Here is a 72,089-nt window from a genome sequence, read left to right on the forward strand (position 1 = left end):
AGTGGCTACGCCACCGATGCCAGCCAGCAGGATATATAGACAGATTTCTTGTTTACCAACATTGAGACTGCACCTGCCTGTTTCATAATTATGATCATTCAGTTCCCAACAGATCCCCAAACCTGTTGATCTGGGGAGCACCGCATTCTGTTCATTCAACCTCCTCTCTGTGTTGGCTGGTGACTGTGAGTGTGAAGAGACGCTCCACATATATACTTCACCCCCGCGAGAACAGCTAATATACAAGCTCACAGCTCATTGCGGATGCAACTGTTGTGAGCTTGGAGGTCTGCTGCCCTTTTGTGGGGCATAATGACGAGTGGTTTTGGGAACAACTGCTTTGAACATAGCTTCAAAGTGGGGGCTGGGGCGGCCGGCACCTGGACCAACCCCCCCCTCCCCCCAGCACCCCTACTTCCCGCGGGGTTGGACTGCTCCTATAGTAACACACAGGAAACAGACTGCTCTGTGCTCTTATACTGTAGTAACCATAGATATAAAAAGCTAGATGCCTCATCCGCCGCTGCAGTTAATTGGAGCAGCGGCGGCTCCAGAGAACTGTGATTGGGGGGCTATGGGGGAGCTGGCTTTTGTAGAGCGGGGGCAAATTAATTTTGACAACAAACAATAATAAAGTAGTACTTATGACAAACAAGATTCTCTCTCTTAGGGTATGGATAACTGAACAGATCAGATCATTGACTGTTTCCTGCTCCAAATTCAAGGACTGTAGGTGATTGGATAGGGTTGTTGTGAGGCTGATGAAGATGCTTTCCAGCATAAACATTACGATTTTATAGTATGGTTTACATAGAAGTCAATTGTCTTTCACATATTCATGTATATTTAATTTATGTATTCTTTAATTATTTTTCATCACAATTGGGTTTGTGGGATGGGGGGTCTTAGGGGGTGCTAAGCCTTCACCAGGGGGGCTAAAGCCCCCTCTAGCCCCCCCCTCCAACTGCATTGGAGCGACGTCTAACAACTGGAGGCCAGACATCCAGAAAGATTGTGAGGCTGTGTGAAAATAGCAAATCTACACACTTCGAGCTTGTAGATTGGCTATTTTCAAATGGCCGAAATGTACAAGGGCTGAAGTAATTAATGTATGTTTTAACACATTTTGCTGGGGACCCCCTGGAACTCCCCTCCCCCAGGACCCCTGGGGGACCCCACTTTGAGAGCCACTGAGCTAAACGTCTCCTATATGTCTGTCTGTCTGTCTGTCTGTCTGTCTGTCTGTGTCTCTCTCTCTTTCTCAGGTGCTGGCTTTGTTCGAGGAAGGCGAGGAGTCGGTCACTGCCTTCGTCGAGCCCTTCGTCATTCTCCTCATCCTCATTGCCAATGCCATAGTCGGAGTTTGGCAGGTACACAGACTACGCACACGCACGCACATAACACCACACACGCACACTCACTCTCACTGACACCATCACAAGGACCCGGTGCACATAACCACCCCCCTTGAATGCAATGTCTTTTACAGACACGTAAATAGAGCTCTCAGTAGCTATAAATCACAGCACAATGTGGTGGCACCGGGCTCAGGGTCACAGTGACGGTGTGTGAAGCATCTTTGCGACGGCAGCCGCGGCCCGAGTGCTCAAAGTTCTGCACGAGCCGCAGTAGTTTGGCGCAACGTCAGCCAGGAGGTGAGAGGTTAAGCTGCCTGCGTGCGTGCATGTGAGCACAATTGGCTATATAGCTTTAAAACAAAGTGGCCCTCGTCGCTATACCGTCCGCGACGCGCGATCCGCAGTAAAAATACAGTGGCATGATCGGGTTACGGTAAGCCTTGGATGTGTGTTTGTGTGTGTGTGTGTGTGTGTGTGTGTGTGTGTGTGTGTGTGTGTGTGTGTGTGCATGCACGTGGGGGGGTCCATATCAGCCTTGTGCCGGTCATTTGGAAACTATGCACAAGGATTGACACATGGGGGGGGGGGGGGGGGGGGTACGAGGGAGAATGGAGAGAGTGGTGAGGAGGTTGGAATGATTTGGGATTTTTTTACGCGTAGGTGCTTGGTGGTGGTGGGGAGGGGGGGGACGACACAGCCTGGGAAGTGACCATGAAGCCTGATTGATACTTAGTCATGTCATATATCGTTGTCGGGTGGAAACCTCGTATCTCCAAGTTTCAAATTTTTACGTTCTTTCGCAAAGTAAAGCCCTGCTTCGTCGTACAAGGCCGTCGCACAAAAGTAGTGAAAACAGACGATCTACAAGCACACAACGCCTGGTTTATACTTAGTCTTGTCATGTCCCGGTTTTCAAGGACCCTCGAATCAATATGCATTTGACCACAGACCCTCCGTCTGAAAAGGTTTTGTGCCAGGGACCCCCAGAAGAGAAGATTCATGTTAAAAAAATTAAAAGAAAAAAAAGGAAAACGATTTATACAACATTTTCAAACATTGCTGATACTTTTCAGAAATGTTCGAAAACAGCAGATGTATAATAAATAGGCTACAAGCTCGCACGAAGTGATGTGCTGTGAACTTGTAAATCTGGTATTTTTGAATAGCCAAATGGATAAAGTGGTTAAAATGATTATGATGCTACTTTAGCTGGGGACCCCCTGGAACCCCACCGAGGACCCCTGGGTGGTTGAGAACCACCGCCTACCATTGAGTGACATCATGAGCAGGCAGGTTTTGATTTCAAACAATAGGTGAACCTTTTATTTTATTTTGTCATTTTTGGAGTGGTGAAAGCACTCCCAATAGACAGGTATGTCTGTGGGTGGCTGGCTATGTGGCTGGCTGGCTATGTCTGTAGCCTGGCAATACCTCTAGTGGCCACACACAACACACATGTTAAAGGAGGGGTGCTGTTTAGCAGGCCAGGCACACTCAACACGCACGCACGCACGCATGCACGCACGCACACACATGGTATAGCTGCTCAGATTCACCACTCCACTTCGAATCGAGGTTTGATTTTTTTTATTAATGCAAAAGCAATGAAACAAAAAAATATATCATAAAAAAGGTTGAAATAAGCTCGTTTGATATGGCCATAGCTAGATACTGATGATGTCACTGGTAGGCAGGTTTCTGAACTGTCCAGTTCAGAAAAGTGGTCCTTTAATTAATTTAGGTGCAGTTTTTGGATGAAAACGCATTAAATTAACCGATACATGTATTATTTTGAAGCTGTCATGGTCTCTGGCGGATGGAAACCAAACCTCTATATGCTCAAAACTTTGGAGGATTCAAATTCAAAAACAGTTAAAAGTAGCAGATCGACAAGCTCAAATTCAAGCTTGTGGATCTGCTACTTTAGATGCTTAGTTAGAATATGGAGAGGTTTCAGCCCTGGCAGTGGTGATAACTATAATGGTAATTAATTGTGGATTTAAATTGTAAATGGTGCATTTATATAGCGCCTTTATCCAAGGCGATTCACAGATATTGTGCATTAGATTCACCCATTCACACACACATTCATACACAGATGGCGGAGGAAACCATGCAGTGCACCACCCTGCGCACCGGGAGCAACTAGGGGTTCAGTGTCTTGCTCAAGGACTCTTCGACACTAACTCTGGGGGAGCCTGGGATCGAACTGGGAACCCTCCGTGTTCTAATGGCGGTTTCTCTACCCCTGAGCCACTGCCGCCCCACTTGACTTTCTAAACAGACGATTTCTAAAACACATCTTATTGTTATAGTTTTTGTGCTGGGTGTGAACAGCCCTTGTAACCATTATCGTTGCTGTCGCTCAGAAACCTCTTATCTCTCTTAAGTTGAATCCCAAAACGTAACAGTTTTGAGACGATATTTAGGCTAATCATCATCATCATCAGCAAATATTGTATTTTTACTCCACTGCAATTATTTGAATTCTTAGGGCTCTATTATGATCCAGGTCTTATGCCTTATGCCTTAACTTCTTTGCCTTTTTTTTACTATTTTGAAAAACATTTTTAAATACTTCAAATGCTGATCTACATCTGCACGTTGTGAGCTTGCAGATCAGCTATTTGAAATATTTTAAAAAATATGTATATATAGTAAAAAAAGGCAAAGAAGTTAAGGCATAAGGCAATAAGACCTGGATCATAATAGAGCCCTTAGTCACTAGTTACTATGTAGATTTGGATTATTATTACAAAATACACATTAACCACTTCAGCCCAACCCACTTCAGAAAATAGCAGATCTACAAGCTCACAATGTGTCGCGATGCAACACATTGTGAGCTTGTAGAGTTCCAACTGAGATTTCAAGAGTGCCCTATCCTGAGCAACTTCATCCACTCCCTCGTGCGAAGTGCAAGACACCAGTCATGTTGCCATACCTTAGCGTTTGTGGAACTGACGCCACTGCGTGTGGTTTGTGTTTGTTGGGGGACAGGAGCGCAACGCGGAGGACGCCATCGAGGCTCTGAAGGAGTATGAGCCTGAGATGGGGAAGGTTTACCGGGCGGACAGGAAGAGCGTGCAGCCGATCAAAGCCCGGTTGATCGTACCCGGTGACTTGGTGGAGGTGTGCGGTAAGAGCTGTGTGTGTGTGTGTGTGTCAGGGGGAAGGGGGAGAGGAGAGGGGGGGTTACATCCAGTGTCCTTGAGGATGAACATGCGTCCTTTTATGGCAATCACATAGGAGGAGGAGAGGTGCAACTCACTGTGAAGAAAAAGAAGTGAGCTCGAATATAAATACATATAATATCCGTGTGAACCTGTCTCTCTCCATCTTTCCCTCTCTCTCTCTTTCCCTCTCTCTCTTTCCCTCTCTCTTTCTCTTCCTATTCTCTCCCCCTCTTTCTCTCTCTCGCTCTTCCCCCCCCCCTCTCTCTCTTTTTCTCTCTATGTACAGCTGTTCATTTCATACTTTCCCCAAGGTCTCCCTCAAAGTGGTATCGGCTTTCAGCAACAACACTGTCCATCACCCCCCCCCCCCCCCCCCCCCATACACACACCTCCACATTACAATGCCTCCATGATACCTCTGTGTCTTTGTAGTAGTAGTCATTGTTGCTCAACACATGTACTGTATGTATTTATATCTGACAGCGTTACACGGCCAAAGATCAGTACATATTGTAGCCCCCAACTTCCCTCACAACGGTGAGCTTGTGGATCTGCAATTTGTGTGGGGGGTGAAGGGGTTTGGTGTAGACAGAAAAAGAAATGCATTGTGCAGTTGAAAGTTGACGTGTGTGTGTGTGTGTGTGTGTGTGTGTGTGTGTGTGTGTGTGTGTGTGTGTGTGTGTGTGTGTGTGTGTGTGTGTGTGTGTGTGTGTGTGTGTGTGTGTGTGTGTGTGTGTGTGTGTGTGTGTGTGTGTGTGTGTGTTCGTGTTCGTGTTCTCTAGTTGGTGACAAAGTGCCAGCTGACATCAGGCTCATCTCTATCAAATCTACCACCCTCCGCATCGACCAGTCCATCCTCACTGGTGGGTCTCGCTGTGTCCTCTCTGTGTCCACTCTGTGCTGCTGACATGAATGAGCAGTGGTGGAAGAAGGGCTCGCACTTTTTACACAAGTAAAAAGTATCATTGCTGCAATGTGGGAACGCTGTTACAAGTAAAAGTCTGAATTTCAAACTTTATCGTTGGCGTCAAAATGTACTTAAAGCGCCAAAAGTAGAAAGTAGAATTTCTCGTTTCAATTTTTCAAATGTATAAAGATTATTTTGAAAATAGCTGATATACAAGCTCACAATTGCATTGTGAGCTTGTCAAGTAAAGTACAAATACCTCAAAATTGTACTGTACTTACTGTACTTAAAAGTAATTTCTACATACTGTGTTGATGATTATAATGATATACTTCACTAATCACTTGAATCCCTATTCTGGGGGAAAACATTTGGCATGACGTCGCTGTTGGGCAGAAACCTCTTATCTCTATATTCCAATTTTTTGTCAGAATATTCCACTCTTTTGTAAATGAGTGGAATGATCAATATGGTGTCACACAAAAGCATCAAGCGTAGCAGATCCACAAGCCGAGCTTGTAGATCTGCTACTTTTGCCATTTCTTTATTTGAATTTGAAATACTGAAAAGCAACTTCTTTCTTTTTTCCACCCAACAGACGATATATTCTTTGCTATGACATGCCATGGAATTTGCAGGTTTTGAGCAATTACATGACATTTAGCATGGAGAGAAGTGACGAAAACAAAACTAAAAAACAAAATGATCACACTACAGCGTCGCACAAAAGCACCAATAGTAGCAGATTAGCTCGAAAAGGCTCAGAGTTCCCAGAAGTTATTTTTTTTTGCCACTAGTATCTGCTGCCTTTGGTGCTTTTGAATTTGTACCAGTTTTTGGACATACGAGGTGTCCCCCCAGACAGAGATGATAATCATGTGTCCCATCATGGTGTCTCCTCTAGGTGAGTCTGTCAGTGTGATCAAACACACAGACCCTGTCCCGGACCCCCGAGCCGTCAACCAGGACAAGAAGAACATGTTGTTCTCTGTGAGTCCCCCAGTCCGTCCACCACACACACATCCCCTCTCATCCTCCATAGCCTCCATTAGTAGGGCAGATGAGAGGCTCCTCCAGCACCCGAGCGACAGGTTTTCAGGGTTTTTTAAGACCCTTATGGTGTCTAGTTATGTTTTCTTGTACCTATTGGGGTTCTTGACTTTTGAGTTTGAGAACCCCTGTTGTAAAACACTTGTGATCACGCTCATTCATTTCAGTGAATGAATGGAGTAAACAACTGTTACATCTCCACATGGTTGTGCCTGACGGTACCGCCTCCTCCTCCTCCTTTCAGGGAACCAACGTCTCTGCCGGCAGGGCGACTGGCATCGCCGTGGCAACCGGCGTCTCCACGGAGATTGGTAAGATCCGTGACCAGATGGCCGCCACGGAGCAGGAGAAGACCCCTCTGCAGGCGAAACTGGACGAGTTCGGAGAGCAGCTCTCCAAGGTGGGTCTGAGGGCAGGGGCGGAAAGTAACTAAAGTAGGCTACATTTACTTAATGGGATATTTCACTTTCAAAAATACTTTTGGTCATTTTATCGTCTAATCAGGCTTTTGGGAACACACAGGAAAGTTTTTGAATTGCTTAATTCAGTATTTAGATACTTGATATTAATTTTCCCCTATTTGCCCCCTTCCTATACAAACCCATTGTAACATCATACTCCATTTTAACCATAATAGATTGAATTAAAACACCCGTGATTTTTTCTGGTGACTCCTGACACCATCCGAATACGTGAGCATGCCATGTTTTTTCGATTTCGAACTATTACAAATAAATGAAAATAGTTATCGAAAAAATCTATCATGGTTAAAATGAGTTGAATGAATATCAAATATCTAAATATTGAATCAAGTAATTCAAAAACTGTCCTGGGTTTTCCCAAAAGCCTGATTAGATGATTAAATTACCAAAAGATGTTTTGAAAGTGAAATATCCCTTTAAGTACCTGCACTAAGTAAAATGTTGAAGTAGGCCTATTTGTCCCACGGGGTCTCCTCCCAGTGGGATGTGCATAGAGGACCTTCCTAGAAAGACGCTCGGGATGCATCCGTTGCCCAAACCACCTAAAGTGACTAGTCTCTGCCAGGTGACTGAACTTCACTCCTTATGTCTAAGGGAGATGCCAGCCACCTGTCTGAGAGGTCATTTCGGCCGAGACCTTATTGCAACCGTAAGTCAAAGTTTACTATGAAAACCATCACATCCTCTCCGTCAGTCCGTCCTTCCGTAACGCCTCAATATCTATAACTGTCCTGACATCACATTGGTGACTGCTGACAATCATCACCTGGATATCCATGCCCATATATGGAGATCCCTGATGTCATCAATTACCTTCCTAGTTGGAACAACACATAGATCTCCATACTGTATATGGAGCTGACTGGTTCATCACATGGAACTCCATATATGGAGCTGACCAACACTGATATCATCAACTCTACATCATCCGGATCTCCATATATGGCTATGGCGGACTCATTATGACATCACCAGGATGACTCGACCAGCTCAGAGGAAGGGCATAAAGAGACCACACTCTCACTCCCTAACTCCATGAAGACTGACCCTTTCAGAATCAACCTTAGCACATAGCACTTACTGTATCAATTTACCTACCAACATACCTCTGATAATGGGTGGCATTGCGGTGGTGGCAAGTCATGATGTCCGGGAAACGGTCCCTTGCGTGCCGCAAGGGACCGTTTCCCGGACATCATGACTTGCCACCACCGCTCGTGTGCCGACTGCCTGCGCCAGTACTTGCACATTGAGATCTCAGAGTCTCGCATCGACATCAGCTGCCCTGAGTGCTCGGAGCGCTTCAACCCCCACGATATCCGGAGGATCCTGGGTGACCGGGCCCTCATGGAGAAATACGAGGAGTTCATGTTGAGGAGGTGGCTGGCGGCTGATCCTGACTGCCGCTGGTGCCCCGCACCAGACTGTGGGTACGCAGTCATTGCCTTCGGCTGTGCCAGCCGTCCAAAGATCACATGCGGACGCAAGGGCTGTGGCACAGAGTTCTGCTACCACTGCAGGCAGCTGTGGCATCCCAACCAGACGTGTGATGCAGCACAGCAGCAGGGGGCCCAGAGCCTCCGTCTCTGCAGCGACAGCCAGGAGAGTGGAGCCGCAGCTGATGACATCAAGACGTGTCCTCGCTGTGCTGCCTACATCATCAAGATGAACGATGGGAGCTGTAATCACATGACCTGCGCCGTCTGCGGCTGTGAGTTCTGCTGGCTCTGCATGAAGGAGATCTCTGACCTGCACTACATGAGTCTATCAGGCTGTACCCTATGGGGCAAGAAGCCATGGAGCAGGAAAAAAAAGATTCTGTGGAAGCTGGGCACGTTGGTGGGAGCCCCCGCGGGCATCGCACTTATTGCTGGCATCGCCATCCCTGCCATGATCATCGGCTTCCCAGTCTACGTGGGCAGAAGGATCCATACTCTCTCTGAGGGGAAGGACATCTCCAAACACAAGAGGAACCTGTTGATAGCCCGTTGGGTGACCTTGTCTGTGATCGTTTCACCTGTTGTTGCCGCAGTCACTGTCGGTATTGGTGTGCCCATCATGCTGGCATACGTATACTGTGGTGGTTTTGACGATGAAAATGACATGAATGTGGGCAGCGGAGCAGCCGCAATGGACACAACTTAAGTGGCTGAGACTCGTCTCAACAACCCGTGCCTGGGAGATGGGGCCAGTGTGGGGGGGCTCACAGGTCTGAGCTTAAGCGCCAGCGGTAGCCACATGGAACACTGTGGCATGGGCTCCACCCAGCGGGACAACCTCAGTGATGATGCCAGCACCACAGCCCTAACTGTAAACCAAGATTCTGCACACAGAAGTAAATAGAGACTTTTATGCAAACATTGTAGATTGATGCAACAATAAGATAATATAAAACCAGTAAGACACCTCAGGGTGACTTCCGACCTAAAGGGCGAGGTCGCGCCAATTCTGGGAATGACCATACATATGGACTTTTTATTTTATTGTATCCTTTATTAATAATAACTAGCCTACAGCCCCCTGCGGGGGCCTGGCCCCTTTGTGTGTGTGCCTGTTAGTCCCCCTTGGTGTGAAGCAGACAGACTGTGATGTTGCTCTCTCTGGAAGTGCCCCCGGACTGGGAGTGCGCTGCTTGTCGACGCCCATTTGTGATGTAAATCGCATCACAGGACAAAGCCGCCTACAGGCCAAAATTTGGGGAAATATTTTAAACATTTGGGGATTATGAGAAGTAGAGACACATTTGAAGGTGATAAAGTTGATGTTGGGCAAGGTACATGCGTTATTGATTTTTGTATTATGTTTTTTAGACAATTGAACAACTGCTGAACGTGGAGTTACAGATGGAAACACACACACACACACACACACACACGGGGCGATTCTAATTAAGGTTGTGGGATATTTATCCATATACAGTACCTACAATATATGTTATGCCCATACATGGAGATGGGCATAAAAAAAACGTACGTTAATTAGTAATGCCAAGCAGGGCCTTGGTGAGTTAGGGCCTTGGTTTGATGCCTGTGGATCTCCATATATGGGCCATAATAATGTTCTTAATATTGACAATATAGGAATCTCCATATATGGGCATAAGGGGGTACCCTAACATTCTCATTTTCGGCCTCCATTTTTTGTACAATGTCACTTGATATCCCTTTTATGCCCATATATGAGTCATTCTGTACCACATCACTGTGATCAACTTTCACTTTGCCATGCAATCAACTTCAGAGCAGTGATGTGGCACAGAGTGACAGTGAGTCACAGTGATACAGATACAGTGGTACAGAATGACTCATATATGGGCATAAAAGTGATGTCACGTGACATCACTTCCTGTACGGACGGACAGAAGGTCAGACAAGCGACAAGGTTTTTCAGGGTACAATGCGACCTTTGGTCGCAATAAATTCACTTCAAATTATGGCAAAGACAAACAACTGTCTGTACTGTTTATTGACATTTGTAAATGTTTACTACTGAATATGAGACTAAGGACTGTATATGTGGTACAAGCAAACAGTAGCTGTGTAACATATCTTTACGCCAAATGTTTCTCATAATTGTGTGAAGTGTTTTGTGATATTACACTCTTTTATATTGATATTATCATAATGTTTTATGCTTTGCTGTATGTTGTTTTTGGAAAATGCTATACAAATAAGAATAAATAATAATAAGAATTCTTTAAGTTCCTATGTTCTGTATTGGTATAACAATTACCTTTTCCAGGTTCCATTACCTTTTTTTTAGATACTTTAATAAATAACACCTAGTGTGAACTTAGCGGTGCTTTTTATGAGTTAATTTCATTAACACATGGGAAGCCAAGGTTTCTAACATTTCTAGCTGTTGCTGCTGCCGTCGTTCACTTACGCTTTAATTTTGAAGAGCCTCGGAAGCTTTGTGCGTGTGCACATGAGTGTCCACTGACGATTGAGGAGGATAATCCATTTGTTTACAAACGCTCGCGAAACTAAGGCAGATCTCTGCTTCCCTGGCGTTCTTTGCACCTTATTCATAGATAAAGCCCTTTTTATGTTTCAGCATAGAATAGAAATCAATGCAGCCTAGACCATCCATCTTGTCTCTTTGCGAGCCACGTTATGACGTATGGACCAGGGTCTTTCACAGACTACACAACATGCGCGCAGCAGCACGCTGCACAGTTAACCCTTTGTCTCGTTCCTGAATGAGACAACTCCTTTTGGCACAGCGACCTCCAGTGGCCTTATCTCGTTACTGAACGAGTTTGGCCCCTTGGGTGTTAAGCGAAATGCCCATGCCTATATACCGGTACACACAAAGCCAGATGTAGGAGCGGTTAGCACCGCTCAAAAATATATATTAAAGTCATATTAGCATTCAACTCTGTCACTGTGTTTTGCCAATTATTTGGGGGCTCACTTGCAATATCCTTACGGCCCACCAGTGGGCCCCCGAAGGAAGGAAGTAGTTGACAGGAACAGTGGTGGAAAGTAACTAAGTACATTTACGTAAGTACTGTACTTAAGTACAATGTTGCAGTATTTGTACTTTACTTGAGTATTTCCAATTTCCAATACTTTTACTTCTACTCCTCTACATTTATTTGAAAACTTTAGTTACTAGTTACTTTGCAGGTGTAAATTCTAATATCATAAAACACACATTAACCCACTTTAGCCCCATTTTATACCTTGGCTAGCCAATCTATAAGCTCACAGCGCGTCGCATCGCGACACGTTGTGAGCTTGTAGATCTGCTATTTTGAAACTTTTAGTACTTTTACTTTTAGTACTTTAAGTACATTTTGATGCAAATACTTTCATACTTTTACTCAAGTACATTTTGAATTCTGGACATTTACTTGTAAGGGTGCCCTCACACCAAAATACCTAGAGTGGAATCCGCCAATGCATTTCAATGAGAATGGAGTGTTTTTTGCCAGTAGAGGATTTCTGCAAAAAACGCTCCATTCTCATTGAAATGCATTGGCGGATTCCACTCTAGGTATTTTGATGTGTGGGCACCCTAACAGAGTACATCTACAGGGCAGTATTGATACTTTTACTTGAGTACAAAATGTGAGTACTTTTTCCACCACTGGACAGGAAGTAGCTGACAGCGTTGCCTATGTTTGTGCGTCTGCAGGTCATCTCCCTCATCTGCGTGGCCGTTTGGATGATCAACATCGGTCACTTCAACGACCCCGTGCACGGCGGCTCCTGGTTCCGTGGTGCCATCTACTACTTCAAGATCGCTGTGGCCTTGGCTGTGGCCGCCATCCCCGAGGGTAGGGGTTATAGGCAACCATTAACAATCCAACTAATCATAAGACCTGAGGCCGACTACATACCGATGTGCCATTTCAAAACTTCACATGTCCTGACAGTAGATTTTTGGGGGATTTGCAGAACATTGAGCTTGTAGATCAGCTATTTTTGCTATTTTTATGACCTTCTCCGACTTTGAAGATTACATCTACATTTGAAGGTGGATTCTGCTTTTCAATTGGAATGGAGTGGTTTCTTGCCATTTGTGAGTTTCTGCAAAAAGTCCTCTCTGATTGCATTAAACAAAGTTAAACTCACTTTGCCACCTACTTTGCCACTCGATTTGCCATTCACTTCATGCATGCGCATACCCTCTATTGCAGCTGTTGAGGCCATACTCATACATACACATGGACAGACATATAGAGAAACAGGGATACATGTGTGGTGGAGTGGCTGGCACCGCTCAAAAGATCTAAAATAGCAGGTGTACAAGCTCGTGCCGCGCTGTGAGCTTGTACATCTGCTATTTTTAATAGCCAACGCTAAAATCTAAAATGACATGGATGCTTTCCCGGTTTTGTCCGCCAACATTGTTTTTCGTCGTTCCCTGCCACACTTTCAGAGATCTTCACTAACCTTTGAAAAGTCATAAAATATTCCACGTCGCTCCGTTTTGGGAGGGCTCATAGGTTAGCCCTGACTGTGAGCTCCCTACTTGTGTCAGGTCTGCCTGCCGTCATCACCACCTGCCTGGCCCTGGGAACCCGCCGCATGGCCAAGAAGAACGCCATCGTGAGGAGTCTGCCCTCCGTGGAGACGCTGGGCTGCACCTCGGTCATCTGCTCTGACAAGACTGGAACGCTCACCACCAACCAGATGTGTGTCACCAAGGTAAGACTGGCACACTCACCACCAACCAGATGTGTGTCACCAAGGTAAGACTGGCACACTCACCACCAACCAGATGTGTGTCACCAAGGTAAGACTGGCACACTCACCACCAACCAGATGTGTGTCACCAAGGTAAGACTGGCACGCTCACCAGATGTGTGTCACCAAGGTAAGACTGGCACACTCACCAGATGTGTGTCACCATGGTAAGACTGGCACGCTTGCCACCAGTGGTGGAAAAAGTTCTCAAATGTACTTAAAGTACCAAAATAGCAGCTCCACAAGCTCACAATGCATTGCATCATGAGCAAGCGTTGAGAGCTTGTACATCGTCTTTTTTTAAATGGCCGAAGGGCCAGGCCAAGATATCACTCTGGCTGATATTAGCCATCGTTCGAATTTTTGGACGACATTGGTATCGGCTAATATGCAGCCGATGTGTGCTGATTGATTGATTGATAGCTTGATTGAATACTTTTATCAAGTTAGTTAACCGTACATTTTGTTAGTACTGTCAAAAGTGATGCTAAAGGGATAAGAGAAAAAAGGGCTGTATTAATGTCAAACTGGGCCCTAGGCACAGGCCAATTTTCAGTACTTTACTTGAGTATTTCCGATTTCCGATACGATACTTTACTCCACTACAATTATTTGAAAACTTTAGTTACCAGTTAGTCTACTTTGTAGATTCTAATAGTTATTACAAAACATGCAACAACCAGGCTTATAAATCTCTCTAATAAACTTGACCTTTTACTCTGTACATAGTCATCTCTTTTTCCCCTCTTTTTCTCCTTTTTCCCCAAACCTTTTTGCCAAAAATAGCCGATCTACAAGCTCACAACTACTGTTCTCAGAATATGGACACTAGGCTTCAGGTTGTTAATATAAAAAGGATTTGAAGATTCGGAGGACCCCCTGTAGTAACTCTGTGGACCCCCTTGGGGTTCCGGACCCCCTTTGAAGACCCCTGCAGTATGTCATTTTAACCGTGTTGTGTGTAGTTCTTTATGCTAGTGCTGGAAATAAATATAAACTAAATTAATTGAACCAAAAAAGTGTCCTCCATGTTTTAGTGTGTCTGCTGGTGTGGCCATCACAAATAGATTATAATCTTTCAAATGTTTTGAACAACGGAGTGGTTAAATGGGTTAAACAACATTTATTTTATGTGTTTCTCTTCGTATGATCACTACAGATGTTCATCATTGACAAAGTGGATGGCGACAGTGTCAGTCTGGGACAGTTCGACATCTCTGGCTCCAAGTACACCCCCGAGGGAGAAGTGTAGGTTCTGGGACCACTTGACTGTCACGCACACACACACACACACACGCACGCACAGCCATGGGAAGTCGTTTACAGCAGAGAGGGCAGTGCTCGGACCCTCATGCACGCTCACATGTTTTTATCTGATTTCCACAGTTACATTCAGCTAAAAAATTGCTAATGTAACACAATAAAGAATCACACTTTCCCTTTCCGGCTGCTACCCTGTGGACAGGCGCATCTACAGGCTCACAACGCCTCGCATCGCGAGGCGTTGTGAGCATGTAGATCTGCTATTTTCACAATAGAACCGTGTTATACCAAATGTAACCCAGTTAAAATATGATATGTCGTGGCCTGAAAAGGTTGAGAACCACTGTAATATTGGATCATTCTGTCCTTGACAATAAGCAATCCTAATTTTTTTTTTTTTTTCAACTTCGACTTTGTCTGGTGGGAGTCGACTTGTGTAATGAAGTCGACTGAGTCGACTTGTCCGTTAATGCCCTAGTGCCTGGCCATGCCAATGACGCCTGCCAGCAGGATATATAGACAGATTCATATGATCATTCAGTTCCCAACAGATCCCCAAACTTGTTGTTTTGGGAGGGCTGTTTCTGTTCATTCATCCTCCTCCCTGTGTTGGCTGGTGAGTGGTGACTGTGAAGAGACTAAGGGCTCAAACACACTGTACGATATTGCGTGGTCGGCGACTCATCAGAGCATTAGAGTATTTCACACACGAGTGCACGAGTGACTTTCTTGAAATCGGCTCGTTGTGGTTTTCACCGACAAGATTGATCACCGACGACAGATCACCGACAAGGGGTCACACACTGCCAGATATTTCCCCAGGATGCATCCCCGATACATAGCCAATATTACATTTGTTTTTATTCTAATTGTGCACGAGAGCAGGGGCTAATGAGCTGTTCGTGAGCTGTCCACACTGACCACATCATCATCATCCACACTGACCACTTTGACCATACTGATGACTCTCACCACACTCTGACCACACTGACCACTCTGACCTGTCACTATCGTCCTCTCAGCACCAGGAACGGTGGCTCTGTGAAGTGTGGCCAGTACGATGGCCTGGTGGAGCTGGCCACCATCTGTGCTCTGTGCAACGACTCCTCTCTGGACTACAACGAGGTCAGCACGCACTAGGACTGCTACAGAAATATTCCAATTTTGAATATTCCTTGAATATGGGGGGGGGGGGTTCGAATAATATTCAAATTATTATTATTATTATTATTTTTATATGTTTATTTGACAGGGACTGTACAAATATCCTGTTTTCAAGTCATATTGACTTGAACACAGGATACCAGCACTGCTCGGATCCAATAAAAATATATATTTTGTATGTTTTTATAACTTGATAAATTGTTTGTATTTTCCCTGTCAAATAAACATATAAAGAAAAAACGCTTTTTGAAGCATCCAGTGGGTGTAGTAGTAGACAGCTGGACATAGCCGGTAAAAATGTCCAAAGCACGGAAATATGCCATGAAGTTGCAGAATTTTTATAATTTTTACACCTGCTGCAACTGTTAGTTAAAAATTTTATCAGAATTCACATCATCACTGCGGTCAGCTTTCTGTGGCGCAGATTCAGAATATGATGCACGCTCAACTCTGCCCCTCCCCCACAACAAGGGATAACCTGACAATATCGGTACAAGTAATGTATTTGATTGGCTAATATGATTGATGATGTAACGTTGGGAATATGCTCAACTTAACATCATCAATCATATTAGCTAATCAGCCTGATTTACCCTTTTTTTTGTGCATGTCACGCCTCGTTCAAGTTCTGTCCATCTCCTCCCTCTGTCCATCTCCTCCCTCCCTCCCGGCGCAGGCTAAGGGCATCTATGAGAAGGTGGGCGAGGCCACAGAGACCGCTCTGAGCTGCCTGGTGGAGAAGATGAACGTGTTCAACTCAGAAGTGAGGGGCTTGTCCAAGGTGGAGAGAGCCAGCGCCTGCTGCACGGTGAGTCCACCATGCAAGAGAATGCCGGGGGCAAACTTAAAGAGTGTTTCTACACCAGTGGTTCTCAAACTTTTACATTTCAGGATCTTTCCTTAACTCTGACAGTATACTAATGTCACGTTAAATCAAATCTCCACCATACGATTATCGTGAGTGTTTTTTAGCACGATAAACAATAATATCGCTTATCGTCCCATCCCTATGTATGTGTACATGTCCATTCCCTCTCTCCTCAACAGGTGGTCAAGCAGCTGATGAAGAAGGAGTTCACGCTGGAGTTCTCCAGAGACAGGAAGTCCATGTCGGTGTACTGCAGCCCCGCCAAGGCGGCCAAGGCCCCTGTGGGGAACAAGATGTTCATCAAGGTCAGACTGAGGCCTCCAGCTAGTATTATCATACATTATGTTGTCTGGAGCAGTGGTTCTGAAACTCTTTTTCCCCAAGTCAAGAAAGAACCGTCCCAAATCGATATTGTATTTGCCCGCAGACCTCCCCATCTGAAAAGGTTTTGTGCGCCGGGGACCCCCAGAGAAGATTTATTATGTTAAAAAAGGAAAGAAAAGAAAAGAAATAAAAAATAAAAATACAAATTATTATATAAAGTTTTCAATATTTTTCTAATATAAGATATATTTTTATATTTCGAATATATTAAGATTTCGAATATATTTTTCGATATACAAGCTCGCAGCACGGTATGAAGTGACGTTCTGTGAGCTTGTAGATCTTTGAATAGCCAACATATAAATGGATTTTTGTGTGTGTCCCCCTCCCCCAAGGATCCCTGAGCACTCCTCACTTTGAGAACAAAATGGTCAGGTGAACAGATACAAAGTGAAAGTTGCTCGGCTGGGTCTCTCCCCCCTCTCCCCTCTCGGAGGGGAAAAAGAACCAGGATTTGGGGGGCACCCGAGCCATCTCGTGTATGGGGAAGAGAGTGGCTCTCGGTGGGGCAGGCCGGCGGCGGCGCCGCCCCCCCGACGGAGCCTGGAGGTGGTCGAGGAGCCAGGGGCTTCCCCTGGCTTTGCTCACAAATAAAACGATTTAGAAATCACAGTTTTTTAGACTCAACAAAAGACAAAACAAAATGTTGAGCAGATGGATGGATGGATGGATCACTGTGTGTGTGTGTTCCCCCACAGGGAGCTCCAGAGGGTGTGATTGACCGCTGTGCCTACGTGCGCGTGGGCACCACCCGCGTGCCCCTGAGCGGCCCCGTCAAAGACAGCATCATGGCGGTGATCAAGGAGTGGGGCACGGGCCGCGACACGCTGCGCTGCCTCGCCCTGGCCACCCGCGACTCCCCTCTGAAGAAAGAGGAGATGAACCTGGAGGACGCTACCAAGTTCATCGACTACGAGGTGAGCCAGCGAGTGGCAGAAAGTAACTATAAGTACGTGTACTTAAGCACTGTACTTGCAAGAACACTTTTGAGGTGTTTTTTTGCTTTAATTGAGTATTTTACAATTTTACGCCAATACGGTGCTTTTACTTCTACTTCACAACACCTTGGATCCAAATATTGTGCTTTTTTCTCCACTACATTTATTAGAAAGTTTAGTTACTAGTAGCCCTTTCATACGACAACCTGATGTTGAGTAGTTTAGCCAAATTGTGGCAGCAGGCTAAACAAACGTTCAGATTTCAAAAAATAAGTGCTTACTGAAAGATCATGGGTGTCTGAATATGGGACACTCAAGCAGAATTACCCATATCTTCCGTATTGTTTTAACAAACATAATTTCAATCCCATCGTTTTCCGTATCTATCTTATCTTATCTATCTTATCTATCTATCCATTCTGCAGTACATCATGTTGCCGTGTTTGAATCAGAGATTGACGTTTGATCAAACCAGTCTTGCAAGATGTTACATTATAGGCGACTTGTTGCATTGCGATGCTGCCGTGCGCTTGTAGATCTGTTAATTTCTCTAATTTTGTGTGACAATGTTTAAAATAATGCATGGTACAGTTAATTTGGCAAGCAGATTTTGTGGTGGAGATATATTTTTAAATGCAGGAAAAGAAAATGGGAAGTCATGACCCATAAAGAGCTACAGTAGGTCCATGAGTGACCCACTTTTTGGGAACCACCGCGTTTATCCATTCATGAGTTGTTCTGACAGACGGACTGTAATCTCTATTGCTTGTGTCCTCCAGACGGACCTGACCTTTGTGGGCTGCGTGGGCATGCTGGACCCCCCTCGCAAGGAGGTGATGGGCTCCATCGAGCTGTGCAGGGCTGCTGGCATCCGGGTCATCATGATCACTGGTCAGTACATGACAGGGACGTGCAGAGAATGTTAGAGAGGCAGGGGCTGAAATTTCTAAAAGGGCCTTTTGGAGGAAATATTGAAAATAGCAGACCCCCAAGCTCACAACGCAAGCACACCACATTGTGAGCTTGGAGGTCGGTTATTTTCGGTGTGTGATACCACACAGAACTAAGCACAATCAAGTCAATTAGTTAGGGAAAGTTTGCAGAGTCTTTGACCAATCTGGGAACTAAATGCTTACCAATAGCTTTCTTCAATGTCCATAAAGGTGTCTACTATCACCTCTGACGTTTTTCCAAGCCAACTCCCTTGGGAAACTTTGTGGGAGCCAATCAACTTTGTGGGAGCCACCTCAAATTATTGGCTTAGGAATGAAACAAAAACTAAAAAATATATATCCATATCCATATCTCCATGAATTCAAGTCTTCGTGGGGTGAGTAATCGATAGAAAAAAAAATATATATTTTTGGGTGAACTATCCCTTAAACATTAGCTATTCGAATAGCAGCTCATAGTACATCAATTTATAGAAGAATCACGAAAATCTTTGAATATACTGTATATATTTTAAACCGATCATTTTTAACTAAAATCTTTGGTTCTGGGGGTCTGATGGATTCGAATTTTCAGAAAACGGTTAGGATTTAAAAGACATTTGTAGAATCAAGTCAACCTCAGGTCTTAATGGGTTAAGTGAGACCTTTGCAGGGGTCATCGATATGTGTCCCTGTCAAAGACTTGGTCTTGCCCGTGGCAAATCACAAGATCACAAGACCCAATTAGGCCTACTGAACAGTAATGCTTTACTCTCTGAGTTACAGACCTGTTATGGTCATTCAGGGCTAGCTCTGTGTTTCTGATGATATTATTGTCCAATAATTTTTTATGTAATTTTGGCCAAAATGTCCACCACAAGCCGGCATGGCGATGACCCCGGTCCTCTGGACCTCTGTTGTGTCCAACCATGCATGCAGGCGACAACAAGGGCACGGCCGTGGCCATCTGCCGTCGCATCGGCATCTTCGGCGAGGACGAGGACGTCACGGGCAGGGCCTACACCGGTCGCGAGTTCGACGACCTGACGCTGCACGAGCAGAAGAAGGCCGTCATGAGGGCGGCATGCTACGCCCGCGTGGAGCCCTCCCACAAGTCCAAGATCGTGGAGTTGCTGCAAGGCTTTGACGAGATCACCGCCATGGTGAGAAGCAGTGGTGTAAAGCAGGGGACTTCAACAGGGGGTCCTCAGAGTTACTACAGGGGGTCCTCCAAATCTTTGTGTGATTTGTGAATTTGTGTTTTTTTTTATATTAACCACTTGAATCCTAGCGTCCATATTCATATATTTTCAAATCCACGATACGATTATTGCAAGTGTTTTTTTCCCCTCAAGATAAACGACAATAACAATTATCGTCACATCCCCTACACATACTCAAGTCGTAGTTACTTTGTAGATTTTGATCATTATTACAAAACATCCATTAACCACTCAATCCCATTTCGCCCATTTGAAAATAGCGACGCATGGTAAGCTTGTAGATCGGCTATTTTCAAAAGATTGTTATACATTTGAAAACTTGGAATGGGATAATGAGTATTTTGACTTTTTAAGCACATTCTGATGCCAATACTTTTGTACTTTTACTCAAGTACATTTTGAATTCCGGACTTTTACTTTTAAGGAATAATATTCTACCTATGAGAGTGGATTCTGCAGCAAACCGCTCCATTCCCATTGAAATGCATTGGCAGAATCCTCCCTCATAGGTAGAATATTAGTTTGGTGTGACCATGCCCTAACAGAGTATTTCCACGTTGCAGTATTGATTCTATTACTTTTTTTTACATTTGAGTACTTTTTACACCACGTGTACAGGATAACGTCTGTCTCAGCGGTCATTATCGGTCAAAACCCAGACAGGCTGATATGGCTCCGACGCGACAGCGGAGGTGCCATATCAGCCTGAAGGGATTTTATCACTAATTATCGCTTATTACACGGCTACTTGATAAATACATTAATAATTTGAAGTATTTCCTGGCTTACAGTAGTGAAGGTATTCCACATGTGTTGCGCTGCAACACAGCGTTGATCAAATAGAATCCATTTTCTGAAACTGTATCATACAGTATTTCTCACTTCAAATATATTTTTTAAACATTCTTGAGAGCAACGTTTAGTTGTAGATGACACTGTGTGTTTGTTTGCATGTATTTCATGTTGGATATGGCACAGAATTCACACAGTGCAGCAGGTGTTCTGAGCCGTTGATTAGGCATCGGTCTGTTATAGAGCGGAGCGGCCTGTTATCAAGAGATAACACACCGTTGATTTCAGCTATTGACCAATCAGAATCAAGCATTCAACCAAGCCGTGTAATAAAATGTGTTATCATCACTCTTCTAATGGCGGTTACCCCCCCCCCCCCTCCAGACCGGAGACGGAGTGAACGATGCCCCAGCTTTGAAGAAGGCTGAGATTGGCATCGCCATGGGCTCTGGCACTGCCGTTGCCAAGTCTGCCTCTGAGATGGTCCTGGCCGACGATAACTTTGCTTCCATCGTGTCCGCCGTGGAGGAGGGCAGAGCCATCTACAACAACATGAAGCAGTTCATCCGCTACCTCATCTCCTCCAACGTGGGCGAGGTGGTCTGGTGAGTGGCGCCAGTGGCCTCAGTTCAGCAAAAGCTAAGTGTCTTGCAAGTGTCTTGCAAAAGCTAAGACACCAGTCATGTTGCCATACCTTAGCAACAGGCATGATGATTTTTTTTTAAGAAGTAGATTTTTTTTTCTTTTTTCTCCTGTAGCCAAAGTATGGCAGGTGCCGTGCCATACCTTGCCATACCCAATTGACGCCTCTGGGTGAGTGTCTCCATGTAGCTAGGGATGGGACCATAGTCGTTATCGTTTATCCTGATTAAAGATCACGATAATCACATCGTGGAGATTTAAATGTATCGTAAAATTATGCTCCGTCATGCACAGGGATAAATTCACCTTTTTATTTGCCGAGCCGCATATCCGGTACCATTTAGACCCTCTATAATTGGTAAAACAGACCTGGAAATAACCTTTTTCACTCTCTATCAAATCTCTTTGCCGAGAAATAGCTGATCTACAAGCTCACAACTCATCGCTTGTAGATCAGCAAGCATCTAATTTGTCTTTGGGTCTTGAGCTAAAAGGATTGGGAACCACGGAATATAGCGACCTCATCTCCTCCAACGTGGGCATGGTGGTCTGGTGAGTGTCGTCATGTGGCCGCCCATATGATGGTCGGTAGGGAAAACCTCATGCGTCCGAAAATTGTTACATTTCATAATGTACAGCGGGCATTCAGTTTTAGTCTTTGGTGTTATGGGGAACAAGAGCAGACTAAGTACAAAGTGAAAGGTCAAGTTTATTAAGTATTGACGGTTCAAGTAGTTAAATACCTGAAAACACAAATCGAAATGAATCCACAATACACTGATGATTGTGCTGTCAAACGATGAAACAATATGGAATCTATGAACAGGTTGTGCTTCATCTCTCTCTCAACTAAGGGGTCCTTGGCCTGAAAACGTTGAAGACCCCTGCTCTAAGGTGGTTGTGTTCCATTTGAAATCCTTCTCTAATCTTTCTATTTGTCCGTCTCTCTCTCTCTCTCTCTCTCTCTCTCTCTCTCTCTCTCTCTCTCTCTCTCTCAGCATCTTCCTTACAGCTGCCCTGGGTCTCCCTGAAGCTCTGATCCCCGTGCAGCTGCTGTGGGTGAACCTGGTGACGGACGGTCTGCCCGCTACCGCCCTGGGCTTCAACCCCCCCGACCTGGACATCATGGGCAAGCCCCCCCGCTCCCCCAAGGAGCCCCTCATCTCTGGCTGGCTCTTCTTCAGATACATGGCCATCGGAGGTACAGGGGGTGCTCAATCCAACTGATCCATCTAATCCAGTGGTTCTCAACCTTTACAGGCCGCGACTGGGAATGCATTATTACACATTATTTTGTGCTTTAACTATTGAAAAATAGCAGATATAGATCTGCTATTTTTTTTAAATGGACCCCCCCCCCCCCCCACACTCAAAATATTTAGTTCCAGGGACCCCCCAGACGCAAAGTTTGAGTTACAAATGTTCAAAGACTTGCACGACATTTTCACGACTTTTCAAAAATAGCAGATCTACAAGCTTGCAGTGCTGTGAGCTTGTATATCTGCTCTTTTTCAATAGCTAAAGTATAACATAATTAAGGCCCCTCCACCTTGGGCCCTAGTAACTCAGTCCCACTTACCCCCCCCCCCCCCCCCCCCCCCCCACCCCCCCCCCCCCCCCCACCACCACCACCACCACCACCACCACCACCACTTGTGTCTTTGTGATTGCTTCAGGTTATGTGGGCGCTGCGACTGTGGCAGCTGCTGCCTGGTGGTTCATCTACTGTGACGAAGGCCCCATGGTGTCCTTCTACCAGCTGGTCAGTGCTCACCTCACTCTCTCCACTCCATTCACACAACTAAGTACATTTACTTAAGTACTGTACTTGCAAGTTTGAGATATTTGTATCTTACTTGAGTATTTCCAATACTTTTACGTATATTTCAGACATCTGAAAATTTGAAATGGGACATTCTGCACAATGAGTTAGTTTAAGCACATCTTGATGCTAATACTTTTGTACTTTTACTCAAGTACATTGAGTTGACTTTATTATTCTATACCAGAAATGTTTATATACAAGTATCACTTTTCGAGTCTTCTAGGTGACCCTTAAAGAGCAGTTTAGGGGGGGGTGGCGTATTTTGCTTAAGAACACTTCAGTTCAGTGGGACCTTCTAATTTCATTGTGTAGAAGAATAGAATAATATGTTAAAATGAATTAATACCAGTAAAGGCCCATTCCCACTGGGCCAGATAACAGATAAAACAATCTCTTTATCCATATAAAAAAATCTCTTTCTCCATTCAAGTGGATGGTAAGATACAGATGAAAAATAATATGCGACAGATTTTATTTAATGTTTTTATCTGTATCTTACCATCAACTTGAATGGAGAAAGAGATTTTTTTCATCTGGAGAAAGAGATTTTTTAATCTGTTATCTGGCCCAGTGGGAATGGGCCTTTAGACTCCCTAATCAGGAGATAAGCGACATCGTGTCGCATACACAAACTTTAGAAGGCAATCGTAGCCAATCAGGAGGGAATATGGGAAATGGGACAGATCCATGTTGATGACATGACTGTAGAGATACTGTGTACCGCTTTGTGTGATTTTAGGCCAAAATCTGTAGCAGTGTCAAAAAATGTGTTTAGCAAAAATTGGCCTGATGGTGGCACCAGAAGAGGATTCTCAAAGAGAACACCAGCACTCACGGAACAGTCCTTTTAAGGCACTTTTTTTATTTCATAAGGTCGGCATAGTAAGCTGCAGAGTAGCAACAAACGGACGCGTTTCGGCGTTAAGCCTTCATCAGCGTTGCATGCTGGGGGCATGGGAAGTGCCATATATTTATAGTGTCCGTCGAGGAGACAACTTCCTCTGTCCATAATATAGCTAACAACTCCCAATCAACTATTACAATCAAGTGCAAAGATAATATCATTCATAGTTGAATCCTTCAAAATTAATTATACACATGAGTCAATAAGTACATCTAAATACAGAGAGTCTGAGTCCGTTCCAATCTAGGGGTCTACATACATACTTAAATTCACTAATCCATTCACGCATTAATGACAAATAGGTTGGGATCTCGACAGAGAGGCAATAAGGATCCATACATTACAAACTGAGTCGGGCAGAATAACAAATACTTTGATGGCACTAGAAGAGGGCCATGTGAGAAATCAGGGCTGGAGGTTGTGATTTGCCATCCAAGAGGTGTGTGTGCAAAGTTTGGCATCGATAGGGCCAACGGTGGCAGAGATAAGAGTAGGGGCAGAAGTGTGATGTGACGTGACGGACAGACAGCCGGTGGAGCTTTTCAAAGTAACTTGCGACCTGATGATCGCAATGAATGTTCTGAGAATGTATCGTGTGGACCTGTCTGTAAGTTGTAGTTTATACACCAGGGTTATTGACATGTCTCCATCTCCATCCTCCCTATCAGTCTCATACTGTAGAATAGATTATAGGACACAGGTCAGGTGGAGAGATTTTTTTAAGTTCATTATTTTTCGTGATTTAATTAAAGATTTTAAACTTTCGTATATTCTACATACATTGTGCATGCAGTAAAGTATTCAAAATCTTGTTTGGTTTTAATTTGTATTTTTATGGCATACAGATAAACAAAATCCATATCAACATTTTACAATATTACACAAGACCACTCAAAACAAGGATTTCTAATACAGAAATGTCAACCTGCTGAAGTCAGAGTTGCTTGAAGTCCAGTGTGAAGTTTCTGCATTCAGTGATGATTTGGGGTGCTATGGCATCTGCTGCTTTAATTTTTACACACTATTCTTTTTTTTTCAAACTCGAATGCTTAAGCATGTAATCATGCATTTTTTCTTTTATTTAAGACCATTTTTCAAATATTTTATTTGTTAACATTTCGGACGAAACAGCCAATTTTACATCGAGGTGCCCACATGTCCCTAGTGCCCACCTGATCTGTTGGCGGTTTAAACACAAGTGAAATTGACATGTGTCTCCATGCTCCCTGTCAGTCTCACTTCATGAAGTGTACCGAGGACAACGAGGACTTTGTGGGGGTGGAGTGTTCGGTGTTTGAAGCCTGCCCGCCCATGACCATGGCTCTGTCTGTGCTGGTCACCATCGAGATGGCCAACGCTCTCAACAGGTCTGTCTATTGTCTACTGGCCACGCTGTTACACAGTGGTGCTAAAAGTACATTTACTCAAGTGTTATACTTAAGTTCAAATTTGAGGTATCTCTTTTAAGTAAAGGTTGAGAACCATATTACGTGGTTAACGGACCAACCTGGCTGGAACCAGGATCCATTGTATATGGCAGTGGTTCTCAAATCTTTCAGTTCGAGACCCAAAAGAGAGATTAGACATTTCCCCGGACACAAACTAGTAAAAATAGCAGATCTACAAGCACGCAACGCTTTTTGTACGGCGTTGCGAGCTTGTAGATCTTAATTATTATTTATAACTTTTTTATTCATGGAAGTTTGTTTGTTTTAACTCATTCTCTGCATGATTCTGAGTGTTTTTCCTTTGAAAAATCGCGGAATATTCTGCGTCACTCAGATCCGCTCTAAAGACGCCCACAGGATTTTTTTAATCAAGTCGTGACCCATAGAAATTGGCCCCTGACTCACTGTTTGGGAAACCGTGGTATAAAGGATGTAAATGTATCATATGGAATGGTGACACCTCAGTGGTTCAGTGACATCAGTTGATCAAAAGCCCATGATTCATTAGTCACTTCGCCCATGTCATCTTCAGCTGTCACATGCTGTCTCTGTACCCCTTTGGTATGTGTTCAATTCTAACCACTTAGGTAAACTAGTACTTCTTTGACCACGGTCGGCTCTGTAACATTATCGCTGTACACCAGATATTTTTGCCGACACTGTATAGAATAGGGCTTAAGTCGTTAATTGGGCTATAATTTTAGCCGATTATTTAAAAAGTAATCAAATAAAATAATCGATATTTGCTGTATCGTCACTGTCGGGCGGAAATCTCATATGTATGTACCCCCTCTCCCATCAACACTACCCCCAGCTTGTCAGAGAACCAGTCCCTTGTGCGCATGCCCCCATGGTGCAACATGTGGCTGTTGGGTGCCATGACGCTCTCCATGTCCCTCCACTTCATGATCATCTACGTCGACCCCTTGCCCGTGAGTCTGTTGTCCTGAACTGCACTGCAGCCACTGTCCTCCACACATCATTCACCTCCCATCTCTACATCACACTATCCCTCTATTTACTTTTATTCATTGATTAGTTCTCAAATGTTTTCATGCCAAGGACCTCCAAATAGATTATGCATTTGGCTACGACATTTGTGCCTGGGATTTGTGTTGTTCAAAATCATTCTGAAATGTTCACAATTTTCCAATTTCTTTCTGAAAATATAAGATCTACCGTACAACAAACAGTAGTACTGTATGTAGTACGTACTACGTACACAAGGTTTTTGTGTGACAGTCTTGTCTAGAAGAAAAACCCTCGGCTCATTGCGGCTGGCAGCTCATTGGCTAATGTACTCATGACATGACCAATAACAGCAGTGTTGCTATAGATACGTGAGAGAACCCATAGCCTAAAGTGCTGCCTCCCACACACACCCTCCATTCAAGCTGTGCACTGAGACACCATCTACAGTACTAGGTTTTCTTTCTGTCGTGAACCTTTATTTTTGCTTTAATCTCCTGTAGATACCTTAATGCTTGATGTATTCTCCCCTGCAGATGATCTTTAAGCTCGAACATTTAAATGTGGAACAGTGGATGATGGTCCTCAAGCTGTCCTTCCCCGTCATCCTCATTGATGAGCTGCTCAAGTTTTGGGCGCGCACATATGGCGAGGGTGAGCTTCATAGCAGTGTTCATTTCCTCCGCTAAAACTAAAAATCTGTGGTGGAAAGTATATTTACTGACTACGTACTTAAGTCAAGTTTTTGCTATTTGCTTTGAGTATTTCCAATTCCCAGTACTTTTACTTCTACTCCACTACATCTAGCGAACATCAAGGCCTGCGAAAATACATTCTAGTTGACTAGATCAAATGTAGATTTAGTCGACTAACATCTTGTGATATTTACTCAATTAATACTTGAAAAGATTTCAGATGACTATTATGACAAAAACTAAATGGAATTGTATTGAACACTATGACTTGAATAAATTAAGCTGATGATCCGAGGCTGTCGCGCCAACTGAGCCACGCGGGTGACAATGCTCTGTCCGCCTCTCCCGCGCAGGCGCATGCACACATAGGCATCAAAGGGGGCGTGAGCCACTGCCCTTTCATCTGTCTGTAAAAAGTGCCCTCTCCAGACCATGAATGCAGTTTTCACTATGGTGAAAGAAATGCAAATGCCCTCTCTCCATGCCATACCTGACAGCAGCATTCAAGAGCATTGCCTTGTCCAAACTCTCCTGAACTTGAATGCAGCATCTTATGTTCAAATAATTACCCTCTCTGTGTAGAAATCCATGCCGTTACGCCACATCTCCAGTATTGACTTGATTATGTTTAGTTCAGTGTGGTATCAAGCACCGAAAATAGCCGACCTCCAAGCGTGACCTTGAAGGTCTGCTATTTTCGATATTTTCACCAAAACGCCCTTTTAGAAATGTCAGCCCCTGCCTCTCTAACATTCTCTGCACGTCCCTGCTCCTGCCTCTGGCTGCTCATGTACAGTACTGTCAAATCCTGATTGTTCAGGATTGTGATTTTGACAAATCAGTATTTGTCAAAATCATCACTGGTTAATAATGAATTATTATTGAAGAACTATAATAACTTCTCCAGGAATTGCATGGGGTGCATAAGAATGGCATTTTCAAGGACAATTTTAAAGAATGTTTTTTTGTTGGTACCATATTATTCCATAACTTTCTACTAACCCACAGAATGAAGCCTGTTTCATTCAAACATTGCTTAAACGTTATTTACAGCAACGCTTAAAGATCATGTCATTTTGTCTTGTTTCTGCAGTAACTTCTTTGTCAAACCAAACTTGTCTTGAAAGTCTTAAATGCTATTACACTAACTTACAGTGTCTGAGACCACTTTGCTTCAGTGGGAATCACACAAAATACTAAACAAAACATTTGGAGATTTTTCCCTGATAAAGTGTTTAATTTCCCCTTCAGAAATATTGCTAAGGGAGTGTTTCTCAAACTTTTTTGGACAAATATCCTGGTGTCATATGGCCCCCCCAGACTACTTAAAATGTCCATACTGTCTCCGACTACCGAACTTTTCTTCTGAGAGTTCCGACTTTCCAACGTGCAGCTTTCCGAACTCTAATCCGGGGTAATGCTTCCCAGAAGATGCGAGTGACGTCTTTTTGTTGTTGAACCGGACCTTTCAGACGAAAGGTTCGGTGGTCGGAGACGGCATGAACAGGCCTTTAAGTGAAGGCATACAGTAAGAGCTGGTACTTACTTATACAGAAATGCTGCCGTCTTGACTTATAATGAGGATTGGTGAGGATCAGTTATGAAGATATGTCCAAAATGGGTGAAGTGTTCTTTAACCACTTACACCCCTGCATTGGTATTGAGGGGAAAATACACTAGTATACAGTCCTGAGGGACTCGGCTCAGCCATATGGGGTTCAAGTGGTCAAGCATAATGCTAACCTCACTGTCATTACCGTACAACTGACCAGGGTTTATCTTACTCTTTCAGGGAAGGTCTAGAGGCAAAGACACTGAAATGAAGACAGAAAACACATTGTTGAAAGCGTGAATGAGTGAGACCACAGGCACTCAAAAGTGAATGTAAAAACACATTTTAAGTGAGTACAAAAGAGTAAAATTAATAAGCTATCAGAAAAAAAAGAATAAACAAAAAAAAGGGGCAATGTATTTTTTCTTTCTGTGTATGTACTGAAGTTAATATATATATAGGCGAGCGTTTTGAACCGTATTCTGTGATGATTCTATTCTTAAAGAATAAAATATATGTATTAAAGAGAGAATTAATTGTCAACCTTCTTAGTGTTTGCCCCACGGTTTTCTTGAACACAACATAATAACTTGGCATTGCTACTTCATCACATTGCTTTATGACAAAAGTGGGATGGTAATATTTCATTGTTCATTACACATTACAATTTGTGTATAATTTCACCATTTTGATAGGCATATCGTCGCCGTCGGGTGGAAACCTCATATGTTCATATTCAAATAAAAAAACATAGTATCATGTCAGTATCATCGACAGTATCAGTATCAAGGTCAGCATCATGTAAGTTTGTTGGCCCACACTCCTGTCTCCTAATAAATATACACTTTTCTACTGGGGATTTTCCATAAATGGATATTGTCATGTACTAGGGCAAACATGACAAAAAGAGGGAGCCCACACACAAGTACAAACGTTTAAATTATATTTATTACTCTAAATTAAATCAATAAAAGCAATAATCAAACATAAATGGATATGAGGTGTGAACAAGTCAGTAATCAGTCATGTCTGCAGTGTATGGATGTGTGGAGTGTGCTGTGTGCGTGTTGTATAGAGGTGCAAGGGCACAAGCAGAGAACCTGCTGAAGCAGGGAGTAGAGAGCTAAATACTCTCCGACCACATGCAACTCAGGTGTACAGAATCAGCCTGACGGCCTGCTCCACTCTGCTCTAAGCTGCCGGCTAGCCTGCAGAGAGAGAGGGGCAGGGCCGTCACAATATCAATAACACTACAATTACCTCAACACTTTCTAATTCTCCATCTATTTTATAAAAGAATGTTTTTTTTCCCACCGTTATGGGTCTGTAACTCTGAGTGTACAAATGGAACCAAATGGACCGTGTCTGTAAGAACAACAATGTAATTAAATGTACAACAACAATGTAAGAACAATGCTCACATTAGAAGTCCTGGAAACAAAGACTTTAGAAAACACTATCTCAACTCTACCTTTGAAATGAGCTCAGTGCGGTGCTTCTCAAACTGGGGTCCAGACGGTCCAGGTTTCCTCCAGACTCCAGTGGGTTCTAAATGGCCTCTGACAGCCTGTCGTTTGGTTCTGGAGATAAATGGACCTGTCAGTGACAGCCTGACAGGTCCATGTTTTTCCATTTATCTCCAGAACCAAAAGTCACTGTCTCAGTTCAGTAAGTGTGTTGGTGTTTGCATGACTTTCTTCATTGACTTAATGTCTCCTCCAGGCCGAAAAGGCGTGGGGAGACTATGTTTTGCAACCTGTCCGTTCGTCTATGTGTCCGCTGGGGGCGTTGTGGGCGAGTTCTCTCCTCCACGTCATCAGTGCCCTACCTTGGGTGGGGTTTGCAAAAAGGCCTTTCTGTGTGGAGTTTGCATGTTCTCCCCGTGTTCTCTTGGGTAGGAAGGAACCCTCACAAAAAACATGCAGTATATATATGTAGCCTCCCCCTGGCCAGACTGATGGAGGGGAAAGCAACTATAGTTGGAATAACGTGTCCCTTCCACATGCTACATCCAGCTGGGGAAACTCCGTCAGGTGAAAAGAAGCTGCTTGCACACTTCTTATGCATAGAAGGAAGCATGAGGTCAGTCCGTTGCTCTCCCCAGGTGGCAGATGGAGTGTAGCGCCCAGGTTTACATAGACAAATGACACCAGGTGTCACAACAACAATGTAAGAACAATGATCACACTAGAAGTCCTGGAAACAAAGACTTTTAAAAAACACTTAACTACCTTTGAAATGACTTGATGGCCTGTCCATACTGTCTCCGACCACCAAACTTTTCATCAGAGAGTTCTGACTTTCCAACGTGCAGATTTCCGAACTGTAATTCGGGGTAATGCTTTTCAGAAGATGTGAGTGATGTTATTTTGTAGTTGAACCAGACCTTTCTGACGAAACGTTTGGTGGTCAGAGACAGTATGGACAGGCCTTAAAGTTAAGGCAAAAGAGCTGGTACTTAAGACAATCAAAATAGAGCCTAATGGTATCAAATTGTATTCCTTGTTATTTTGTTGTATGTGTAGGCATTTTTACAGTATTAATAGATAATGAAGTAACTCTGGAAAATAAAAAGCAAAACAAGTATAATAAGACGTATTATATTTTTCTGGTTGCTTTTGGGTGTTGCTATAGACAATCTGTGAAAATTGGGTAAATCCAATCAGTAAGGAGATTTCTGCACTGTTTGGTAAATCACATGACTTTTGCAGTAAAAGTAGAACTACTCACCATCCATTTCATGATGAGGACAAGTCAAAGTTTGAAAAAACACTGTCAGGTTTTGTACTACCCCTTATAGAACTTGTTACGCTGGTGACATCAATCAGGGTTTTCTCCAGTGTGGACACCAGGGGTGTAGTTGTTCCAATTTAAAATGAATCAAACACGGAACTGAAAGTTCTTATGATTGGCCGCTAGTTGCTCTGTTCTGGCACCAGAGGCAACATGTTCTCCATAGGATTCCATTCATTTTCCTTGAACATTTACATTAGATTTTCTTACCTATACAATAAACATTATCATGAATACTTTATGGTTCCTGTCGCTAGTTCAAACCTTGTTTCAATCACCATGATATGCGTTTTGTGAAAATATGGCCCAATTGATGTTATATTTGATGTTATAGCAGGGTATGCTTCTTCAAACAATGATGGAAGCACCCTTACAACGGCCAAAAAGCTTCATTTGCGCAGCATAGAAACCAATGGCTTTCCACCGTCCATATCTTTTTACAGTCTATGGTGGGCACGCTGATGTTTCTTCAGGTTACCTGACTGAATGAAACGCTTGTCACAATGTTCACAGTGGAAAGGTTTTTCTCCAGTATGGACACGCTGGTGTGACTTCAGGGTAGATGACTCCCTGAAACTCTTGTCACAATATTCACAGTGGAAAGGTTTTTCTCCAGTGTGGGTACGCTGGTGTGACTTCAGGTGAGATGACTCCCTGAAACTCTTGTCACAATGTTTACACTGAAAAGGGTTTTCTCTACTGTGGACGCGCTGGTGTTTCCTCAGGCTAGATGGTTCACTGAAACTCTTGTCACAATGTTTACAGTGAAGAGGTTTTCCTCCAGTGTGGGTACGGCGCTCGTGTCTCTTCAGGCTAGATGAACACTTGAAACTCTTGTCACAATATTCACAGTGGAAAGGTTTTTCTCCAGTGTGGATACGCTGGTGTGTTGTCAGGGACCCTGACGCTGTGAAACTCTTGTCACAATGTTTACAGTGAAAAGGTTTTTCTCCAGTATGCGTACGCTGGTGTTTCTTCAGGCTAGATGACTCACTGAAACTCTTGTCACAAAGTTTACAGTGAAAAGGTTTTTCTCCAGTGTGGGTACGGCGCTGGTGTGACTTCAGGTGAGATGACTCACTGAAACTATTGTCACAATGTTTACAGTGAAAAGGTTTTTCTCCTGTGTGGAAACGATGGTGTTTCTTCAGGTCAGATGAAACTCTTGTCACAACATTTACAGTGAAAAGGTTTTTCTCCAGTGTGGATACGCTGGTGTGACTTCAGATTACTTGATGTTCTGAAACTCTTGTCACAATGTTTACAGTGGAAAGGTTTTTCTCCAGTGTGGACACGCTGGTGGCTCTTCAGGGTGGATGACTGATTGAAACTCTTGTCACAATGTTTACAGTGAAAAGGTTTTTCTCCAGTATGTGTACGCTGGTGTTTCTTCAGGCTAGATGACTCACTGAAACTCTTGTCACAAAGTTTACAGTGAAAAGGTTTTTCTCCAGTATGTGTACGCTGGTGTTTCTTCAGGCTAGATGACTCACTGAAACTCTTGTCACAAAGTTTACAGTGAAAAGGTTTTTCTCCAGTATGTGTACGCTGGTGGCTCTTCAGGTTAGATGACTTATTGAAACTCTTGTCACAATGTTTACAGTGAAAGGTTTTTTCTCCAGTGTCTCCTGAGATAGAGAGAAAGAGGGGTGGGGTGGAGTAGGGACAGAGGGGAGAGGCAGGTTAAAACTGGTGAGTATAAAATGAGGAGCAACTAGAACTGCACTCTGTCAAGGTGCTAACTTGCTCATTGTGCACTACTTGTGCGGCAGCAGAGCGCGGCATGAGGTGCGCTCGCTACTGGCATTACCACTTGCCTCACCAGGAATGCTGGTCCCTCATTGGCTGTTAATGATGACGTTGCCAGAAATGCTGGTCCCTGATTGGGCTACGGTCTTAAATAAAGAAGGACAACGACATACATACCCAGCCAATCGCAATACTTGTGCACTCTGCTGGCACAAGTAATTACGTCTTCCCCGTTAATATTTCTGATTTAATTTATTTTTTCATACAACTCCCAGTTTCTTTCCTCCACACATGTAAGTTCTGTGCCTATGATTAACACTGACTGACCTCCACTGGTCTCCTCCCAATTGTCACTGTCTTCAGTGACTTCAGAGTCAGATTCAAGCTCGACTTTAACTTCAGAACAGTGCGAAGATGGTAATGTCGACATTGATCCATCAGGCTCCTCTGGTCTTTGAAGTGGCTCCTCCTGTTCCTCCATGTGTGGAGGCTCTGGTTCCTCCTGGAGCAGAATGGAGCTCCCCTCCTGTTCAGGAGAAATCTCCTCTTTACACAGGATGTCTAGGAGCAGAAAAACAACATGATATACTGGATTCCTTAGGTGTAAATAAACATGTACATGTCTCCATGAATCATCTGCTTAATGCACAAAGGGAGACATGAGGGACAGTGAGTAGTAGACAGTACAGAAGCGGTATAGCGCTTAGTTGGCACCGCGTGAAACATCTCACCAAGTTTTAGGATGATTCTTTATCAAAAAACAATGTTGTTACAGCTTATATTTAAAGATGGGGCGCAGTGATTTTTTACCCCCTACGTGAAAATGAGGTATTATGATTATACTTGGGAGGAAGATTTTTATTTTTCAACAGTGTGCAGAAAGTGTTAAAATAGTTTTTTCTGTGGCCACACCCACCTTATGAATATAATGTAGGGGTTCATTGGATGACATCTTTATTCATAGGGGTGCCCTGAGCCAAAAAGGTTTGGGAACCCCTGTAATGTTAACTCCATAGACAAATCAGAAAAGTACAAAACTATGGGCACCAGCTCTTTAACCCATTTAGACCTGTTGCCACCTATACCGTACGCTGTTATACCTGGTGCCACCTCTGTGTCTCATTAGTATTTGCTATACATATAGCAACATAATTAATTTGACATATATTTAAAGGTTTTCTGAAACCTTAGGTTAGGTTTTAGAAGCCGCTTTTAGAATCAGCCTCAGGTCTAAATGGGTTCATTTCAATCATGAAATGAAGTAACAATATTAAATCATAATACTTGACAAGTTTTGAGCTTGTAGATCGACTACTTTCAGCAAATGTTCCCCCTGCATAGCAATGCTAAGGTTCAAGTGGTTAAACTTACTGAAGTGTGGGTGGTCTTCAGGTTCCTCCTGTTTAATAGAAATGGCCCTGGTTGAGTCTGGAGAGTTCATCTTCACCTGCAGTCTGGACTCCACACACTGGTCTGAAATGAAGCAATTCAACAAGGACTTTTTTACTTTTTTCACAGAGTACTTCCTGAAATGCAATTATAATTCATAAACTTTAAGGTCCTTTTTCACTACATTGTCTTTAACATTATGTGGAAAATATAAAATCGAAATGTTATTCTCTCTCTGATAGAAAATGTTCCCTCAAAGGTAAGTAGAATTGTTGTATTATTACTGTATATAGTAGGCAAGGGCCTATTTTATTTTGAGAAAATATAACTCAATTATTTAATTGTGCAAATTAAATACTAATGCTATTATTTATTTATGCCAAGTCGACACTGTTCAGGTTCACTATAAAGGACAAAACAAAAGTGTACTGTGTGTGTTTCAATTTGTTTTTCTCTTCAAAATAAAACTCAGAAAAGGCCAAATTCCCATGTTTTACTTTTAAACCTAAAATGAAAAACAGAAAACAGGACCATAGACCGTTTTTCTAAATGTCTGTAAACATTGGAAATTGGATGGAACAAAGTTGAAAAACGCTCTGTTTTCCTTTAAAGCCATTTGTGTTTTCTTAATTTCCCTTCAAAAACAGAAAACAGAAAACAGAACACTGACCCCCGTGTTCCGTTGTTATATTATCCATCTGCACTCAAAGTCAAGTGCAACAGACGGCTTGTTCCATAGTTCGCTTTGATTCACCGTCATTGTCAATGAAACCAACCAAAAGGACGTGGCGGAGGACCTTCAAAATAAAAGTCAAGGGGGCGCCAGCTGAGCTACCAGTCCAAGCGCCAACGACCTTTGCTGCGTTTCTCTCCCCATTTTCTGTCAGTCAACTGTCCTCAGTCAAGCAATAAATAAAGCCATAAAAGCCCCAAAATAAAAAATAAGAATTAATAAGGGTCACGTGTTTGAGGATTTTACTGTCAGAATACTTTGCCAATTAATTGGTTGCCTGCAGCTTCAGATAAAGCAAAAGTTAGGCCTATAGTTTGTGTGATATATAGTGATATTATTTTAAGAGCCATATTAATTAATAATTAGGTGGGGAATGGCCAGTGGTTCTCAACCTGTCCGGGACCCAGGGGAGTCCCCAAATTATTTTGGGGGGTCCCCAGCCTGAAAAAGTTGAGAACCACTGCATTATGCAATATAGGCCTACCTTTCCCCTTTTAATTGCTCTCCTTTTTGGGTAGGTAGGTCATATGCAATTTACTTATGACATTATATATAGGCTATATTGACACCCTAAGGGCGAAAAGCGCCCTCGCCCTAAAGGGTGAGGTCGCACAGGATGGAATTCGCAAAGGACGGTATTAATTTGCAAGTGTGATTCGAGTTGCGGGTGGTTGTTTAAGTTGGACAAAATGTGGCCAAAATATTTTCCCAAATATGGATATGACTGACATAGACTACATACATCAGGGATCTCCATATATGGGCAGGTCAGCTATAGACATTGAGGCATTTGTAAATGAATTCTGTCTTGGCCATATATGGGCATTGCCAAATATGGGTCAACAATGTGATGTCACAACAGGTCAGCTATAATAGACATTGAGGCGTTAAGCTGCCGCGCGCGCGCGCGCGCGCGCGCGCACGCACGCACGCACGCACGCACGCACGCACGCACGCACGCACGCACGCACGCACGCACGCACGCACGCACGCACGCACGCACGCACGCACGCACGCACGCACGCACGCACGCACGCACGCACGCACGCACGCACGCACGCACGCACGCACGCACGCACGCACGCACACACACACACACACACACACACACACACACACACACACACACACACACACACACACACACACACACACACACACACACACCGCTCACTTCAAACTTCCACCGCTCACTTCAAACTTTTTATTTATTTAAATAGAGATAGAGATGGATGGATGGGTGGGGGGACAGACAGACAGACAGACAGACAGACACCACACACTTGGAGAGGTGGGAACCTGGACATCTAGGAACTAGGGACAATGGGACATGTGGGCACTTGGAAAGGTGGACACCTGGACACTAGGGACATGTGGGCAGTTGAGGTGGACAACTGGACAACTGGGTACTATAGGGACATGTGGGAAGTTGGAGAGGTGGACAACTGGACAACTGGGTACTAGGGACATGTGGGCTCTAGGGACATGTGGGAAGTTGGAGAGGTGGGCACCTGGACAACTGGGTACTAGGGACATTCAAACGTTTCAAATATTCTGTAGAAGTTAATCATGTTCATTGTGTCACATGATAAATGTTTTGCACTATACATAGCACTTTTCCAAACATCATGAAAGCAGAAAAACATTGTGAAGCATTGATCAATGACTTCACATTTAACAGTAGAGGTATAGATTTTAAATGTAATTTAAAGATAGGCCTATAAAGGGCCATTCACACTGATCAGTAGCACTATAACTATATAACTATAAAAAATATAGTTTTTAAATCGTTCTAAGCCAAGTGGATATTATGAGTGTTATCACCAACTATATGAATATATATATATATATATATACAATGGTGAAATATAGTTATCTTTATAGTTATGTGCCATGGGGGAATGGCGCTTTAGCGTGATTATAATTCCGACCGTACGGAGCAATTACTATCAAACCTGTCAGAACCTTGACCTTCAGTGAGTAAATAGTAGGTAGGTAACGCCTCAATGTCTATATCCGACCTGTTGTGACATCACATTGTTGACTCAATGACCAAGGCAGCTTAACGCCTCAATGTCTATAGCTGACCTGTTGTGACATCACATTTTTGACCCATATTTGGCAATGTCCATATATGGACGCTCCATATATGGCCAAAACAGAATTGGCCATATATGGCCACCCTCTATGTCTGGAGACCCTGATGTCATCAATATATAAGCCCATAGCTTGGCCCATATGGACATGTCAGTCATATCCATATTCGGGAAAATATTGTCCACATTTTGTCCAACTTGAACAACCAACCACAACTCGAATAACACTTGCAAATGAATTCTGTCCTGTGCAAATTCCGTCCTGTACGAGCTCACCCTTTAGGGCCAGGGCGCTTTTCACCCTTAGGGCGTCTTACTGTATATAGCATATACGGTATATAAACATGCCAAAGATGACCTTTAAGGTGGGTTATGGGGGCCTTTGCTGCTGACTTTTAATAGATGTCTTTGGGTAGGTACTGTAGGTCATAAGTAAATTGAAATTGCATAATGGCCTACCTACCCAAAAAGGAGAGCAATTAAAATGGGAGTGGTAAGCCTATATAATGCAGGGGTTCTCTCGCATCAGCCAATCGCAGTACTTGTGCGCTCTGCTGGCGCAAGTAATTACGTCTTCCCTGTTAATATTTCTGATTTAATTTAATTTTTCATACAACTCCCAGTTTCTTTCCCCCGCACATGTAAGTTCTGTGCCTATGATTAACACTGACTGACCTCCACTGGTCTCCTCCCAATTGTCACTGTCTTCAGTGACTTCATAGTCCGATCCAGACTCGACTTCAGCTTCAGAACAGTGCGAAGATGGTAATGTTGACATTGATCCATCAGGCTCCTCTGGTCTTTGAAGTGGCTCCTCCTGTTCCTCCATGTGTGGAGGCTCTGGTTCCTCCTGGAGCAGACTGGAGCTCCCCTCCTGTTCAGGAGAAACCTCCTCTTTACACAGGATGTCTAGGAGCAGAAAAACAACACAATGATATACTGGATTCCTTAGGTGTTAATAAACATTTACATGTCTCCATGAATCATCCGCTTAATGCACAAAGGGAGACATGAGGGACAGTGAGTAGTAGACAGTAGTACAGAAGCGGTATAGCGCTTAGTTGGCACCGCGTGAAACATCTCACCACGTTTTAGGATGATTCTATCAAAAAACAATGTTGTTACAGCTTATATTTAAAGATGGGGTGCAGTGATTTTTTACCCCCTACATGAAAATGAGGTATTATGATTATACTTGGAAGGAAGATTTTTATTTTTCAACAAAGTGTGCAGAAAGTGTTAAAATAGTTTTTTCTGTGGCCACACCCACCTTATGAATATAATGTAGGGGTTCATTGGATGAAATCTTTATTCATAGGGGTGCCCTGAGCCAAAAAGGTTTGGGAACCCCTGTAATGTTAACTCCATAGACAAATCAGAAAAGTACAAAACTATGGGCACCAGCTCTTTAACCCATTTAGACCTGTTGCCACCTATACAGTACGTTGTTATACCTATGAACCCTGGTGCCACCTCTGTGTCTCATTAGTATTTGCTATACATATGGAGAATAAGCGTATGACCTTTTTATGCCAATTTGGAGTTAACTCCGCCCACTTTTGTACTGACTAAAGTATTCAATCAATCAAATAACAGATGGCCACGGCAGGTATCTAATACAAAACAATGAATTCAATTAACTTAAGACAAAACGGAGCAACAGGGCGACTGGAGAAAAAGAATGACTACAGAAGACCAGAATTGGAGATTTCCACAAGAGCTGAGTGTGTGTGGCTTAGATAACTCTTCTCCTATCTCTAACTTGGGTGTCTGTCACTCTAATTTTGTAATAGGTGGACAGTGTTGCATTGTTGGTGTTTTAACAAGTGCACTGAAGCATTATCTCATTTCCAACTTGAGGCAACAGTAGGCCTACTGAGAGATCAGATGTTGAAACATTTTCCAGTGACTAAATATAAAATAGCCTACAATTTAAAAAAGTGTTATGCAAGTAAACAACATTCGATTGTGGTTTAATAAATAGGCTTAGGCCTAAAGAGTTTAGGTCTATATTTTAATCGGCAATGCAACACCATTGACAACAGGTCCCGTCTTACTCACAATACAAAGTGAAGCTCACTCGACCATTTCTCTCTCTCTCTCTTTCTGATATGGTTTTCGAATAGAATGGCTGTGTAACTGAGATGATTATGCTGGTCTAGGGTCAGATTAACGTTGGATAGTTAGAGAAAGCACCTCTCTCTCTCAAAGCAAAGTGTTGCTATCTTGACCATTTCTCTCTCTCTTTCTGTTGTGACGCTAGACCATTTCTCTCTCTCTCTCCTGTTGGATAATTAGAGCAAGCGCACCTCTCTCTCTCAATGATAAGTGATGCTAGCTTGACCACAATGTTCTCTCTCAGATGATCTGCGTCAAGTGGCAGAGTTGACTAAAGTGAAGCTCACTCGACCATTTCTCTCCCTCTTTCTGATAGAATAGAATGGCTGTCTAACTGTGATGATTATGCTGGTCTAGGATCAGATTAACGGGGGGGGGGGGGGGGGGGGGGGGGGGGGGGGGGAAGACCTTCTGTGCGTAACGCACGAGTGATGCGTCCAGCTGATGAGAAAGCACCAGCGTGAGCCGGTGAGCGTACAACTATGACAAACAAACCGAAAATGACTTACCTCTGTAGATAGAAAATAGCCTAAAAGCATTCCTTTATCCCTGGCTTTTGTTTCAATGTTAATATTATAGATTCCTAGGCAACCAACCAGCAGCATTGGACAATAATAAGTCTACATTACATGATAAAGTTTACACCTCCGATCTGACTTCTGACAGTGCCTGTCAATCAGTTTACAGTGCACGGCTGCAGAAAGTGAGTGTTAGATTGAGTAGACCTCGCACATGAAAGGCAGAGGCACGCACAAGGGGCTTTTAATAGCCTAATCATAAGCTAAATGGTCTGGTCTCTCGGAACCTCGGAAATAAACAGATTTCGGGACAATGTCACGGATCTCAAAAAAAAAAAGGAAAAAAATATCAGAACGGGACGGAAATCAGACAAGACTGTTACGGGGCCACTCGTAACAGTATATTTCTATTGAATATACAGGGGTCGACATTATAAATGGCCCGCTGGCCCGGATGTACTTTTTAGAGTGACAGGGCCACCAGAACTCACCAGGGACTTGCCCGTTTGGGCCAGTGAATTTAATGCCTTGAAAATAAAACAAGTAAAAACGTTTATATCTAATTTTACATGTATTCCCATTTCCCTGTGGTACTGTTTTGTAATAATTTAGGTGAAATCGTCTCGTAATTACCGCTAAAATATAGCGTTGCGTGATCCCGATATGACCTTGTAGATCAAACAATCTGCTGGTTGTGAGTGCGCTACGCGCCAACGGTAAATCAGGGCTGAGAATTATTTAGAATTGTGACTCACCGCCACATTGATGCTTTCTGGGACGGCCAGGTTTGCGCTTCTGAGGTTGGTTCACCACACACTGCAGCGCAGGGGAGGCCAGACAGACAGGGTTCTTCCTGGGACGGCCACGGCCACGCTTCTGAGGTTGAACCGTCATACTGGAGGCATCTGAGAGAGAGAGAGAGAGAGAGAGAGAGAGAGAGAGAGAGAGGGAGAGAGAGAGAGGGAGAGGGAGAGGGAGAGAGAGAGAGAGGGAGAGAGAGAGAGAGAGGGAGAGGGAGAGAGAGAGGGAGGGAGAGGGAGAGTTAGTTTTGTTTTAGCCAGCATCCTCCTTGTAAGCAGTGTTGATTTTGGCAGCACATTTTTGATTTAGTTTTAGTTGTAGTCTTTTGAATAAAATGCGATTTAGTTTTATAGTCATATTTTAGTCATCTGAAACGTTTTTAGTTGTTTGTTGACAAAACATTTTTGGCGGGCCTTGATGGTGTCTTTTTGGCTGATTCTACACATTTTGTTGCATCTGAAAATAGGCGATCTACAAGCTCACAACGCGTCGTGCCGCGATGCATTGTGAGCTTGTAGATCGGCTATTTTCCGAGTGCAAGACCTGAGTGCAACCAAACATAAAATGACTTGTCTTTTAGTTCTTTAGTTCTCGTTTTTATTTCTTGACAAAATTGTCAATATATTTAGTCATAGTTTTAGTCATCATTGCTTAGTTTTAATTTCGTGTCTCTTTAGTTTTCGTCAGTGAAAAAAAGTAGTCGACGAACATTTTTTGTCATAGTTTTAGTCGACGAAATCAACACTGTAAGAGCAATACATTCTCCTCCCGAGATAACTACTGTAATATATCTATTTATTGTTAAAAGAAATTGTGGAATGATTGAACATTCCACAATTAAGGTCTAATAATATTTCTATAATTGCTGTCCTATGTATTTTATTTACATTGTTATATCATCTATAAAATACAGCTTTGATAGCCTTGATCCTAGGCTAATTAACCCCAAATTAGGAGGTCCTGGGAAGGCAGACAGACAGCTGTCAATCTGAGCTGGGGCCCTCACCAGTTAAACAGGCTACAGCTGGTGTTAGGAGTAGGCCTACATGTTATTGAATCAAATTAGTTATTTTTATGGGGAATGATATTTTGAATGGCAAAAGGGACAGGACAGTACAGTTACAATGATACAACTTTTACAGAAAGGATTTAAACCACAGAAAGCTCAATGGCTTGTTTGGCATTGGGGTCCTATCTCCTATGTACTCAATTCATTAAAAAAAGAAAAAAAGACGCTGGTATCAACGATGAACGAGGACGCAAGTTTTGCGCACACACGCGTGTCAGGGCCAGTGATCATCAAAATCCACTGGCCCTGAGGGCCAGTAGTAAATTTCCCTTAATGTCTACCCCTGAATATATTATAGGCTATTATAGCCTACAATGAGATTGAGCAAACAGTTTTGTTTTACAAAAGAGAAAAGATATCTGGCGTGGCTGAACAAGGACGCTGTCTGTCATAGACCCATGATGTTTACCAGGATAAGAAATAACACAGAAAGGTTGTTATTTTGAGAGAAAAATGTCCCGCAGATTGATTACATTTTGATATGGTTAATTTAGATGATAAGTAGCCTACAATCTATCTCAATATTACATACAGTAATAGTATCATCACGAGTAGGTTATGTAAACGTTGTAGTGCACTTGTTGTTATTATTATTATTAAGTGACGTCCCTCGAAGATGGCGCCGGGAAATACGTCATCTGGAGCGAAACTCCTCCCTAACTCCGCCTTACGCTTATTCTCCATAGCAACATAATTAATTTGACACATATTTAAAGGTTTTCTGAAACCTTAGGTTAGGTTTTAGAAGCCGATTTTAGAATCGGCCTCCGGTCTAAATGGGTTCATTTCAATCATGAAATGATTTAACAATACTAAAACATAATACTTGACAAGTTTTGAGCTTGTAGATCGACTACTTTCAGCAAATGTTCCCAATACAATACATAGCTAAGCTAGGGTTCAAGTGGTGAAACTTACTGAAGTGTGGGTGATCTTCAGGTTCCTCCTGTTTAATAGAAATGGCCCTGGTTGAGTCTGGAGAGTTCATCTTCACCTGCAGTCTGGACTCCACACACACTGGTCTGAAATGAAGCAATTCAACAAGGACTTTAATAACCTCAGACCTAGCTGTGTCTTCTAAAGTGAGTGGAGTGTTAGGCCAAAAGATGTTGCCAGAGGAAATACCATTTAATCTAGGATTAATCTCTGCAGCATTAAAGTATTTTTATGTTGTATTAATATCTCTCTATTCTGATAGTAATTGCCTTCACGTCTTCCTCCATAAACATTGCTACAGAAAGATGGGTTTAACTGTAAATATGCAAGTATAATTCATAACCTTTAAGGTCAGTAATTGCAACTATAGGGCTAGAGTTGCAATACAGACGATTGGCAGCCAATGCGTCCAAACAGTTTTTTTAATATATATTTGATTGATTAAATTTATAATTTGCACAACTGATCTCCAAATATTGGACAATATGTACGTATGTAATGTTTTGTTATGTATCTAATGTATTGTATGTATTACTAAATGAAAACTAACAGGTTCACTACCATAATAGTGTAGCCTTACTTACATTAAGACTGTGTTCTATTCGTCTGTCATTCAATGTTACTAGCCCTTACCCGTTCAAAGATATGAGCTCCGAAATGATGTGCAGTGTGTGGGTTATGGGATGTGCACTGTGCACACAGTATATGAGGGATGGAAAGTAACTTTAACTGGTGCTTGCATGCTAATATGTAGGAGCATCAATGTAAGAAATACCCGTTCCATTTAACGGCTACAGAGATACTGTGTACCGATCTGCATGATTTTTGGACAACATCTGTAACAGGGCCAGAACCCCCCCCCCCCGCCCGCCCGCCTGCACACCCCCCCCCCCTGCACCCCCCCCCCGTGTGTGTGTGTGTGTGTGTGTGTGTGTGTGTGTGTGTGTGTGTGTGTGTGTGTGTGTGTGTGTGTGTGTGTGTGATTGTGCATGGCCTGAACAACAGCGCCCCTCCCTTAACATGTGTGGTCACAAAAGGTACTGTAGGCTAAATAGATATAGATACACCATAAAAATGCTATTATACAGCATACGATTTGTGAAAGTGACAAACGGGCTTCACAGTTATGTCAGGTGTGTTCATATGCTGATGGTGATGCGATTTCAGATCAATTGCTCCAGCCACCGAGGAGAAACGCTGAGACAGACACTCAGACATTCGCTAAATTATATGTTAGACTAGTCCTTACCCGTTCAAAGATATGAGCTCCGAAATGATGTGCAGTGTGTGGGTTATGGGATGTGCACTGTGCACACGGTATATGAGGGATGGAAAGTAACTTTAACTGGTACTTGCATGATAATATGTAGGAGCATCAATGTAAGAAATACCCGTTTCGTTTAATGGCTATGTGTGTGTGTGTGTGTGTGTGTGTGTGTGTGTGTGTGTGTGTGTGTGTGTGTGTGTGTGTGTGTGTGTGTGTGCAGCGGTTTGGACCGTGAGACCATCCGCAGAGTAGTCTGTGTTTCTTTTTGAGAGGGTCGGTCCGCCTGAAAAACGCGTTTTGGAACGAAACGGTTACGTTTTGCGCGTTTGTGACGCCCTCTACGGGTGGAATTGGAAATGCTTCTGGGGATTCGTTGAGTAAGCCACCCGCAAGCTGTGGCAGAAATTCAGTGTTGACTCGACGTTTTGTTTGTGATTTATGGCTATTGTTTGCAAAACGGGCCCCTCCCGCTAACTTTGGAAGCCCGTTACGAACGAACGGTATGGACTATCAAAATATCCCTTGACTATGTTCATTGCATGGGTTCACAGATCATGTGTACCCATTTTCGTGACATTTGAAGAAAATATGTAGGAAAAGGAGCAAAAAGTGTGTTTTGGAGAAAATTCAAAATGGCGGAAAATCTATCCTGACGCAAATGGGCGGGGCCTATATGGGGAGATGCGTATTGACCCAAGGAATCCAGGGAAAAAAGAATTTTAATTTTTCGACCTACGGTTCAAGAGTTACAAGGCAAGTAGGCCGTTATAGCGCCACCATGAGGCAGAGTGGAAATGCTTTTGGGGATTCGTTGAGTATGCCACCCGCGACCCTTGGTTAAAATTCAGTGTTGACTCGACAATTTGTTTGTGCTTTACGGCTATTGTTTGCGGTCCCATCCTGCTAATAACTTTGGAAGCCCGTTACGAACGAACGGTACAGACTATCGACATATCCCTTGAGTATATTCATTGCATGGGTTCATAGATCATGTATACCGCTTTTTGCGACATTTGAAGAAAATATGTAGGAAAAGGAGCAAAAAGTGTGTTTTGGAGAAAATTCAAGATGGCGGAAAATCTAGCCTGGCGCAAATGGGCGTGGCCTATATCGGGAGATGCGTCTCGACCCACGGAATCCAGGGGAAAATAAAATTTTATTTTCCGACCTACGGTTCAAGAGTTACAGGCCGAAACGTAAAGTGGACTGTTATAGCGCCACCATGAGGGCAACTGACAAAGTTATTTTTTATTTAATCCTTGATATCATTATAAATCTCCTCTCAGAGTTTTGTAACTGTAGCCCCTATGGTTTGCGAGAAAAAAAATATTGAATGTGAGTTTTTGCGATTCCCATTATAAGTCAATGGGAAAAATTAATTCACTAATAAATTAATATCAATTAAACGATTTGTGAAAGTGAAAAAAGGGCTTCACAGTTGTGTCAGGTGTGTTCATATGCTAATGGTGATGCGATTTCAGATCAATTGCTCCAGCCACTGAGGAGAAACGCTGTGACAGACAGACAGACAGACACTCAGACACTCAGACAGACATTCGCTAAATTATATGTTAGATATGAGATACTTAAATGGTTTCCTGTGGAAATAAGCTTAGTCTTTTCATGGATCTCCTTTTAGTAGACCTTGTACCAGTGAACTGTACCGTCATGAAACTGTACCTTTTCCTATGCAAACTTCTAATAAAGTCTTCAATCAATCAATCAATCAAAAAAGACGGCCCTGCAGTGGCTTCAGCATTGTGCCGTGGGGACACGCGGTCGCCCCAACGTCGCAATATGCGAAAGTCTCGGCAGAACGCGTCTTAATGTAAGGCTAATAAATATTAGTGAATGCAGAATGCCCCAAAAGAAGAAGAATAAGAAATGCCGTATTACCTTCTCCAAGAATGTCTCCTGGTAGAAAAAACACGTTAACGCCTCTAAAGTAAGGATTCCAGTCACCACCGCGTTAAAGCTTCTTTGACGTTCGTGTGGAATATAGCCTACTAAAATATATTATAATAAATAAATTCCTCACGTTTTCACAAGAAGCCAGCCTGTAACGCCACTCTTTACACACTGTTGTGCAACGACACTGTCCGACACAAAAGTCACACAAAGGTTTATTGTGAGTGAAAACCTCGATTAGTGTATCTCAGCTGTGCTCTCTGCTTTGTTTACGGTTTGTTTGAACCCGGACGAGAGAGAGGGACGGAAACGGTCCTCGTCCTTCCCTATATCTATACCGGTTGAAACCATAGAGTATATATAAAATAGAGAGCGGACGAGCCCCGCCCCCACTATCATTTCAATGCAAGTGCTCAGTGGCGTTTTGAAGCAACGGCTACGTGCTAGCATGTAGCTAATCCAGGTGCATTCTGGGGGAAATTGGCCACTATTCGAGACCACAAATGACGTCACGCTGCTCTCCGCTCACAGGAAGGAGTGGAGGGGGCGGGACCAAAATGCGCGTTTAGGCTGCAGTTCCAACTTTGGCCACCATCGGGGTTGCTTCAAATCTAGCCCTGGGTTCTGGGGGCTTGGTTGAAACGCGTCTGGCCGTTAAGCAAGCCCGTCCCGCGTGATATTGAAACGTAACGGCATTGCCGCAAGTCCCGGAAAAGACGCGCTGTGATTGGCTGAACCGGACGTAGGGAGCGCTCGGTTGTAGTCACTTGGACCGCGCGAGGTGCACCAAACGTTGCGTTTATCGTGCGCTTGTTATAAATATAACGATTGCATTCACCACGGCTTCGTAACTCGCGCGGCGCTCCGCCGGCCGCGCGGCCCTGGCCCGCTCTTCGCGGCCACTCGCGCCTGCGGCGCTCGGGGGCGAAGAGCAGGACCAAGGTCCGCTGGCCTTCGCGCCGCTTGTAATGGCGTGGACAATAACTTAATGTCGTGGACAATGACTGTGACATCTAACCATAAAACGAGCGCTCCCTTCGGTAATGCCGTTACCTTTAGATATCACGCGCCTGTCCCTGTTCCGGTCTGGTTCCGGTCTCCCCCAAGCCCCCTGTGATTGGCTGAACCGGACGTAGGGAGCGCTCGGTTGTAGTCACTTGGACCGCGCGAGGTGCACCAAACGTTGCGTTTATCGTGCGCTTGCCCAGGCCTTACGGCCTGGGCATAAATATAACGATTGCATTCACCACGGCTTCGTAACTCGCGCGGCGCTCCGCCGGCCGCGCGGCCCTGGTCCGCTGGCCTTCGCGCCGCTTGCAATGTCGTGGACAGTAACTGGCTGGCGTATCTAACCATAAAACGAGCGCTCCCTTCATAGACTAGATTGCGAATAGCTTCCTCGCGGTTGAAACACAGTAAACTACTCCCGAGTTCCTCGAAGTAACCAAAGTGCTGGTTTAAGTCATAACAAATTGTTTTTACTTTATTTTCAACGACACAAAAACAAACTTCCAATTAATTATATGTAGTAGGCCTTCCATGCATATCACAGTGTATGTAAACAAATAGCCTTGGCTTGGATCAAGAAAGGCTATCATAAATTATGATAGCCTATCTACATTGTGTTGTATTGTATTATCTACATTGTATTGTAAGTTAAACCTGGCCTAAACCTGTACACCAAATGTGTTATTATTCAAAACTACAATATTTCATAGGCCTATCTATGAACTGAGGCTGCAGTGACTTAAACTACAATATTTCATAAATCTAAGTATGAGCAACGACCAAGGTTGACCACTTGGTGGCGCCATTTGACCAGGTGTTTTAATCCCACCGATGAATCTATGGTGAAAAAAGCTTATTGTTTAGTTAAAATTATTTTTCCCTATAGTTAGGCTTTCATGAAGACAGGACTAAATAGATTTACGGGTTTAAAAGTAAACTTCCACTAGGCTATATTAAACTGTACTTTCTCAATATTTGATAAAATAATAAAGTCTGTAAAGTTGTCATTTCCAGACGGTCCAGGTTTCCTCCAGACTCCAGTGGGTTCTAAATGGCCTCTGACAGCCTGTCGTTTGGTTCTGGAGATAAATGGAAAAACATGGACCTGTCAGTGACAGCCTGACAGGTCCATGTTTTTCCATTTATCTCTGGAACCAAACGTCACTGTCTCAGTTCAGTAAGTGTGTTGGTGTTTGCATGACTTTCTTCATTGACTTAATGTCTCCGCCAGGCCGAAAAGGCGTGACTATGTTTTGCATACACCGTCCGTCTATGTGTCCGTGTGTCCGCTGGGGACGTTGTGGGCGAGTTCTCTCCTCCACGTCATCAGTGCCCTACCTTGGGTGGGGTTTGCAAAAGGGCCTTTCTGTGTGGAGTTTGCATGTTCTCCCTGTGTGCCCTTGGGTGGGAAGGAACGCTCACAAAAAACATGCAGTATGTATATGTAGCCTCCCCCTGGCCAGACTGATGGAGGGGAAAGAAAGCAACTATAGTTGGAATAACGTGTCCCTTCCACATGCTACATCCAGCTGGGGAAACTCCCCCGTCAGGTGAAAAGAAGCTGCTTGCTTGCACACTTCTTATGCATAGAAGGAAGCATGAGGTCAGTCCGTTGCTCTCCCCAGGTGGCAGATGGAGTGTAGCGCCCAGGTTTACATAGACAAATGAAACCAGGTGTCACAACAACAATGTAAGAACAATGATCACACTAGAAGTCCTGGAAACAAAGACGTTTACAAAACACTTAACTCAACTCTACCTTTGAAATGACTTGATGGCCTGTCCATACTGTCTCCGACCACCAAACTTTTCATCAGAGAGTTCTGACTTTCCGACGTCCAGATTTCTACTGTAATTCGGGGTAATGCTTTTCAGAAAATGCGAGTGTTGTCATTTTGTAGTTGAACCAGACCTTTCTGACGAAACGTTTGGTGGTCAGAGACAGTATGGACAGGCCTTAAAATTAAGGCAAAAGAGCTGGTACTTAAGACAATCAAAATAGAGCCCATGGTATCAAATTGTATTCCTTGTTACAGTCATTTTGTTGTATTTGTAGGCATTATTACAGTATTAATAGATAAGGATTAGAAGTAACTCTGGAAAATGAAAAGTATATTAAGACGTATTATATTTTTCTGGATGCTTTTGGGTGTTGCTATAGACAATCTGTGAAAATTGGGTAAATCCAACCAGTAAGGAGATTTCTGCACTGTTTGGTAATTATTTTTCTGGATGCTTTTGGGTGTTGCTATAGACAATCTGTGAAAATTGGGTAAATCCAACCAGTAAGGAGATTTCTGCACTGTTTGGTAAATCACATGACTTTTGCAGTAAAGGTAGAACTACTCAACATCCATTTCATGATGAGGACAAGTCAAAGTTTGAAAAAACACTGTCAGGTTTTGTACTACCCCTTATAGAACTTGTTACGCTGGTGACATCAATCAGGGTTTTCTCCAGTGTGGACACCAGGGGTGTAGTTGTTCCAATTTAAAATGAATCAAACACGGAACTGAAAGTTCTTATGATTGGCCGCTAGTTGCTCTGTTCTGGGCAACATGTTCTCCATAGGATTCCATTCATTTCCCTTGAACATTTACATTAGATCTTACCTTAATAAACGTTGTGAATACTTTATGGTTCCTGACGCTAGTTCAAACCTCGTTTCAATCACCATGATATGCGTTTTGTGAAAATATGGCCCAATTGATGTTATATTTGATGTTATAGCAGGGTATGCTTCTTCAAACAATGATGGAAGCACCCTTACAACGGCCAAAAAAGCTTCATTTGCGCAGCATAGAAACCAATGGCTTTCCAGTTCCACCATCCATATTCTTTTTACAGTCTATGGTGGGCACACTGGTGTTTCTTCAGGTTACATGACTGAATGAAACTCTTGTCACAATGTTCACAGTGGAAAGGTTTTTCTCCAGTATGGACACGCCGGTGTCTCTTCAGGGTAGATGACACCCTGAAACTCTTGTCACAATATTCACAGTGGAAAGGTTTTTCTCCAGTGTGGGTACGCTGGTGTGACTTCAGGTGAGATGACTCCCTGAAACTCTTGTCACAATGTTTACACTGAAAAGGGTTTTCTCTACTGTGGACACGCTGGTGTTTCCTCAGGCTAGATGGTTCACTGAAACTCTTGTCACAATGTTTACAGTGAAGAGGTTTTCCTCCAGTGTGGGTACGGCGCTGGTGTCTCTTCAGGCTAGATGAACGATTGAAACTCTTGTCACAATATTCACAGTGGAAAGGTTTTTCTCCAGTGTGGAAACGCTGGTGTATTTTCAGGGACCCTGACGCTGTGAAACTCTTGCCACAATTTTCACATTGGAAAGGTTTTTCTCCAGTGTGACCACGCAGGTGTGCCTTCAGGTGAGATGACTCCATGAAACTCTTGTCACAATGTTTACAGTGAAAAGGTTTTTCTCCAGTATGCGTACGCTGGTGTTTCTTCAGGCTAGATGACTCACTGAAACTCTTGTCACAAAGTTTACAGTGAAAAGGTTTTTCTCCAGTGTGTGTACGGCGCTGGTGTTTCTTCAGGCCAGATGAATCACTGAAACTCTTGTCACAATGTTTACAGTGAAAAGGTTTTTCTCCTGTGTGTGAACGATGATGTTTCTTCAGGCTAGATGACCCACTGAAACTCTTGTCACAATATTTGCAGTGAAAAGGTTTTTCTCCAGTGTGGATACGCTGGTGTGACTTCAGATTACTTGATGTTCTGAAACTCTTGTCACAATGTTTACAGTGGAAAGGTTTTTCTCCAGTGTGCACACGCTGGTGGCTCTTCAGGGTGGATGACTGATTGAAACTCTTGTCACAATGTTTACAACGAAAAGGTTTTTCTCCAGTGTGAGTATGCTGGTGTCGCTTCAATCTCGATGGCTTACTGAAACTCTTGTCACAGTGTTCACATTGTAAAGGTTTTTCTCCAGTGTGAACACGCTGGTGGCTCTTCAGGTTAGATGACTTATTGAAACTCTTGTCACAATGTTTACAATCAAAGGTTTTTTCTCCAGTGTCTCCTGAGATAGAGAAAGAGGGGTGGGGTGGGGTGGGGTGGAGTAGGGACAGAGGGGAAAGGCAGGTTAAAACTGGGGAGTATAAAATGAGGAGCAAGTAGAACTGCACTCTGTCAAGGTGCTAACTTGCTCATTGTGCACTACTTGTGCGGCAGCAGAGCGCGGCATGAGGTGCGCTCGCTACTGGCATCACCACTGGCATCAGCCAATCGCAGTACTTGTGCGCTCCGCTGGCACAAGTAATTACGTCTTCCCTGTTAATATTTCTGATTTAATTTAATTTTTCATACAACTCCCAGTTTCTTTCCCCCGCACATGTAAGTCCTGTGCTTATGATTAACACTGACTGACCTCCACTGGTCTCCTCCCAATTGTCACCGTCTTCAGTGACTTCTGAGTCAGATCCAGACTCGACTTCAGCTTCAGAACAGTGCGAAGATGGTAATGTCGACATTGACCCATCAGGCTCCTCTGGTCTTTGAAGTGGCTCCTCCTGTTCCTCCAAGTGTGGAGGCTCTGGTTCCTCCTGGAGCAGACTGGAGCTCCCCTCCTGTTCAGGAGAAACAACCTCTTTACACAGGATGTCTAGGAGCAAAAAAACATCATGATAATACTGGATTCCTTAGGTGTAAATAAACATTACATGTTTCCATGAATCAACTGCTTAATGCATGAAGGGTGACATGAGGGACAGTGAGTAGTAGACAGTAGTACAGAAGCGTCATAACGCTTAGTCTGCACCGCATGAATCAACATCTCAACATGTTTTAGGGTGATTTTTTAACAAAAAACAATGGGCCTGATGCACCAATAAGTTCTTAACTTTTCCTCTTAAATTTCTTCCCAAGTGAATTCCTAAGAGAAGTCGAGTCAGATTTATGAAACGTTCTTAGGAAGGCAACATTGGGCCCGATTTACCAAACTACTTACGAACGTTCTTACAAAGAAATTTGTTCTTAGACCCTTTTAAGAAGTTTTTAAGAAGATTTGGCATACACCAATGTTTTCTTAGCTGTGATTTGTTCTTATGTTAAGAACATTTTTACGCACACTGTAGAGCCTTTTAGTTCTTAAGTGTGACGTGTTGTGCAAAAATTATTTATTCTTTAAGTTTCTTCAATTCTACAGTTGTATAATAATATGATTTAAATCATCAAAATATTTGTATCATATCTTTAGAGCAGTGGTTCTCAAAGTGTGGTTTGGGGACCCCCAGGGGTCCTTTAGGAAGTCCCAGGGGGTCCAAAGTAAAACGAGGAAGAGTTTTACCATTTTAACCCAGTTTCTTTTGAAGTTTGTTTGAAAATAGCAGATCTAAAAGCTCACAACGCATTAACATTACAGCCCATTTTGAGCTTGTAGATCGTATATCTTTTAAACACTTTGATAAATCTTCCCAGCCAGAAAATATGTAGCCGGCTAGAAGCGAGGTAGGCTATAATATTTTGGGACAGACAAGTGAGTTGGGGACGTTTGGCAGTGGTGTAGTATGCTTTATAGTAAGTAGTCTAATGGTTATAACTTACCAGTAAGACTCCCTAATCGGGAGATAAGCGACCGTTGGTCGCTTATCTCCTGTCACACTGCTGACATCAGTATGACATCACACCGTACACAAATGACTCTTATATAAGACCGGCATTATCTACCGACAGATTAGTAACAAGATGTCAAAATCATTGAAGGTTTACCCTACTAACCAACTGTTTACCATAGCAACCATGTTTTTTACCTTAGCAACCAACTGTTTACCCTAGCAACCAACTTTTTACCACAGCAACCATGTTTTTTTTACCCTAGCAACCAACTGTTTACCCTAGCAACCAATTGTTTACCATAGCAACCATGTTTTCTTACTCTAGCAACCAACTGTTTACCCTAGCAACCAACTGTTTACCATAGCAACCATGTTTTTTACAGGGCCTGGGATTGATGACATCAGAAATCTCCATATATGGGCATGAAAGGGATTTTGTTTCTGGAAATATGTCTGTGGGGTGCCACATTTGGAATAAAACACTTACATCACACATCTGGATATCCATACAGCCCATCTAGTTTGCCTGTGTCCATTTATGCCCATATATCTGATGACATTGGGACAATGATCTCCATATATGGGCATAAAACTTATGTTAATTAGTAAAGCCTGGGGATCTCCATATATGGGCATGAGGGGTACCCTAAAAGGGCATCATCTGGGAATAGCAAATATAGTTATCCTAGAAAGTGAAAATCTTACATCAAAGGCCATAACTACCTACCTACCACCATACTGCATTCCTCATTAAACTACCTACCAGTAAGATGCCTAAGGGAGAAAAGCAAAGGGCGAGGTTGCACCATTTCTTGGTCTTCTGGCCAGTGATGTATATCGGACCATTTAACCATATATGGAGACATCTGGTACCCAAAGATATTCACAGATATGGGCTTAATATTGATGACATAAGGGATCTCCATATATGGGCGTAAAAGGGATTTGGTTCCCCTTGCATCACAGGGATCTCCATATATGGGCATAAAATGGATTTGGTTACCCTGGCAACACGGGGATCTCCATATCTCCATATATGGGCATAAAAGGGATTTGGTTCCCCTGGCATCACAGGGATCTCCATATATGGGCATAAAAGGGATTTGGTTCCCCTGACATTACAGTGATGTCAGTGGCTGGTTCTACAGAGGGGATCTCCATTTATGGGCATAAAAGGGAATGTATGTATGATGATGTCAGATATCATAGACGTCATAGGACTTTCACATAACGAATAACTGAGTAAGCATGTAAACCCGTAAAATCTATATTTGGGCATGGCTGATTTATGACCTCATCATGATGACACGAGCAAACACAGCTGAATTGTATAAATGATCAGTGCAGAAACCAACAGAAGTATTTGACCAAGACTCTTCGATTTAAACATCAACAAAGGTGTGACGTTGATGGTCACGTGTGACGTGTGACGGACGGACGGACGGACGGACGGCCGGTGGAGGTTTTCATAGTAAACTGCTCCCTGACGGTCGCAATTAATGCTGCTGTCCCTGAGCAGATATGAATTCAGTCGTATGTGGCCTGATTGTTTGATTATAATTGTGTAAATCACAGTCCGCGGTTTAGGGGTGAGCCGTCCAAGCTGGTTGGCGACATGACTTTGGAGGATTTGGCTAGGTGTCCTAACCCATTTGGCGACATGTGAAGTTCACATGTCGTGAACGCTAGTTGGCGAGGTGTCCTAGAAAGTTGATTTGGCGACTTGGAATTTTGGCGACGTGACCTGTATTCGTCATTTAAAACACATACATTCAAGTAGGCCTACTATACTATTCCACCTGTAAACAAAAACAACACATATTGGCACCAGAACCCTATATTAGAAAAAGGATCATTAAAAATATACATGTATGTATATGTGTGACTATATGGTCACACGTTTGATTGTCAAGTAACCATTTTTTTTAGGTTATACTTGAAGGATGGAAATGACAATCTCTTATTGTTAGAGGTAGGTCATTCCAGATTGAACAGCCCTGGACTGAAAGGGTGTTTTTTCCAAAGCTGACACTGATCATCCTCTGTATCACTACTTCGACCCTGAAGTTTGTTTGAACAGACTGTGAAGACAAATTTCTCTTTGGGGACAATAAAGATGATTTCGCCATGAATCATAACTCTTTTGGGACGTTTTGAGAGTAAACGTCCCAAAATAAAAGCACTCTACAAGAGTTATGATTTATGGCTAAAGATTATTATTATTATTATTATGAATTGTGAAAAAGAAGAAGAAAAAACATACCTTCTCCTTATCCTGGTAGAAAACACACTTTAACGCCTCTAAATTAATGATTCTAGTCTCCACTGCTTTAAAGCTTCTTTGAACTTCGTGTGAAAAATAAATTATAATAAAATAAATTCCTCACGTTTTCACAAGGAGCCAGCCTGTGACGTCACTAGTACACAGACTGTTGTGCAGCGAGTCAGCAACACTCTCCGACACAAAGTTAGGAATACACAAAGGTTTGTGTTTGTGTGAGAAACCCAAAGAGTAAAAGGAGAAACCCTCTATTTAGTGTATCTCTCTGCTGTGCTCTCTGCTTTGTTTATGGTGTTTCAACCCGGACGAGAGAGAGGGACGGAAACGGATCTCGTCCTTCCCTATATCTCGTCCGGGTTTAAACCAAACACAGTAAACTACTCCCGAGTTCCTCGTAGAAGTAACAAAAATGCTGGTTTAAGTCATAAACAAACATTATTTTCAACGACACAAAAACAAAATCCCAGTGAATTATAATCTAGTAGGCCTGCCATGAACATCACAGTGTCTATGTAAACAAATAGCCTTGGCTTGGATCAAGAAAGGCTATCATAAAGACTATCATAAATGATGACAGCCTTTCTATCGTATTATGTATGCATTCTATTGTAAGTTAAGCCTGGCCTAAACCTGTTACACCAAATATGTGTCATTATTCAAAACTACAATATTTCATAGGCCTATCTATGAACTAAGGCTACAGTGATTTGAACAACAATATTTCATATCTATATTACTATAAGATTACAGTGATTTAAACTACATTTCATATCCATGAACTAAGGCTGCAGTGATAAACAACAATATTTCATATCTGTAAACTATAAGATTACAGTGATTTACACTGCATTTCATATCCATGAACTAGGCTGCACTAGGCTGTTGTTCATCTATTTGAATGATTACATCAAACGTGAAATTCACGATGGCAAATATTGCGGCATGGTCATGCTGGACCTCCAGAAGGCATTTGACACCGTCGATCATTCTATTCTGATCGAAAAACTCAAAGCTATTGGTCTTGATAGCACAGCAGTGAGATGGATGCACTCTTACTTGGTGGGGAGGGAACAGATGGTGGAAGTCAACGGAACCCTGCCCCCCCCCCCCCTCCCAGTAAACTGTGGAGTACCTCAAGGGAGTATACTAGGACCACTGTTGTTCTTAATATACGTAAACGACATGTCATCTGCTTGTGACTGCAATCTGTTTCTGTTCGCGGATGACTCGGCTCTCCTAGTCTCCGGCAGAGACTTATTGCAGGTTGAAAAGGCCCTTAACTGTGAACTTAACATGATCTGCACCTGGCTCAATGACAACAGACTCTCAATTCACCTAGGCAAAACTGAATGTATCCTCTTTGGATCTAGTCAGAAACTTAGCCTAGTTGAGAACTTCACAATTAAAGTAGGTGACACTGTGATAGAAAGAAAAAACTACATCTGCTACCTGGGTTGCATCCTGGAGGCTAACCTATCCAGTGAAAAAATGACCACCAAGGTTATCAATAAAGTCAACCAACGAATTCGCTTCTTGCAAAGGGTTGCCCCGCTGATCAATACTAAATCCCGAAAGACACTAGGAGGAGCTCTTATTGGGCCCCTCATTGATTACAGAGTCCTTGTCTGGTATCGCGACGCCCCAGCCGCCTTAAAGTTAAAGCTTCAAACAGCCCAAAACAAACTAATTAGGGTTGTGCTTGGTCTCCCTCCTCTGACCCACCTTACCGATCATCACCACGAAAGCGTGGGATGGCTCAAAGTAGCTGACAGAGTACAGCATCTTGCAATGGGCCTGGTGTACAAGATACACTACACCTCCAAGATTCCCATGTACCTGACAAACTACTTCTTAAAGGTCAAGGATGTTCACGACCACAACACCAGAGGCAGCTCCACTAATCATCATCAACGTAGATTTAACACTAAACAAGGCTCTAACTCGTTCTCCTGCTACACCATCAACATGTGGAACGCCCTTCCTCAAGCCCTAAAGGAGAGCAAATCCCTAGCCTCCTTCAAAATTGGTATGAAAAGTCACCTTCAGACAGCTGCTACCCGTGACTTGTAAATAGACTAAGCCTAAGCCCCCATGCCCCCCCCCCCCTTTTTTTATTATTCTTTTTTCTGCCTTTGTATTTGATGTTATGCTTTTGAAACTGATATTATCCTAGATAAAGTACTATGTTCTATCCGTCTGTCTTTCAATGTTATATGAGATACTTAAAGTGTGGTTCCTGTGGAAATAAGCCTCGGCTTTCTAGGATCTCCTTTTAGTTGACCTTGTACCAGTGATTTGTACTGTCATGAAACTGTACTTTTTTCTATTGCAAACTTCTAATAAATTCTTCAATCAATCAATTTAAGTAGGCATATTGAGCAACGACCAAGGTTGACCACTTGATGGCGCCATTTGACCAGGTGTTTTAATCCCACTGATGAATCTATGGTGAAAAAAGCTTATTGTTTAGTAACTTAAAACTAGTTTTCCCTTTAGAGTTAGGCTTTCATGAAGACAAGACTAAATAGATTTACGAGTTTAAAAGTAAACTTACACTAGGCTACATTAAACTGTACTTTCTCTCAATATTGATAAAATAACAATAAAGTCTGTAAAGTTGTCATTCCAGCAGTAAAAATTCATGCACCTCAATTTGCATAATTGTCAGGTTTACACTGTGTGTGTGTGTGTGTGTGTGTGTGTGTGTGTGTGTGTGTGTGTGTGTGTGTGTGTGTGTGTGTGTGTGTGTGTGTGTGTGTGTGTATGAGGCAGATGTGACTTATAAGGATTGGAATGTGACCTGAGGGCAGCATTCTTCCAGAGTCCCCAGACAAATGATAGTGAGGAACCAAATTGTTATGGGTCTCTAACTCTGGGTGTACAAATGGAACCAAATGGACCCTGTCTGTAAGAACAACAATGTAATGTACAACAACAATGTAAGAACAATGATCACATTAGAAGTCCTGGAAACAAAATACTTACTTAGCTCAACACTACCTTTGAAATGAGCTCAGTGCGGTGCTTCTCAAAATGGGGTCCAGGTTTCCTCCAGACTCCAGTGGGTTCTAATGGACTCTGACAGGTCCATGTTTTTCCAGTTATCTCCAGAACCAAACGTCACGGTCGCAGTTCAGTGTGTTGGTGTTTGCATGACTTTCATCATTGACTTAGGCCATGGCTACACAGAGCTGGATATTTCTGCTCCAAATCTGAGGACTGTCGGTGATTGGATAGGGTTTTTGTGAGGCTGAAGATGATTTCCAGCATACAGTAAACATTATGATTTTATAGTATGGTTTACATAGAAGTCAGTCAATTGTCTTCCACATATTCATGTATAGCCTTCACCAGGGGGGCTAAAGCCCCCTCTAGTCCTCCCCCCTGGAGTCGCCTCTGGCGACGTCCGATTGACGTGAAAGGCCGACATGGCATGGCACCTATAGCGTCTCCAGGAGGCCACAATAACCTGACCAGGCTGTCCTGTGCTCAGAAGAACACTGCTTCTAGTTATCATTGTGGTCACTGAAGTGCAGTGACCCAAAGTGACCACAGGGCGGAATCTCAGTGCAGCATCATGTGGCAAAAAAAAGTTATTGTAGAAAAAGTCACTGTCGGAATGGAGATATGTCTGAATGGAGACATGTTCCCATATTATTAGGCCTATCTATGTATATGTATATGTACTATATATCTTGTGGTCTACCTGCACAGCCTTTGTGATCATGATCTACCTTTTGGGCACATGTCAGCAGGAACGTCCATGTAAACCCCTTACCTACTTAAAATGCAGTAGGGTTAAGCACACACATTAGAATACACTACATTTTGTGTGCCATTCTTATTGGCAAATCAATCAGCAGCTTCATGGGGCGAGCAGAGTGCAGTGCACCATTGCAGAAAGCTGCCTCACTTTAACATCTACATCTTCCATTAAAAGCATACAGCACATCATATAAATTACCCCCATGCCAACAACCCCTTTCTGGTCACACTGTCCCACTCCGCTCACTCCATGATCTTCCAGTCTGCTGTTGTGCCTAAACACACTTATTTTAAAGGCACCTGGACCACACCCACAATCACCTGAAAGCAATCACAACACAAGTGGTCAGTTGGTTGTTCATGACAGACACACCCACACATGGGCAGTGAGAATAAAATGCAAGAAAAAACTATAAAGTCCACCTGGTTACATCTTACTGTCCTTTTTGAACAGGACAGGCTGCAGTGATGTTTCGTCCTTTAGCATCCAACCCTTCCCAAATGGATTCCACCACAGAAGTGGTTCATATCAAGAATACAACAGCACTTAAAAGATAGTCTACCAGAGACTTTAGCATGTGCAAGACAACATGCCGTCACTCTCTATGGCCTAAAAAAAGAGGGCAAAGGGCCAGCCGTGGTCCAGTCTTGATGAGCTCTGCTGAGCTATTCTTGCATCAACGACAGAAATGCCAGTCTCACATCTGTCTCCCACTGAGGATACTTTTGAACAGCATGTTCAACAGGCTATGTAACAAACTGGTATATGGTGCCACAGTCATGTCCCCAAACCACTTATGTGGTGGAATCCATTTGGGAATGGTTGGATGCTAAAGGATGACACATCACTGCAGCCTGTCCTGTTCAAAAAGAAGCCTGCACCAAAAGCAGCATCTCTACTGCAATGATAAGGATTGTTGCAGTCAAAGTAGAACGTGCCAATGTCTGTGGGATTGCGTTGCACAGAATATTGCTCTCACACTGCTCAAAATAGTTGTTGATTTGAAAATATTGAAAAATATATTAACTAAATAAATGGAAATGAGGAAAAAGCTACTGATATTATTTGGCATTAAGAATGGAACACACAAAATGTAGTGTATTCTACTGCATATGCTTAACCCATACTGCACTTTAGTCTGACTACCATCAATAGCTTATAGAACAATATTTTGCTGCTTTTGAGGTGAAGAGAATTAGGCCTACCTGTGAACCATCCGTAGATACTATATGAATATGAAGTGTGTAAACACATGGTATCAAATTGTATTCCTTGTTATTAAGCAGTCATTTTGTTGTATTTGTAGGAATTTTTAATGTATTAATAGATATATTAATAGGAAAATACAAGCATATTATGACGTATATTTTTCTGGTTGCTTTTGGGTGTTGCTATAGACAGTCTGTGGAAATTGTGTAGGGACACTACTTGTAGACCATATGTGCAAGTAACAACAACCAGGAGATAGAAAATGATAAAGGATTGACTTGGAACTCTTTTATTTTCGTGCCTTCATGGAACAATTTCATGACTTTTGCAGTAAAAGTAAAACTCTGGACAATCCATTTTATGAAGGGGACATCCTAAAGATATGAAAAAATGTATGACGCGTTTTGTTCTACCCCAGGGAGGGGTATCTCAAAAACGAAGGCTATTTTTTAGTGTTTGTTCCTCCACTAATTAGTTCATATTCTTTAATAAATACGTGTTTTAATCGTGTCTGTGGACAAATCTGTTGGAATTTGCCAATAGGCAGTAGTGAGGGCGCATCCGGTGTAACAGGAATGTAAACATGATGATGAAGTATGCGAGGGGGAGGGGAATGGCGTTCGGCCTTTATTGAAAATTAAGTACTGATACATCGCACAAAGACTCCTAGACAGTTTTAAGTTAGTCCATGATGAGCCTTAAATTAAACATCAACACTATGAAAAATACTTTATTGCTCAATGATAGCCAGTGGTGAAAAAAGTACTAGTATGTTTTATTTAAGTAAAAGTATCAATACTGCAATAAAGTTCTGGAATTCACAATGTTAAAAAAGCACACAATTATAGAGGGTATGCGTGTGACATCATCATCAAACCCGGAAGTTATGCGGGATCGTCTACGGGGTGACAAAACTCTATTTCTGGCCTTGACAGCCCATACATCTGGCCTTGACAGCCCATACATCCAAAAAGAAAAGTCCTATCTGATTGCATTAAACAATGTTAAACAACGTTCAGCTCAATTTGCCACTCACTTTGCCACTCGCCATTCACTTTATGCATGCGCATACCCTCTATTGGCATCAACATGTGCTTAAAGTAGTACCAAAAGTAAAAGTACTCATTATGTCCCATTCCAAAATCTTTGGAAAATAGCAGATCTACAAGCTCAAGATGCATGGCATTGCAACGCATTACGAGCTTGTAAATCAGCTATTTTCCAATGGCAAATATGTATATATAAGGTTGAAGCAGTTAATGTATGTTTTGCAATAATCAATCTACAAAGCAACAAAAGTTTTCATATAATTGTAGGGGAGTAAAAGTACAATATTTTGATCCGATTCCGAGATGTAGTGGGGTACAAAATTGTACATAAGTACAGTACTTAAAATACATGTACTCACTTAGTTATTTTACACCACTGATCATAACTTACCATTGGAACACTGTGTGTACTTCGTCAACAGCGAATCCGATCAATCTTTCACAAAACAAAGGTGCTTGCAGGCAGGACTAGCCTCCAAAAGTCCTCCTCAACAAAGGTTTCGCGTCATCATTCCCAGCTGATGCCCTGTTAGGGGAACCACACTAACAGAATCCATATGGCCAAAACAGATAGTGCAACCTCTTCCGTTGACAGGAGCAGTATGGCTATCCATAATAGTTCTGCTTTTCTCCAGTGAGCTGGTGTCTTTTTAAATTACTGCAACAACTGAAATTTGTGTCACAATGTGTACACTGGAAAGTTTTTTCTCCACAATGTGGATGGATACACTGGTGTGCCTTCAGACTACTTGACACACTGAAGCACTTGTTATGGTGTTGACATCAATCAGGGTTTTCTCCAGTGTGGACACCAGGGGTGTAGTTGTTCCAATTTAAAATGAATCGAACTGAAAGTTCTTCTGATTGGCCGCTAGTTGCGCTCTTCTGGCACCAGAAGCAACATCTTCTCCATAGGATTCTATTTTCATTTCCCCCAAAATTTTTACAATTAGATTTTCTTACCTTAATAAACATTGTCATGAATACTTTATGGTTCCTGTCGCTAGTTTAAAGCCTCGTTTCAATCATCATGATATGCGTTTTGTGAAAATATGGTCCAATTTTATAGCAGGGTATGCTTCTTCAAGCAATAATGGAAGCACCCTTACAACGACCAAAAAGGCTTCATTTGCGCAGCATAGAAACCAATGGCTTTCCACCGTCCATATTCTTTTTACAGTCTATGGTGGGCATGCTGGTGTTTCTTCAGGTTATCTGACTTAATGAAACTCTTGTCACAATGTTCACAGTGGAAAGGTCTTTCTCCAGTATGGACACGCCGGTGTGTCTTCAGGCTTGATGACACACTAAAACTCTTGCCACAATATTCACAGTGGAAAGGTTTTTCTCCAGTGTGGGTACGCTGGTGTGACTTAAGGTGAGATGACTCACTGAAACTCTTGTCACAATGTTTACACTGAAAAGGTTTTTCTCCAGTGTGAGTACGCTGGTGTCTCTTCAATCTCGATGGCTTACTGAAACTCTTGTCACAATGTTCACATTGGAAAGGTTCTTCTCCAGTGTGAACACGCTGGTGGCTCTTCAGGTTAGATGAACTATTGAAACACTCTTCACAATGTTTACATTGAAAAGGTTTTTCACCAGTGTGGATACGCTGGTGTATTTTCAGGGACCCTGACGCTGTGAAACTCTTGCCACAATTTTCACATTGGAAAGGTTTTTCTCCATTGTGACCTTGCAGGTGTGCCTTCAGGTGAGATGAATCCCTGAAACTCTTGTCACAAAGTTTACAGTGAAAAGGCTTTTCTCCAGTATGCGTACGCTGGTGTTTCTTCAGGCTAGATGACTCACTGAAACTCTTGTCACAAAGTTTACAGTGAAAAGGTTTTTCTCCAGTATGGGTACGGCGCTGGTGTGACTTCAGGTGAGATGACTCACTGAAACGCTTGTCACAATATTTACAGTGAAAAGGTTTTTCTCCTGAGTGGAAACGATAGTGTGTCTTCAGGCTAGATGACTGAATGAAACTCTTGTCACAATATTTACAGTGAAAAGGTTTTTCTCCAGTGTGGATACGCTGGTGTGACTTCAGATTACTTGATGTTGTGAAACTCTTATCACAATGTTTACAGTGGAAAGGTTTTTCTCCAGTGTGGACACGCTGGTGGCTCTTCAGGGTTGATGACTGATTGAACCTCTTGCCACAATGTTCACATTGGAAAGGTTTTTCTCCAGTGTGAGTACGCTGGTGTCTCTTCAAGTTCGATGACTTACTGAAACTCTTGTCACAATGTTTACAGTCAAAGGTTTTTTCTCCAGTGTCTCCTGAGATAAAGAGAAAGAGGGGTGGGTGGAGTAGGGACAGAGGGGAAAGGCAGGTTAAAACTGGTGAGTATAAAATGAGTAGCAACTAGAACTGCACTCTGTCAAGGTGCCAACTTGCTCATTGTGCACTACTTGTGCGGCAGCAGAGCGCGGCATGAGGTGTACTCGCTACTGGCATCACCACTGGCATCAGCCAATCGCAGTACTTGTGCGCTCCGCTGGCGCAAGTAATTACGTCTTCCCTGTTAATATTTCTGATTTAATTTAATTTTTCATACAACTCCCAGTTTCTTTCCCCCACACATGTAAGTTCTGTGCCTATGATTAACACTGACTGACCTCCACTGGTCTCCTCCCAATTGTCACTGTCTTCAGTGACTTCATAGTCCGATCCAGACTCGACTTCAGCTTCAGAACAGTGCGAAGATGGTAATGTTGACATTGACCCATCAGGCTCCTCTGGTCTTTGAAGTGGCTCCTCCTGTTCCTCAATGTGTGGAGGCTCTGGTTCCTCCTGGAGCAGACTGGAGCTCCCCTCATGCTCAGGAGAAACCTCCTCTTTACACACAACCATGTGCAGGATGTCTAGGAGCAGAAAAACAACACAATGATATACTGGATTCCTTAGGTGTTAATAAACATTTACATGTCTCCATGAATCATCCGCTTAATGCACAAAGGGAGACATGAGGGACAGTGAGTAGTAGACAGTAGTACAGAAGCGGTATAGCGCTTAGTTGGCACCGCGTGAAACATCTCACCAAGTTTTAGGATTATTCTTTATCAAAAAACAATGTTGTTACAGCTTAAATTTAAAGATGGGGCGCAGTGATTTTTTACCCCCTACGTGAAAATGAGGTATTATGATTATACTTGGGAGGAAGATTTTTATTTTTCAACAAAGTGTGCAGAAAGTGTTAAAATAGTTTTTTCTGTGGCCACACCCACCTTATGAATATAATGTAGGGGTTCATTAGCCTAATTCACGGCCCGCCCACTAAGCATCCCACGGGTGCTGAAGTCACATTTTGAAGGGGTAAATCCTACCACAGCCTATGGAGTTAGCACAGAAATCGCAAATTTAATGCAATTTCCGAATAGTAAAGTATAAAATACGGCCATCATGATCAAGAACACAAGATACTAAACGGCACAAAGCACTATAATTTACTTTACTGTTAGAAATAATGATTTGTTGGCTTTAAGTCCAGTATAGTTTCCCCTTCTAAATTGAAGTCAGCACCCGGGGAAAACTGAGAAACGGAAGTAGGTGGGCGGGCCGTGAATAAGGCTAATCGGATGAAATCTTTATTCATAGGGGTGCCCTGAGCCAAAAAGGTTTGGGAACCCCTGTAATGTTAACTCCATAGACAAATCAGAAAAGTACAAAACTATGGGCACTAGCTCTTTAACCCATTTAGACCTGTTGCCACCTATACCGTACGCTGTTATACCTGGTGCCACCTCTGTGTCTCATTAGTATTTGCTATACATATAGCAACATAATTAATTTGACACATATTTAAAGGTTTTCTGAAACATTAGGTTAGGTTTTAGAAGCCGCTTTTAGAATCGGCCTCAGGTCTAAATGGGTTCATTTCAATCATGAAATGATTTAAAGGGCCTACACCATGAATTTTCATTTTTCCAATTTTTATGTATTTTCTTGGTGTCCCACCAGCAACTTCTATCCTCATAAAGTCCTATTTCTGACCATTGTGTCTTTCTCAGTTTATGGGCAGATCTATGTTAGCATGTCTCAGAACGGTCCTGATTGTGAAATGTCAGATTTGTGATGTCACAAGGCCTGAGAAGGAGGCAGGAGGAGCTGGGAGAGGGTTGGGGAGGGGTGGGCAGGCCTGAGAAGGAGGCAGGAGGAGCTGGGAGAAGGTTGGGGAGGGGTGGTTAGGCCTGCTGAGCAGGAGGTGGGGAGGAGTGTGGGGCCAAAACTGGCTCAATAGCGCAGTCCTCCCACTCAGGACAAGGTGGTACTGCAGCTGAAAATGCTCTGAAAGCCAGGCAGAAATGACAGGGGCTCTGTATTCAGGAGTGGTAATTTAGCCTCAAACCTTTTCAAAAACGTTTTTGGGACACAAACAGTGTTATATAAATTATTTTTAAATGCATGGTGTAGGACCTTTAACAATATTAAAACATAATACTTGACAAGTTTTGAGCTTGTAGATTGACTACTTTCAGCAAATGTTCCCCCTGCATAGCAATGCTAGGGTTCAAGTGGTTAAACTTACTGAAGTGTGGGTGATCTTCAGGTTCCTCCTGTTTAATAGAAATGGCCCTGGCTGAGTCTGGAGAGTTCATCTTCACCTGCAGTCTGGACTCCACACACTGGTCTGAAATGAAGCAATTCAACAAGGACTTTAATAACCTCAGACCTAGCGGTGTCTTCTAAAGTGAGTGGAGTGTTAGGCCAAAAGATGGTGCCAGAGGAAATAACATTTAATCTAGGATTAATCTCTGCAGCATTAAAGTATTTTTTATTTTTTATTAATATCTCTATATTCTGATAGTAATTGCCTTCACGTCTTCCTCCATAAACATTGCTACAGAAAGATGTTTTTTTAACTGTAAATATGCAAGTATAATACATAACCTTTAAGGTCGGGTAACCTCGCCTCACCAGGCTTTCCCTAACCTCGCCTCACCAGGCTTTCCCCTCAGAGAAAGCCTGGTCTTCGTTTACTAAACGGGCCGTTTGATCCGGTCGGGAGCGGAAGAGCTCTTACGTTTTTCTGTAGTCCAAAACGGACTACACTTTGGCCGGAAACAACGACCGGAAACAGTTTCAACCCAGTTTAGCGCATGCGCAAGTAGTTAGCGCATGCGCAAGTACGGGTTAAAACTGTTTCCGGTCGTTGTTTCCGGCCAAAGTGTAGTCCGTTTTGGACTACAGAAAAACGTAGGAGCTCTTCCGCTCCCGACCGGATCAAAAGCCCGAAATTGGAAGCCAGCCCAGGCTAGGCTTTCCCTGAGAGAAAGCCTGGTCTTCGTTTACTAAACGGGCCGTTTGATCCGGTCGGGAGCGGAAGAGCTCTTACGTTTTTCTGTAGTCCAAAACGGACTACACTTTGGCCGGAAACAACGACCGGAAACAGTTTCAACCCAGTTTAGCGCATGCGCAAGTAGTTAGCGCATGCGCAAGTACGGGTTAAAACTGTTTCCGGTCGTTGTTTCCGGCCAAAGTGTAGTCCGTTTTGGACTACAGAAAAACGTAGGAGCTCTTCCGCTCCCGACCGGATCAAAAGCCCGAAATTGGAAGCCAGCCCAGGCTAGGCTTTCCCTGAGAGAAAGCCTGGTCTTCGTTTACTAAACGGGCCGTTTGATCCGGTCGGGAGCGGAAGAGCTCCTACGTTTTTCTGTAGTCCAAAACGGACTACACTTTGGCCGGAAACAACGACCGGAAACAGTTTCAACCCAGTTTAGCGCATGCGCAAGTAGTTAGCGCATGCGCAAGTACGGGTTAAAACTGTTTCCGGTCGTTGTTTCCGGCCAAAGTAGTCTCGCGTAGCCAGACAACTATTCCACAATCTCCGAATGCTATATAGAGTCTGGAACAGCAGCTCCCGAACGGCGAGTATCGGAAGTAGCCACTGCTGCACTGAACTGTAGTCCCATTGGAAACATAACAGAAACACAATAGCTCAGACAAAGTCATTCGAGCTGCCTATTATTGTTATAGTGTATAGTTTATGAAACGTTTGAAAACATCATGAAGGTGACACCAATAACACCAGAGAAAGACAAAATAAAGCCCCCAGAAATGTTGAAAGGAGACATAGCGCTTCCAGTAGGACATGTTATTGCTACTGCACTAAGGGAGCGGTTGCGTCACATCCGCTTTATCTCGCACTCACCGTTTCTATTTCCGTCTGCCAGACTGTATGCCGGGAGCATTTGACCAAAACGCGGAGGCAACAGTCTGGCCACGCGAGACTACGGCCAAAGTGTAGTCCGTTTTAGACTACAGAAAAACGTAGGAGCTCTTCCGCTCCCGACCGGATCAAAAGCCCGAAATTGGAAGCCAGCCCAGGCTAAAGGTCGGGTAATTGCAAAGTTAGGGCTAGAGTTGCAATACAGACCATTGGCAGCCAATGCGTCCAAACAGCTTATTTTTATATTTGATTGATTACATTTATAATTTGAACAACTGATCTCCAAATATTGGACAATATGCATGTATGTAGTTATGTTTTGTTATTTATCTAATGTATTACTAAATGAAAACTAACAGGTTCACTACCATAAGTGTAGCCTTACATTAAGGCGTTAAGGCGACCCCTGCAGTGGCTTCCGCATTGTGCTTCTTTGATTGTGCTGTGGGGACGGTCGCCCCAACGTCGCAAATTATGCGAAGGTCTCGGCAGAATGCGTCTTAATGTAAGGCTAATAATAGTGAATGCCCCAAAAGAAGAAGAATAAGAAATGCCGTATTACCTTCTCCAAGAATGTCTCCTGATAGAAAAAACACGTTAACGCCTCTAAAGTAAGGATTCCAGTCACCACCGCGTTAAAGCTTCTTTGACGTTCGTGTGGAATATAGCCTACTCAAATATATTATAATAAATAAATTCCTCCCGTTTTCACAATAAGCCAGCCTGTAACGCCACTCTTTACACACTGTTGTGCAACGACACTGTCCGACACAAAAGTCACACAAAGGTTTATTGTGAGTGAAAACCTCGATTAGCTTATCTCAGCTGTGCTCTCTGCTTTGTTTACGGTTTGTTTGAACCCGGACGAGAGAGGGAAACGGTCCTCGTCCTTCCCTATATCTATACCGGTTGAAACACAGTAAACTACTCCCGAGTTCCTCGAAGTAACCAAAGTGCTGGTTTAAGTCATAAATTGTTTTTACATTATTTTCAACGACACATAAACAAACTTCCAATTAATTATTATGTAGTAGGCCTTCCATGCATATCACAGTGTATGTAAACAAATAGCCTTGGCTTGGATCAAGAAAGGCTATCATAAATTATGATAGCCTATAGTATCTACATTGTGTTGTATTGTATTATCTACATTGTATTGTAAGTTAAACCTGGCCTAAACCTGTACACCAAGTGTGTTATTATTCAAAACTACAATATTTCATAGGCCTATCTATGAACCGAAGCTGCAGTGACTTAAACTACAATATTTCATAAATCTAAGTATGAGCAACGACCAAGGTTGACCACTTGGTGGCGCCATTTGACTAGGTGTTTTAATCCCACCGATGAATCTATGGTGAAAAAAGCTTATTGTTTAGTTAAAATTATTTTTCCCTAGAGAGTTAGGCTTTCATGAAGACAGGACTAAATAGATTTACGGGTTTAAAAGTAAACTTCCACTAGGCTATATTAAACTGTACTTTCTCACTATTTGATAAAATAATAAAGTCTGTAAAGTTGTCATTAAACATTCATGCACCTCTATTTGCATAATTGCTGAAGCAGGTTTACACTAAATATGTTTTAGGTGGAACTGACAATAATGACACAAGGGCTTCCAGAGAGTCCCCAAACAAATGATAGTGAGGAACCAAATGGACCGTTAAGGGTCTTTAACTCTGAGTGTACAAATGGAACCAAATGGACCGTGTATGTAAGAACAACAACGTAATTAAATGTACAACAACAACAATGTAAGAACAATGATCACATTAGAAGTCCTGGAAACAAAGACTTTAGAAAACACTATCTCAACTTGACCTTTGAAATGAGCTCAGTGCGGTGTTTCTCAAACTGGGGTCCAGACGGTCCAGGTTTCCTCCAGACTCCAGTGGGTTCTAAATGGCCTCTGACAGCCTGTCGTTTGGTTCTGGAGATAAATGGAAAAACATGGACCTGTCAGTGACAGCCTGACAGGTCCATGTTTTTCCATTTATCTCTGGAACCAAACGTCACTGTCTCAGTTCAGTAAGTGTGTTGGTGTTTGCATTGACTTAATGTCTCCGCCAGGCCGAAAAGGCGTGACTATGTTTTGCGCCCTGTCCGTCAGTCTATGTGTCCGTGTGTCCGCTGGGGACGTTGTGGGCGTGTTCTCTCCTCCACGTCATCAGTGCCCTACCTTGGGTGGGGTTGGCAAAAGGGCCTTTCTGTGTGGAGTTTGCATGTTCTCCCTGTGTGCCCTTGGGTGGGAGGGAACGCTCACAAAAAACATGCAGTATGTATATGTAGCCTCCCCCTGGCCAGACTGATGGAGGGGAAAGAAAGCAACTATAGTTGGAATAACGTGTCCCTTCCACATGCTACATCCAGCTGGGGAAACTCCCCCGTCAGGTGAAAAGAAGCTGCTTGCTTGCACACTTCTTATGCATAGAAGGAAGCTCTCCCAAAAGTGGCAGATGGAGTGTAGCGCCCAGGTTTACATAGAAAAATGACACCAGGTGTCACAACAACAATGTAAGAACAATGATCACACTAGAAGTCCTGGAAACAAAGACTTTTACAAAACACTTAACTCAACTCTACCTTTGAAATTACTTGATGGCCTGTCCATACTGTCTCCGACCACCAAACTATTCATCAGAGAGTTCTGACTTTCCGACGTGCAGATTTCCGAACTGTAATTCGGGGTAATGCTTTTCAGAAGATGTGAGTGTTGTCATTTTGTAGTTGAACCAGACCTTTCTGACGAAACGTTTGGTGGTCAGAGACAGTATGGACAGGCCTTAAAGTTAAGGCAAAAGAGCTGGTACTTAAGACAATCAAAATAGAGCCCATGGTATCAAATTGTATTCCTTGTTATTAACCAGTCATTTTGTTGTATTTGTAGGCATTATTACAGTATTAATAGATAAGGATTAGAAGTAACTCTGGAAAATGAAAAGTATATTAAGACGTATTATATTTTTCTGGATGCTTTTGGGTGTTGCTATAGACAATCTGTGAAAATTGGGTAAATCCAACCAGTAAGGAGATTTCTGCACTGTTTGGTAATTATTTTTCTGGATGCTTTTGGGTGTTGCTATAGACAATCTGTGAAAATTGGGTAAATCCAACCAGTAAGGAGATTTCTGCACTGTTTGGTAAATCACATGACTTTTGCAGTAAAGGTAGAACTACTCACCATCCATTTCATGATGAGGACAGTCAACGTTTGAAAAAACACTGTAAGGTTTTGTACTACCCCTTATAGAACTTGTTACGCTGGTGACATCAATCAGGGTTTTCTCCAGTGTGGACACCAGGGGTGTAGTTGTTCCAATTTAAAATGAATCAAACACGGAACTGAAAGTTCTTATGATTGGCCGCTAGTTGCTCTGTTCTGGGCAACATGTTCTCCATAGGATTCCATTCATTTCCCTTGAACATTTACATTAGATCTTACCTTAATAAACATTGTGAATACTTTATGGTTCCTGACGCTAGTTCAAACCTCGTTTCAATCACCATGATATGCGTTTTGTGAAAATATGGTCCAATTGATGTTATTTGATGTTATAGCAGGGTATGCTTCTTCAAACAATGATGGAAGCACCCTTACAACGGCCAAAAAGGCTTCATTTGCACAGCATATAAGCCAATGGCTTTCCACCGTCCATATTCTTTTTACAGTCTATGGTGGGCATGCTGGTGTTTCTTCAGGTTACATGACTGACTGAAACTCTTGTCACAATGTTCACAGTGGAAAGGTTTTTCTCCAGTATGGACACGCTGGTGTGTCTTCAGGCTTGATGACACACTAAATCTCTTGCCACAGTATTCACAGTGGAAAGGTTTTTCTCCAGTGTGGGTACGCTGGTGTGACTTCAGGTGAGATGACTCCCTGAAACTCTTGTCACACTGTTTACACTGAAAAGGGTTTTCTCCACTGTGGATGCGCTGGTGTTTCCTCAAGCTAGATGGTTCACTGAAACTCTTGTCACAAAGTTTACAGTGAAGGGGTTTTCCTCCAGTATGGGTACGGTGCTGGTGTTTCTTCAGGTTAGATGAACTATTGAAACTCTTTTCACAATGTTTACATTGAAAAGGTTTTTCTCCAGTGTGGATACGCTGGTGTATTTTCAGGGACCCTGACGCTGTGAAACTCTTGCCACAATTTTCACATTGGAAAGGTTTTTCTCCAGTGTGACCACGCAGGTGTGCCTTCAGGTGAGATGAATCGCTGAAACGCTTATCACAAAGGTTACAGTGAAAAGGTTTTTCTCCAGTATGCGTACGCTGGTGTTTCTTCAGGCTGGATGAATCACTGAAACTCTTGTCACAAAGTTTACAGTGAAAAGGTTTTTCTCCAGTGTGGGTACGGCGCTGGTGTCTCTTCAGGTGAGATGACTCAGTGAAACGCTTGTCACAATGTTTACAGTGAAAAGGTTTTTCTCCTGAGTGGAAACGATAGTGTGTCTTCAGGTTCCATGACTGAATGAAACTCTTGTCACAATATTTACAGTGAAAAGGTTTTTCTCCAGTGTGGATACGCTGGTGTGACTTCAGACTACTTGATGTTGTGAAACTCTTGTCACAATGTTTACAGTGGAAAGGTTTTTCTCCAGTGTGGACACGCTGGTGGCTCTTCAGGGTTGATGACTGATTGAAACTCTCGTCACAATGTTTACAGTGGAAAGGTTTTTCTCCTGTGTGAATAAGTTGGTGTTTCTTCAGCATAGATGACCGACTGAACCTCTTGCCACAATGTTCACATTGGAAAGGTTTTTCTCCAGTGTGGACATGCTGATGTTTCTTAAGGTCACTGAAATTCTTGTCACAAAGTTTACATTGAAAATGTTTTTCTCCAGTGTGAGTACGCTGGTGTCTCTTCAGGCTTGATG

The 72,089-nt window shown here is 42.9% G+C and overlaps 3 protein-coding genes across 3 annotated transcripts; 2 read left to right on the top strand and 1 right to left on the bottom strand.

The window, feature by feature from the left end:
- The first annotated feature begins 4,394 nt into the window (after positions 1 to 4,394).
- Positions 4,395 to 29,144, top strand: LOC308282563 (sarcoplasmic/endoplasmic reticulum calcium ATPase 1-like). The gene is made up of 20 exons (XM_080722949.1): positions 4,395 to 4,497; positions 5,317 to 5,397; positions 6,346 to 6,431; positions 6,736 to 6,891; positions 12,116 to 12,257; positions 12,965 to 13,131; positions 14,330 to 14,418; positions 15,456 to 15,558; positions 16,274 to 16,405; positions 16,645 to 16,770; positions 17,548 to 17,766; positions 18,567 to 18,678; positions 19,659 to 19,882; positions 21,119 to 21,339; positions 22,375 to 22,577; positions 23,053 to 23,138; positions 25,339 to 25,472; positions 26,368 to 26,485; positions 27,059 to 27,176; positions 29,010 to 29,144. Exons 1-20 carry the CDS (start codon positions 4,410 to 4,412, stop codon positions 29,018 to 29,020), a joined length of 2,616 nt encoding a protein of 871 aa, XP_080579075.1. The 5' UTR covers positions 4,395 to 4,409; the 3' UTR covers positions 29,021 to 29,144.
- Positions 8,144 to 9,316, top strand: LOC308284103 (E3 ubiquitin-protein ligase RNF19A-like; the record flags this gene model as incomplete). Its single annotated transcript, XM_080724642.1, is given in 2 exon segments — positions 8,144 to 9,115; positions 9,119 to 9,316. Coding segments are annotated over 2 exon segments (1,170 nt in total), but the record flags the coding sequence as incomplete, so codon positions are not given.
- A 7,596-nt stretch (positions 29,145 to 36,740) lies between the features above and the next one.
- Positions 36,741 to 46,208, bottom strand: LOC308282782 (uncharacterized protein; the record flags this gene model as incomplete). Its single annotated transcript, XM_080723171.1, has 5 exons — positions 46,135 to 46,208; positions 42,954 to 43,057; positions 40,921 to 41,070; positions 38,306 to 38,438; positions 36,741 to 36,747 (listed from the first exon to the last, which is right to left on the bottom strand). Exons 2-5 carry the CDS (start codon positions 43,021 to 43,023, stop codon positions 36,741 to 36,743), a joined length of 360 nt encoding a protein of 119 aa, XP_080579297.1. The 5' UTR covers positions 43,024 to 43,057; positions 46,135 to 46,208.
- Between the last annotated feature and the right edge of the window lie 25,881 nt (positions 46,209 to 72,089).

Source organism: Nannobrachium achirus (genome assembly GCF_963921795.1).
Source record: "Nannobrachium achirus genome assembly, chromosome: 4".
Classification (NCBI taxonomy): domain Eukaryota; kingdom Metazoa; phylum Chordata; class Actinopteri; order Myctophiformes; family Myctophidae; genus Nannobrachium; species Nannobrachium achirus.

Coding starts and splice junctions, on each gene's coding strand:
- LOC308282563 (XM_080722949.1), top strand. CDS start 4,410: ATGGGGAAGGTTTACCGGGCGGACAGGAAGAGCGTGCAGCCGATCAAA. Junction 16,771..17,547: donor GGAACAAGATGTTCATCAAG/GTCAGACTGAGG, acceptor GTTCCCCCACAG/GGAGCTCCAGAGGGTGTGAT. Junction 25,473..26,367: donor ATGGCCAACGCTCTCAACAG/GTCTGTCTATTG, acceptor CACTACCCCCAG/CTTGTCAGAGAACCAGTCCC.